The 52,348-nt window shown below is 36.2% G+C and overlaps 3 protein-coding genes and 3 long non-coding RNA genes across 42 annotated transcripts; 4 read left to right on the top strand and 2 right to left on the bottom strand.

Moving 5' to 3' along the window:
- Positions 1 to 3,277: 3,277 nt before the first annotated feature.
- Positions 3,278 to 5,233, top strand: LOC130724501 (uncharacterized). The gene is made up of 3 exons (XR_009014540.1): positions 3,278 to 3,353; positions 4,154 to 4,189; positions 4,962 to 5,233. It is a non-coding gene; the product is annotated as an uncharacterized LOC130724501 (long non-coding RNA).
- Positions 5,234 to 6,619: 1,386 nt separating this feature from the next.
- Positions 6,620 to 10,944, top strand: LOC130723254 (uncharacterized). 17 transcript variants are annotated; one of them, XR_009014244.1, is made up of 8 exons: positions 6,621 to 7,200; positions 7,312 to 7,382; positions 7,580 to 7,685; positions 7,790 to 7,959; positions 8,408 to 8,450; positions 8,863 to 8,916; positions 9,128 to 9,659; positions 10,505 to 10,944. It is a non-coding gene; the product is annotated as an uncharacterized LOC130723254 (long non-coding RNA). The 17 variants fall into 17 exon arrangements; XR_009014233.1 differs by having other exon boundaries at positions 8,863 to 8,977; XR_009014243.1 differs by having other exon boundaries at positions 8,850 to 8,916.
- A 2,011-nt stretch (positions 10,945 to 12,955) lies between these two features.
- On the top strand, positions 12,956 to 18,043 carry LOC130722654 (uncharacterized). 16 transcript variants are annotated; one of them, XR_009014043.1, is made up of 8 exons: positions 12,956 to 13,419; positions 13,565 to 13,623; positions 13,740 to 13,827; positions 13,933 to 14,023; positions 14,198 to 14,317; positions 15,852 to 15,891; positions 16,110 to 16,169; positions 16,732 to 18,043. It is a non-coding gene; the product is annotated as an uncharacterized LOC130722654 (long non-coding RNA). The 16 variants fall into 16 exon arrangements; XR_009014047.1 differs by having other exon boundaries at positions 16,054 to 16,169; XR_009014044.1 differs by having other exon boundaries at positions 15,852 to 15,906.
- A 9,603-nt stretch (positions 18,044 to 27,646) lies between these two features.
- On the top strand, positions 27,647 to 27,949 carry LOC130725459 (uncharacterized). Its single transcript, XM_057576685.1, has one exon. The coding sequence runs from the start codon at positions 27,647 to 27,649 to the stop codon at positions 27,947 to 27,949; it is 303 nt and encodes a 100-aa protein (XP_057432668.1).
- Positions 27,950 to 28,656: 707 nt separating this feature from the next.
- Positions 28,657 to 36,144, bottom strand: LOC130722763 (RINT1-like protein MAG2L). 6 transcript variants are annotated; one of them, XM_057573592.1, is made up of 6 exons: positions 35,749 to 36,144; positions 35,571 to 35,669; positions 34,778 to 34,896; positions 32,250 to 34,668; positions 32,046 to 32,167; positions 28,657 to 29,104 (listed from the first exon to the last, which is right to left on the bottom strand). In XM_057573592.1, the coding sequence occupies exons 1-4, from the start codon at positions 36,047 to 36,049 to the stop codon at positions 32,713 to 32,715; spliced, it is 2,475 nt and encodes an 824-aa protein (XP_057429575.1). In that variant the 5' UTR covers positions 36,050 to 36,144; the 3' UTR covers positions 28,657 to 29,104; positions 32,046 to 32,167; positions 32,250 to 32,712. The 6 variants fall into 6 exon arrangements, with proteins under 6 accessions (XP_057429575.1, XP_057429574.1, XP_057429573.1 ...); XM_057573591.1 differs by having other exon boundaries at positions 28,659 to 29,104; positions 32,046 to 32,152; XM_057573590.1 differs by lacking the exon at positions 28,657 to 29,104 and having other exon boundaries at positions 31,523 to 32,167.
- Positions 36,145 to 43,101: 6,957 nt separating this feature from the next.
- Positions 43,102 to 46,278, bottom strand: LOC130726752 (lysine histidine transporter 2-like). Its single transcript, XM_057578061.1, has 7 exons — positions 45,962 to 46,278; positions 44,905 to 45,288; positions 44,138 to 44,531; positions 43,894 to 43,999; positions 43,718 to 43,809; positions 43,560 to 43,628; positions 43,102 to 43,468 (listed from the first exon to the last, which is right to left on the bottom strand). Exons 1-7 carry the CDS (start codon positions 46,138 to 46,140, stop codon positions 43,370 to 43,372), a joined length of 1,323 nt encoding a protein of 440 aa, XP_057434044.1. The 5' UTR covers positions 46,141 to 46,278; the 3' UTR covers positions 43,102 to 43,369.
- Between the last annotated feature and the right edge of the window lie 6,070 nt (positions 46,279 to 52,348).

Here is a 52,348-nt window from a genome sequence, read left to right as displayed (position 1 = left end):
GATGAGGATATTCAAAAGACGGCGTTTAGGACACGCTATGGGCACTATGAGTACTTGGTGATGCCGTTTGGAGTTACGAATGCACCAGCTGTATTCATGGACTACATGAATAGGATCTTTCATCCATTCTTGGATCGCTTCGTTGTGGTGTTCATCGACGACATCTTGATCTACTCGAGGAATCGTGAAGAACACGAGGAACATCTACGTCAAGTATTACAAGTTCTTCGGGATAAGGTACTGTATGCTAACGCGACAAAGTGTGAATTTTGGCTCGAAGAAGTAAAGTTTTTAGGACATGTCATCTCAAAGGAGGGTATTGCTGTGGATCCCAGTAAAGTGGAAGCGATACTTGCATGGGAGCGTCCTAAGACTGTGACAGATATAAGGAGTTTCATCGGTTTAGCTGGATATTACCGACGATTCATCGAAGGTTTTGCTAAGATTGCAGGACCATTGACGAAACTCACCCGGAAGAACCAACCTTTTGCTTGGACAGAGGATTGTGAACAGAGTTTCCAAGATATGAAGAAGCGTTTGACGACCGCGCCAGTTCTGACATTACCACAAGAGAAGGAACCCTACGAGGTTTACTGCGATGCTTCGTACCAAGGTTTGGGTTGTGTGTTGATGCAACACCGAAAGGCTGTGGCTTATTCTTCAAGGCAATTGAAGATACATGAACGGAACTATCCTACGCACGATTTGGAGTTAGCGGCTGTGGTATTTGCGCTCAAGATTTGGAGGCACTATCTTTATGGGAGCACTTTCACTGTTTTTAGTGATCATAAGAGCTTGAAGTACCTGTTCGATCAGAAGGATCTGAATATGAGACAAAGGCGTTGGGTGGAATTTATCAAGGACTATGATTTCACTTTGTTGTACCACCCAGGAAAAGCAAATGTTGTAGCAGACGCACTGAGTCGCCAGACAATTCATGTTTCATCGTTGATGATTAAGGAATTGGAACTTATCGAGACTTTTCGCGACCTCAGTTTGGGTATGCAAGTGACACCTGGAAAATTGAGCTTTGGGATGGTGACGATCACTAGTGATTTTCTGAACGAGATCAAGGTGAAACAACTGTTAGATGAGGAGCTGATCGAGAAACGGAACTTGATCATTTTGGGAAAAGCGCCGGATTTTGAGGTAGGAACCGACAACATTCTGCGTTGCAAAGGACGTGTCTGCGTACCATTGGACATGGAGTTGAGAAGGATGATTCTTGACGAAGGTCACAAGAGCAGATTGAGTATTCATCCGGGATCGACAAAGATGTATCAAGATCTAAAGTTGAATTTTTGGTGGCCAGGAATGAAGAAGAATGTAGCAGAGTTTGTGGCGGCATGTCTGACATGTCAGAAGGCGAAGATAGAACATCAAAAGCCTGCGGGTATGTTACAGTCACTTGATGTGCCGGAGTGGAAGTGGGACAGTATCTCTATGGATTTCGTGGTAGCTTTGCCAGCTACGAGGAAGAGATTTGATTCCATTTGGGTCATTGTGGACCGTCTGACGAAGTCAGCACATTTCATACCGGTGAAGACCACGTTCAATGTGGAGGCACTTGCAAAAGTGTATGTCGCTGAGATTGTACGACTTCATGGAGTACCATCGAGTATTGTTTCTGACAGAGATCCGAAGTTTACTTCGCATTTCTGGAAGGCGTTGCACGAGGCGCTTGGGACGAAGTTGAGGTTGAGCTCTGCCTATCACCCTCAGACGGATGGACAGACAGAGAGGACAATACAGTCATTGGAAGACTTGCTGCGAGCCTGTGTTCTGGATAGTCAAGAAAGCTGGGATGAGCTGTTGCCGTTGATCGAGTTTACTTATAACAACAGTTTTCATGCTAGTATTGGAATGGCACCTTATGAGGCTTTGTATGGGAGGAGATGTAGAACTCCTTTATGTTGGTTTCAAGATGGCGAACATCTTCTCGTTGGACCTGAATTAGTACAACAAACTACTGAGAAAGTGAAGCAAATACAAGAGAAGATGAGGACGTCACAGAGTCGACAGAAGAGTTATGCTGACACACGACGGAGAGAGTTAGAGTTTGAGGCGGGAGACCATGTGTTTCTTCGCGTGACACCAACTACCGGAGTGGGAAGAGCGATAAAGTCGAGGAAGCTGACACCGAAGTTCATTGGACCGTATCAGATTATCGAGCGAGTCGGTAAAGTAGCTTATCGGATTGCGTTGCCACCTTTTCTTTCCAAGATTCATGATGTGCTACACGTGTCACAATTGAGGAAGTATATTCCTGATCCCTCTCACATCATCAAGGAAGATGATATTCAGCTTAGAGACAACTTGTCTTTTGAAGTGGCACCAATGAGGATTGAGGAACGTAGGATCAAGCAGTTGAGGAACAAGCAGGTTCCTCTGGTAAAAGTGATTTGGAACCAAGTCACGGGCGATGCTACTTCGGAACTAGAAGAGAGGATGAAGGAACAGTATCCGGAACTCTTCACTGAGCCTTAAGTTTCGAGGACGAAACTTTCTTTTTGGGGGGTAGTATTGTAAGACCTGGATTTTCAGAACAAGCTAATTTCCGACTCACGCGTAGAATCAGTGTAAGCGTGACAGGAGTTTGATATTTGAGAAAGATTAATGAAGAAGAAAGTTCAGGAATTGCTTGAGGAATGTTGCGTAGTCATTTTAGGAATTAGAGCGAGTCGTCTGCACACCCGCCTTATGGCAAGCGTGTCCAGAATAGGCTAATTTCGCTTTAGAGCAACGTTTTAAGTGAGATTTCGAATCCTTGGAAAATTTAAAGATTTTCTTTATTTTTCCTTCGACCAGCGTTTCATTTCGGAACTCTGGACTGTACGCACGATAGGTTTCACTTTTCGGATGTCCGCCGACGCTAATTTCTTTGCTTCGAAACCCTATTTTCGAGCAATGGATGAAGACTTTTTCTATTCGGGACTTCTAACGAAGATTCCGTCCATGTTGCCAGACTTGTTTCGACGTTTCCAATCTTTCTTCAGTTGGAAGTTTTGTCGTTTGAGCACCACAGCAAAAAGTAGTTTTTCGGGGCAGATTAACCGACACCGCTTTTGAGTTTTTCGATATCGTTTTTCCCAAATCCTAGATATTTGCTTTGAGTTCTGGAATTCTGACGCCAGAATCTCTCTTAGAATTTCTCGGTGATCGTGCTGCAAAAATCGGAATCGCGAAATTTTCATTTTCCCGCGATTTCACCCGCCTATAAATAGCGCGAAAAAGCAAAATCCTCTCATTTTCTTTCCATTTGTGGCTGATTTCGTGGGGAGCAAGGGGGGAGGAGATTTCCGCGAAAACTTGACCAATCTTCGTGCAGTTCGTCCCTACTTCTAGGTAACGAGGTAACTATCATGAATCCTGCCTCTGATTTCTGTTTCTGCTGAGTTTCTGAAGTCGTTTCTGTGCTCTAAGTTTTGAGCTTTTTCTAAAATTGTCCGATTTCTCTGATTTCTCGCTTGGGTTATGTTCCTTATGTTCCCCTGAGTCTAAAACCTCTGTCAGTAAACTCTGATTGCGATTCAGTTGTCCAGGATCTGAAAAATTGACTCAAAACTCTTTTTGTCTCACATTTCGAAACTTTATTGTCGAAAAGACTTAATCTGACTTCGTGCCTTTAGGATTTGTTGTCACGGATATCATGAGGATCGTTGCTGTCAAATTTGTTTTCCGAACTGATAACTTTGAAGTTTTGAGCCTTTATTTTGGACCAAAATGCCCCTGGATAGTCGTATTTCGACCCGATTGTCCGAAAATTGTTCCGACAATTTCTTTGCCTTAGTTTTACCCTAAAACTACCTTGTGAATTGATTTAGATCGAAGAAAAAGTTCGAAAACCCTATTTTCCATAGTGGCCGAAACCTAATTGCTTGGGTACCGTGTCCAAAAATAATTTTTGGGTCTCTATGACCTGAGCCATTGCGTAGCTCTTTCAATTGTCGAAATTTTGGCGCCGGTTTCGTGTCATTCTGAGTTCTGTAGCTCGAGTTATGCTCGTTTTAGCGAACGAAGTCTCCGTTGTCAATTTGTGCCTAAATAGGAACTCTGAAGCTTTAGAGGCTTTCTTTACGATTTCGATTAGTATTAGTAGATCGTGTTGCTCCTAGTGAAGCTTGTGTTGATGATTGTGTTTTCTTTGTTCTAGGTTCGCAATTTCCATGCCCAACTTCTACTCACGAAGGTAAGGGTAACTCGGTTTTAGAGCGTCTTTGAGTCTTGCATGCTTTTATCGCACTGCCTGTGTTTGAGATGAAGATGTTTATATTGATTGGCAGATGATTATGATTATTATGCTGAATTTGGAAAATGTTTTCTGAGAGGCTTCGGCCGTTTACTGGTTTCTGTCGTTACTGCTTCCTAGTGGATGAAACATGTGGTTACTTTGGATTGGTCCTTGGGTGGGCTTTGTTATTGTCTGACTTGGCATATAGGGCTTGAGTCAAGTGGCGATGAGGAGGTGTGTCCTATCATTGTCCCATCTTGCGAGATGCTAAGTGGCGATCAGGAGGTGTGTCCTATGATTGTCCCGTCTTGTGTGACGTTAAGTGGCGATTAGGAGGTGTGTCCTATGATTGTCCCGTCATGTATGACGTTATAAGTGGCGATGAGGAGGTGTGTCCTATCATTGTCCCGTCTTGAGAGACGATATTGATCGATCCATTTTGTTAGCAGCATATAGTTGCATTATAGGGAACTAACACCTGACCCTATGTTGTTGGATTTTCGTATTGGTTTATTGATATCTGATTTGATGTTACATTGTTGAGGTTATTATTATCTGAGTCCGATTTATGTTTAAGTTGTTGATATATGAGTTGAGTTATGTTGCTAGTTATTTACCATGCCAGGTAATTAAATTCGAACAGCATGATTTTTCTCTTTTATACATGGTAATTGCATGGAGTTAACCCTTTCTATTTGCTACTTGTTGTTTGGGCGCTTAACGCTATTAGGCGATGGAGATCCTTCCGCCGAGGCATAGCTACTCGAGTTGGAGATCGAGTTGTAAGCGGTGGAGTAGAGGCATGAGAAGCAGCTTTGCTTCTCTTCTTGTGGATTATGTTGGAGTCTCTTTCACTTTATGAGAACTCTGTTATTAAAGTCTTGCTTCCGCCACTGTTAAAGTGCGCATGTTTATTCTGAACCTTACTTATGGTATTGTAAACTATTATTACTGTATATCGGGAAACAAGTTATCTAAATAAAGTTATGGTATGTTTCCAACCTTTTAGCCGAAGTGTTTAGTTGTTTTACAGAAAAAAAATTCCCTTGGTTTTTAGGGATTGCACATTGGTCCTTAGACTTTGTTAGGTTACTAATGTGACTCCTCAGTTGAGAAATTGGGGTGTTACAACATTACTCTTAACTTTTCACAGAGAGCATTATACCCAATATTCTTCCCTAGCAGCTTCACCACCAGGCAATCCTCCCATGGTTTGCAAATCTCCTTGTACTTGTTAGGCTCCAGGGAGAACATGGGAAAGGTTTTATGCTCATCCACACACTCCATCTTCATGGTTCCATTGTCCACCAGATTCACGAATTCATCCGATTCTGTTGCTTTTTGCGTTCCCAACACTTTCTCTTTGAACGTGGGCCTCCTCCCAGCACTTTCCGGTGGCTTTCCCGCCGGCAAAGTACCCGGCGGACGTGTACCAGAACCTTCACTATCAACCTCCATTCAGGTGTTTATAATAATATTTATGAAGAAAGAAATATATGTAATTATTCTTATAAAATATATATATATATATATAATGTTACAGTTGAAAATCACAATTCATTTTGGACAATCATAATCCACTTGACAATATATCGAACCAATTTTAGAGATTTCCAAGCACATGCTAATTAAGTCCAAAGTGGAATCACCTGAACGAAAAGGTGAGGTCACGAATTATACTCCCACTCGAGTTAATTTATGTGCGTCGCGAATTCTCGTTGAAGTTAAATGAAATTTTTTTACTTCTTTAACCAAGATTAAATTGAATGTGATAATTACAATTTCTTCGTTATTGTAGTAAGATATATGAAATCACATTGTTATCGATTCTGTCACTAAACCAAACATGCACGTGATGAATCAATACATATATTAAAACAGAATCATTGTAAGAAGTTGTTAGCTGATGTGTCAACTCCACAAATTTTTGGCAATATTTTATTCCCCCCACCTAAATAAACTGCAATATTTTATTCCCTCACCCATTATTTTATTATATTTTACTCCATTCATCCTCCCTTCTCTCTCTCCCACTATCTCCCTCATTAATTTCGACCTTTGATTTCTTTCCTTTTCCTCATGTTTTCTCTCTCCCACTATCTCTCTCATTAATTCCGTCCTTTGTTTTCTCTTTCAAAAATACTATTTTTAATTTTTAATTTTTAATTAATAAATTTTCACCAATCTTTTCAGATATTATTCACTTAATAATTTTTTTTAAATGCACTTAATAATTTGTTTTTTTTTTGAAATCACACTTAATAATTTGTTAAATCTTGGAAATCTTTGAATTAATTTTTTTTATAAGCGGAAATCTTTGAATTGGAGATTGAATTTCAGATATACAAATTCTTTTTTAAATTAAAAAAAAGTTCAAATGAAAAAAGAAGAAATTTTCCCCATTCACCAAGTGAAATCAAATCCCTGCTTCGTTATCTCTCCTGCTGTTTCATCTCCCCAAATTTCCTACCCATTCCATTTACTCTTCTCCAGTTTCCCAACGTCCTCTCCTCGAAATTTTCTGCCCAATTGTCTGTCTGTGTGCATTCCCACTATTCTCTCTATCTGAATTTTTTCTTCTTGGAAGGAGGTGTTTTGAAATTGAAAGCATATGTTTTTGAATTTCAAAATCAAAATTTTGTGGATCACTAATCTGCCCACTCTATTTAGAGGAAATTTCATCTGACCATAGCTCCCTCCTCCTCTCTCGCCAAGCTCCACCACACCAAGGAATTCGCGTCACCCTTTTCCGACCTAACCAGAAGCGGTCTTCTTCCTCGAGAGCTACTAATTAGACCTCGCCGCTGCCGGTTTAACCTTCCTAGACGACTCCCATATCAACAACCTCCCCCACCTTTGCACGCGGAGAATTTGAGTTGGGTTTTCAGTTTCAGCGGCAAAATCTCCAGAGCCTACAGTTGATTTCTACACCGTGGGAAATGTGAAGCATCAACATGAAGCTAATGTTGGTAAGAATCTACATAATTGTTCTTATAGTGAATTCTAGATTATGCTTACTCAGCATGCACATTGATGATATGTTTTCATCCATTATGCTTATGCATTTAGTTATTGTACAGGATGTTGAAAACCTTTCAATGGAGTCATTGAAAAGAGGAATGGTTACTCCATAGATCAATTTAAGAATGGGGTAAGTGTTGGTACTACTTTTCTGCGATTATAAATATGAATACAGTTTCCATTTTGTGTAGAAAAGTTTTGGAACACATTTGTTTCTCAAATCCTTTCTGTTAGAATTATCTGGATTTTTTAATTTTGTTTTTTCTTCAATTTATTGGCTGGTCCTGTTGAAACCTGTGTTAACAAGCTCTTCTTTGGCGTTGACAGGTCATAGAGTCCAGTTACTGCTCAGTTTATTTAAGCTGGATTCATTTCTCCTTTCAGATTTTTGATTCTTTTAGTTGCAGTGAAGAAATCGGCAGATTTAATTAAGGTAAAATTGAAGCTCTGGAGACGATTTTCCTGGATTTTATCAGAGTTCTTTTGTAATAGATTACTTTGTTCCTCACTTCATTGGCTTACTATGTATTGTTGCAGGTATGGTGTTATGTATACACATTTTCAAAACCAGGATCCATCTATTAATGGCTGGAGAAGCAAAGTGGAATACTCTTGACAGATGATTTTTGTTCATTGAGCAAGAAAATGAAGATTTTCAATACAAGTTCTTGGAAAATCTCATCGATTATTTGGAGTACTATTTTTGTGTAATGGAAGGAGTGATTTTGAGCTGAATCCCTTCTCTTCTTTTGTCATTATTGACTTTCTTTGTTCCTCTTTATTTGATCTGAATCACTTCTCTGTCAAATCCTCATCAAGATTTATAAATTGAACTCCTTTATCAAGAGATTTTGAAAATGCCCCTCAAACTAGGACGCTCTTCATTGATGTGCTTGGTTCTGGGCATCTAGCTAACAAGTAGAAAAAATCATATGACCTTTCTTTGGACCTTTCTTTGATTAAGTGATGTGTGTAATTTTATGTTTGGGAAATGTGGCTTTGTCTAGATCATCACTAAAAGGGGGTGAGCTTGCCCCATAGAAGAGTTTCTTGGAAATCTGTAGAAGAGCTTCCTTTAATGTTATTAATAATAGTTATGATTTTTTTTACACGATGTGGATTGAAATTAAAGTCTGGGGTCTTCATTTTTGGCAGGTAGTTTATTCAAATGGATTGGTCTGGTCTCTTTAAGTTCCAGGTATAATTTAAAATGTTGATTATTTTGTGGATGACTTTGGTACGCAAAAGGTTAAGAACCAATAATTTAACAGAAAATTATTGTCTTTGGTTGAAATTTGTGTGGTGATTTATTTAGCTTTTACTTCAAGAACTTATAATGTATTAGAATTTGTTTGTCTCCTGTAGATTGATTCAAATTCTCACCTTTTATGAATAAAAGAAGTGATTTTATGATGGTTGTCTCATGTTGATTGTGTGAGATTCTCCTTAATGGGACATGGAAGTATCATTAGCAATGGAAAAAGTTGTTTATTCATTTACTTCCCCCCTCACATATAATCCTTACCTTGCATGAATCAATGTAATGAATTTGTTCTAACCTTGGGTGATTGGATCTATTTCACTGAAGTAATTTCAGATTTTCTTTGCAGTTTTTGATGATTGAAGCAGCTTACTAAGGTGTCCGAATAGGAAGGACATTCAAGGTATTCCATGGGAGAACTTGAACATGATAGAATGTGATGGAAGAATATCCATATGAAGATGGTATTGTGATGTTTATTGATAAATTAATTGCAGATTTAGTATGCAATTTTTTTTGTTATGTTTATTGATATGTAAATGTTCATTCTTTTGCTGCAATGTCTCATGTTACAAGTACTTTTTCAGTTTTATATTAATTTTATGAGGGTTCAGTTGGTGTAGTTACAAACTCAACCAGATAGTGGGAGAGAGATTTGATGTCTTTGTGAGCATTGTGAGCTCCAAAATCCCATTCAAAGGAACTGGAAAGAATATATTGGAGATGACATTCAATATTGTTTCTGCTGTCAAGGTCCAAAGATTTCAATTCAATAACATTTAATTTTATCAATGTTAAGTAAGCTAACCTCATTATTTTTCTCTAATCTCCAGTCTGCTATTCAGAAGTGTTGCATCTAATTAAAATCAATGATTCTGAACAGGATGCAGGCCCGTAAGCAGAGGAAAGGAAGTGGAATATGTACATGTATACCTTAGTTTTGTTGGGATCAGTAGTTTATTGAACATAAGTTTATTGAGCAAGCATATCTCTAAAATATCTGCATTTTCCCCAGCCTTATTGCTGATTAGTTTTGGGACTTATATCTATCTTTTTTATTTGTAGAACTTGCTAAGTCAACTTTCTGGTGCAGATAATGATGAGTTTGATGGAGAAAATTAGAATGCTTCTGCCTTCCTTCCACAGGTTTCATTTTCCTTTAATGCTTGCTTCTCTATCCTGATTTAATCTATGAGTGCCTATATTGGTTGCGTTAGAAAAGAGAATTTTCTCTTTTATCATTGATCTTCAAGTTGGTTCTTAATATAACTATATTGTAATTCTAATTTTAACTACAGTGGTATTAAGTTTTAAAGTGTACCAATGCATGTTGGTTGGTTGCAGAAGACCGTAAAGTCATCCCAACCCCAAAATCCATTTGTTCCGCATTCTTATTCTCATTATCTTATTCAATTCTCTGTAATATAGCGAGTCGGTTAAATGAGTGGATTTTTTTTCTTCATCATTTCAATTCACCCTTGGAACTCGAGGGAGGAACAGCTAAGTGTACCTTTTTTTATTTATTCTCCTAAACTTTTCCTCTTTCTCTTCAATCCTCTTTTTTTCTTGGCATTTTGGTGAACAGATGGTGAGCCAATTTAGTTAAAGTTTGCAAATATTAATGAATAAGTTTCAATTCTAATAAGAAGTGTTGTAGTGACCTTCTCCAACAACTTGAAAGCGTGTAAATATTTACATTTAGTTTATGAAAACATTTGTGAGAGGTCTTTGTGGATTTTGGTGATGAGTTATTCACATGCAGGCTTTAAAAAGTAATGAATGAAGGATATGTCTGCAAATGTAAGTTTAAATCTATTAGTATATATCTCTTAAGTTTGAAAATTTCATTAGAATGTTATGGATTTTCACTTTGGTACTTTCCATGACTAAGTCATTTTCTATCTAATGTTTGAGCTTTTATTCTATAATTGTTCTTTAACATTTCATATCAGAATTCGAATGATGATAATCATGTTTAATTTATTGTTCAGGTTGTCATTGGAAAGATGAATGCTTAGTCCATAGAGCAATGTAAGAAGTTTGGGAATTCGTCGTCGAATGCCATACTTTCTGGCTTTTCAAGGAAGAGATGTTACAACATTACATCCAAATATGCAAGAACAATAGACTCATTATGTTAAGTGAAATTAGCTAATGAAGTTTATCAAGAATGTTAGCTGTCACTGAAATGGACTGAGAAGATAAAGAACTATCGTAGATACTAATGCGATAAACAATTCTTTGAGGCAGATTATTGAGGTGACACTTTGATATGATGAATTGATGACAATTTTAAAGGACCAATGATGAAATATGCGATGTCACCATGATCTTTAGAGTTCGGAGGATTGAGTTCCATTTTGTAAGCATATTGTGACAATTTTAACAACTTGATTAACTTTCTTTAGGTGCCCACGTGTTTTTTAGCTTCCTCATCATGTTTTCATTACTTTAGCTTCCTAATCATGTTTCATTGTTATCATTATTGATATATTGTCAGGAAATTTGGCAATAGGAAACCTCAAACACTTTATTAGATGTGTTCATAATATACTTCTACAAATTTATAGTGGAACTCTTTGCATCATGAAAAGTTAACTCATATATTTAGGAGGTTATTATCTTATAGTGCAATGACATTGCTGAGTAATTGGCATGAAATATTCTCACTGATGCAGATTTTACAGTGGGAGCCTTGATTGAAGTATGAGACTTTTGTGGGTTCCAAGGTATAAAAAAGATGGAGGACAACTATATAAAATGACAACTGAATGAATTATTCACCCCATGTTAGGAACATGATAAAGGTTGAATGTTGAAGTGTAGTATCTCTTTTATACAGTGTGGTGAGCGATGCTATTAAAATTTCTGATTTTATCTCAATTGGGGAGCTGAAAAAGAATATTGGGCTACTTAGAGAGTTTGAAGAATAAACAGAGAGGAGGTTAGAAACTATAATAACTGAATAATGAATAAACTAATAATAGAAAAATATATTTCAACTAATGTCATAATTTTTAATATATAAAATATACAAATGAGAGGGTTAAAAGAATAAACTGTATAGGTGCATTAACCACAAGAATGATAGCTAAAGTGTCTTTCCCAAGATTTTTTATGTAATTTGGTTTATTTTAATTTTCGTAATTTTTAAAATAACTTTTGGAGTAAAACATATATATATATATATATATATGAAAATTTTATAGTAAATGTTCAGTTTCTTTCAAATTTTTTTCAAATTACCGGTAAGAAACTCCCACGGGGAGGTACATTGAACATGAAAATACTTTCAAGTTAAAACGAATAGAAAAATACATTTTCATATAATTAAAGTTCTTTTTAAAATAAATTTTAAAGTAATATATATATATATATATATAATTACAGAGTTACTTACATATATAATATATATTTATTTATGTTTAAATTACAGAGTTACAAGTTGCTACAAGGAGGAACAGGCATGAAAATACTTTAATGTAGAAATCTCTCACGGGAATAACACAATAGTAGTAGAAGTGGTTTTTTATGTTAAGGGATGAAAGAAACAAGGGCAAAGTTTATAGCAGAGAATCTCATCTTTTGAGAGGAACAATACTTTCAATGATAGAAGCCTTTGCAGATTGCTGAGTTCATTAAAATGATATCTATTTTTTCTATGGATCAAATTCAAAAACAAAAAAAAAAAAAATCCCAAGGATGAAAAACAAAAATAATGTATTTAGAAGGTACTAAATATTTTTTTAAACCTACTTTTTTGAAATTTAAAATTTAAAATTTGTAAATGATTTTTTTTCGAAAAGAGAAATAATATATAAATATATAAGAAATGTTGAGAAATAAATGATTTGTGTATCATTTTTAGTATGTTAATTTTTTTATAATTAAAATATTGGTTGAGGTATCAAATATAATAGTCATCTTCGCCGTGCAGCGCACGGGTAAAAACACTAGTTTTATATATAAGTCTGTTGGCCATAAGATAAGGCTGAGGCATGAAGATTCAAGAGTACTTTATGGGTTTCTTAAACCTACTTAGCGCGTTCACTCCAATCTTAATAATATATAAAGCCCATCCACCAAAGTGGGCCATACTGTTATTTAATTTTCACATGTCACATCTCTATTGGTTGGTTTCTCCTATTTTCCACATGGCCTCAGCTGATTGGTCCAAATCCTCGCATTTTGATTGGTCGAAATCATTGAATCATTAAATAGAAACATCAATAGTACACGATTTTTGGCAATATTAGTACCCGGTTTTGACAATATTAATACCCGGTTTTATTACAAATTGCACATGGTTTTGACACAATTAACTTACCCGGTACAATTTTTATTTATTAAGATACAATACAATTATTAAGATACCAACAATTATTAAAATTTCCTTTTTTATTCTACTTCAGCTACAATTATGCAAAAAAATAAAAGGAATATACTTGAGCTACAAAAGATGCCACCATACGTTTTCAACAGAGGAACCAAATTCAGCTTCGTCCACCACCGCCTCTACTGCAATCTCTTTTCAAGCCCCAAGAATTAATATCTCCACCACACCAAGAACTCACCTCCTTTCTCCGACCTCCTCAACACCCATCCCCGATTGTCACTTGAGATGCAGACCTGAATCATTTTATGAGACATCGAATTCCTCTGCCAGTGGAACATGCTTCAGCGTCCTATGACATTCACGAATCGATTGTCCTTAGAACATGCCCCCTCTCTGATAAACACATTATTCATTTGTGTATTTTGATTTCTTCCTGCTTTCATCCATGATCCATGTCTTCTTTTTTTATTTTTATTTTGATTTTGGTTGCAGGTCTTCTCAATGATGGGATGATCACAAAGGGTTTGGTTGTTTCTCTACTTCTAATTAGGCAGTCAATGACCATTTGATGTAAGTCTTCTATGTTGTAGTGTGATAAAGTTCTTAATAAAATTCCTTGACTGCAAAATCTCTATTTGAAATCACTATTTGTTTGTGCATGATTATTGTGCAAAATTTCAATTTCGATTTCTTCCTATCTGTTATTCACATGCAGGTCCAAAATGGTAGTTTTTACATTTTGACTCAACATAGGAGATCCTTTTAATGATTTTGGTAAGAAAAGTCTCTCTCAACAGAGGCGAGTGGGATTCTTCAATTTTAGACCCTCTTTCACTAAATTTAATTAACCATTATCTTACCTGATATATAATAATAAAAATGCATCTCAGTTGCAGGTTACAGGAAATAAAGATCATGATGTTGAAGGTTGCAATTAGTTGCCACGTGCATGTTTTTCTCCTCATCTTTCTTATTATGGTATAAATCTTATATCTATCATATAAGTATTGCATTTGAACTGTAATGTGTTTTACAGATTACTATAATATGTTTTACAAATGAATTTTGCTTGCTGCATTCCAGGTTTGAAAAGGGTTTGGTTTTCTGCTTGGTGTGTCATTGTACAAATACCCTGCTGAAAGTGGCCTAGTGCTTCCAAATAAATGTGGCACTGGTAAGTGTTCCTCCTTTAGCTGCAATATCTCATGTTACAAGGGTTTATTTGAGTTTGATATTAATTTTCAGAGTTTGTTACAAGTTTTATATAGGTTCATCAGTTTGATATGCAAGGTTGGATGAAATAAACAATTTAAAGCCTATAAGTTAACAATGTGCTATACTGATGCAGGGTTGGAGAAAAATCTAACTAAGGCTGAGTTGTTGCGGATGAGAAGAGAGAAAGAGAGTATATGAGGTTCACAGGAAAATGGACCAATCGGAACTTGAACACGACTTGGGTGGCTTGGATGTAAGTAATTGTTGGTCTCCATCAAAATGCTGCCATTTCATTTAAATGTGTTTTTCCACTCATGTGCACTTTATGTAAAAGCTTTTTGGACTTACCATGTAATACCCAGCTAGGTAACCAGCCCAGTTTAATAAATGTTATGGCTTTTGATTCAGTTTCGTTTTGAGAGTGAAAGTCACAATTTGAGTTTTCTATTTAGTTTTGAGCATGCCATTTTGATTACTTTCTGAAATGCCATTTGAGCAGCACATAGGAAATGCTTTTGGTAAAACTAACAAAGATATATCTAATAATGGTTCTGGAAGATTATAGTTCTTTGTGATATCAAACGGAAAGGAATATCTTGATGCAGACTGGTGTGATAAGGCTAAATGCATACCTTCCTCTTGCATGGGCAGGTCACTGATTTCATTTCAAATAATGGATGAAACATGTGAGGAAAAGGTTGAAAGGGGAGTTTCTGGCCAAAATTGCTATTAATGCAAGACAGTTTTATAACTTTTATCTCATTCAATCTCTGCGAAGTCCCAACTGCTTATTGTGTTTGGTGTCAATGTTTAAGTTGGTTTCATTGCTTACTATTATTGTTGAACTACTATGCACTGTATGATGATAGTTCTTTTATATAAAAATAAAGGTGTTTTAAAAAAAAAGAACTGTCACTTGGAAGTTATGTTATTTTAAGCTTTTACTTGGACTCTCAAGATAAATAGAACTTTGACATTTATTAAGTACATGATAAATGATAGTTGTATTGGAGAAATAGAATCTTGAGTGCATTGTTCTTGAGTCTTGAGTGAATTCTCCTGTTAGAAGCTATTGCATTCTCCACATGATGACTTATCAATATGGTTTCAGAATTTCAATGTTTTGTGTGATAATTTTGTTTTTCTCTTTTGAAATTTCTGGTATGTGCTGTGACGAGACAATATAGTGGACTAGAGTTTCTGATCTGGGCACTTCACCCAGAAGTTGATTATCAACCCTTGGTGAACACAATTAAATTCCTCAATTTAATCAAAATTAGGGTTTTCGTTTGAATTTTATCTTCAATCATCTTTTACGATAAGTTATATATAGTAAGCAAAAAAAAAAATTCACTTTGATTCTGACAAGAATGTTATTTACAATTTTTATCTCTGCTGGCCAGTATCTTTAATGGTCAAAAAGAGGTATCTAGATGTAAGAACTTGAAAGACATTATCTTAACTTGAGGATTATGTGTTCCCTTTATCTTTTTAAGGTTTCTATCCATTATTTGATTGCCTAGAGGTGATGAGTACTAGATACAAAAGTTTGGTATACTATAAACTATTTATATACATTATTTTGTTACTTACCGTCCATCAAGTCTTTGGTCCCAAGCTACAATGTGTTGGCGGCATTTTAGTTTGAGTTTTAGTTTGAATTTCAGTTGTTGGCCAAAGAATAGATTGTAGTCGCTTATATTGCATATTGTATCATTTTGTGCAGCGGCGCGTATATACTTACCATCCTTTTGTCTGCAGCTCATTTTAGTTTGAATTTATTTCAGGTGATGTGGAAATTGGTCAAAGAGGAGGAAACGATACAAGGTTTTTGATTCTGTAGTGAGTCTGTATTTTTTCATAGAAAGATCCCTTTTTTTTAAGCCAAACAACGTAAATCAATCTCAATGAGTGAGATGAAATGTGTATTGTGTCGTGATTCTCTCCTCTCATTTCAAATCATTATCCTTCATGATTTTGTATTTGTAGAAACACATGAAGCTGTTAATATGCTAATGTTATCGAAACCAATATGTATGGTGTAGGATCTGGAGGAGCAGATGCCTTGCTCTGTCCTTCGTTCACTTGGACCACTTCTCTTTCAGGTATCCTAGCAACTGGCAAGTCAAACCCAAATTCATGAAATTCATGCTATTTTTTTGTTTAAAATTGAAGCCCAACTCAAACTATGGATTCCATACTATTTTTTCTTTTTTGACAAAACTACTGCATGGATTGATGAGGTAAAGACAGAGGGAGAGATAGAGAAAGAAAGAATTTTTCCCTTCTAATTGTATTTTTTTGTCAACATTTTGAATTATTAATGAAATTTTTGAAATTGAGTGGTGAGTTGTCTGCACTTCTCTTGAGTACTTTTTTTTCTACATTCCTGCACTGTTTATGAAACCACATTATTTTTTAAGTTAGGATTTGCATATTATATTCGATGATAAGAGAACAATACATTATCTACTCGAGGTTGGATATGTTAGGAAAATTTATCTACTTTTAGCCCAAAGGTGGAAAAGCTATGATCATATTGGGAATTTGATTGAATGATGTGGGTGAAATTGAAGTTCTGTGAAAAGGATTTTCATGGATTTTGTTGTAATTTTTTCATCTGTGTTGTTCTGTGATGGATGCCTTGGCTGATGGTAGTTTTTCTAGGATCCTTGGATTCAGTGACCTTAGGAACTTTTCTATTAAGATGTTTGTATTTTTTACAAATACACGATGAGACTATTGTTCATGATGGAAAAGAAATGGATATTGTGGAAGAGGAATTCAAGCAAGGCTGTGGTTTACTGATATGACTTATGGTATGTCTGTTGTTTGATTATCTACGATGGGAAATTTTTGCTCTCTTTGTTTGATGTGGTCACTGCCAGTTTTTTTGTATAATATTTCCATTCCAGTTTTATAGGATTTCTATTTCTTTTTTATTTATACATTTCCTTTTTAAAAATTCTGCTCTCTTTCTTTTTTATTCACTGCCTGATTATGTTCTTTTCATATCAAGAAGGACAAATTCATGCTTCTGTGTTAGAAAGTCTTGGTAAAAAAGTTTGAAAGGATTCTTAGAGAAGGATCAGTTTATTCCCTGCAAATATTACAAGTAAGATATAGTTAAATTTTAGTTTTGTTCAACTTTTTAACCGTGTCATTGTTTGCTACATCAGATCTTGATAAATTTATGTTGTTTCCCATCTCTTCCGTGGAGTACTTGATCCAGCGCACCTCTTTAAGTTTTTTCAGTTATCAATTTATTTTGTCTTTTTTAGTTGTTCAATTACTCATTTTCATCTAATTTTTGTGCTTATTCTAACTGTTTAAGCAGCAATGTCGAGAGCAAACATTTTGCTAGACCATTACCTCAGATTGTTAAGCATCCCCAACTTTTGTGCCTCTCAATGAAATCTATTGAGACATGCTTGATTTTCCCATCTGATTGGTACACTTTGTGGTTGTTGTTTGTTAGTATTGAGAAGCATGAAAGACAGGTAAAGATAAATAAGATGAATGCCATTGAGTTGGAAATCTTGGGGTAGTGGCACATTTTTTACAACATGTGTTATGTGTTAATGAACTATGTCTTGACAGTGTGTTTTTTCCCACATTTGTGAGGATCAATTTTGCTTTGTAGGGAATAAACCGAGGAAGGTCCCTCACATCTATCATGTTTTCATAAGAAGATAGGAAGAACTTGCCCTATTGGATAAAGTTGAACCACTTTCAAATACAAGTCGGGATGACGTAGGAAGATCCATCGTCAAAAACTGTAACACAACCCATTGAGAATATGAGCAGATTCCTTGGCCTTGAAGGAGCTTCTTGCTTGCGGTTATTGGACGTAAAAGACATGACTGGTTTTAATGTAATTTTAGCTAATATTGTAGTCTTAACTGCTTTTTATTAAAGTCCTTGAATTATTTTTTAGCCCTATCAATCCATATATTAACTTTTTTTTTTGATGTTTTAATCTTTAATATGTGTTATACTAATTAAATATAAAAAAATATTTTTTGCATAACTGAATAATAAGGTGGAGGTGATTCTATTTCTTTAAAAAAAAATTATTGTGTTCTCTTCTATGAAAGAATAATGACATAGATACTATCTAAATACATTATGTGAACTAAATAATAGAGAAAATAATTTCTTAAAAGTACAATTGCAATGTTAGTATATTTTTCATAATTTTAGGAGTATATTTTTTTCAACTGCAAAAGATTTATTGTAATATGGAAGTGTTGAGATACACGACATAGGGTTACAAAACCATATAAAAGAGAGAAGTATACAGAAAGTTGTGAAAGCTATTGTAAACCGCAGCTGAGGCGGCTGATGAAGCAAAACAAATTAAAGAGTTTGCATATTGAATTCTTAAAATTAGAAATGGTGATCATCTTGATTCCGAAGTAGGAGAGTATAATGTTCAAATCCTGCTAGATCTGTTCATCCCAATTTGTCATGACCCATTATTGGAATTGATTAAATATACATATCATGACCTTTCGCACAAAATGAAAGACCCGCAATTCTTTCAAGATAGAGTTATATTGTCCCCTACACTGCATGTTGTTGAAATGATAAATACTTACATGATTGGCATGATAGCTGCACCAGAACGTGAATATCTAAGCTTCGACTCTGCCTTACGATATGATGATGATTCTGAAATTCAAGGTGAGTGGTTTACCATAAAATTTTTGAACGAAACTAAAAGTTCAAAAATGCCTAACCACAAACTATTATTGAAAGTTAGTACTCCAATCACGCTTTTGATAAATATAGACCAAGCAACAGGTTTATGCAATGAAACCAGGTTAATTGTGGACTTGGTTCCTTCTGATTTCAAATTTCCAATTAAATTCAAGAGAAGATATAGTTTCCAATTACAGTATGCTTTACGATGACCAAAAACAAAAGTCAAGGACAAACACTATCTCAGGTTGAGCTCTTCCTTCCGAGGCCCGTCTTCACTCATGGTCTGTTATATGTAGCTCTCTATAGAGTACGCTCAAGAAAGAGTCTTAAGCTTTGTATACTAGATGAGTCGGGCAAACAACAGACCAATACTGTAAATGTAATGTTTAAGAAAGTTTTTTGAAATGTTTGATGTATACAATACAATTTCATTTATTTTTCCGTAAAAAAAATCATTTTTTTATTCCATTTTTCTCTTCATATATTATTACAGAGTTTTTTTTGAAAGAATTACAGGGTTGACTTATACACGATTGACTTATTTATAATTTAAAATTACATATATTAAAACTAATTTATTTTTTATAAATTTTCAACATAAAATTCCGTGCAACGCACGGGTTATCGCACTAGTAATATCATATGAGAACTTGAACATAGACACGCGCTTTTCATCTTATCATCGGAGTAGGTAAAATAATTTGACATCTCAGGACCTAGAGGCATTGGAAGTAAACAAGGGTTGACTTTTGACTTATATACAGAGTCTAACTCGTTTGTTGTGGGGACTATTTGTAGTGCTTCTAATCATATAATTACATTACAAAAAGATAATGGGAGGAATGCTATCATTATTTCTATCTCATTCTTAGATATAAAACTAAACTTAAACAAAACTGCAATCATATTCATGATATGGTCGGTTGCTGCACTATGGATTCTAGTAAGTTCCCATACACATGACACAAGCATGAAAATTGAAGATAATATAGAGAAATTAGCATAATCTATATATGATAACCAAATATAGGTAAGCTTTTGCAAGTTTAAACTTCCTCAATTTTCATGACAATCATGTTATTTAATTTGCCACATTTGTAACTTTTGTTTATCCTTAATTGTTGATTTATTATTTTTTTTTTCTCCATCGGAAAACGTTGATTTATTTTTCTTTTCTTCTTTTTCCTTTTTCAAACTCTCAATTTTAAATATCTTGAATATCTTCATTGTTAATTTAACTTCCCCATTCTTCAGACAATTAAGCTTTATGAATCCCGTTAGAACTATTTTTTCTCTCATAAAGCTAGCTGGCGAAACATTACTAAAAAGAATACGTTGTTGATGTTTAAGCAATCGTATAATACGTCTAGTACAATACTTACTTAAAAAAGAATTAAACCTAAGGGTATATACTATATAGTCATTTGGTTGTCAGTGAGTCCAATTCTATTAGCATTTAAGCTTCTCAAGGGATCCTAGAGTTAACTTATGCCGTAAGGGTATATTTGCTTTTTCTCCTTAATAAGTGTTATGTCACATTAAATTTCTTTTGCTAATGTATCTGCATTTTTAGTTTTCCACAATTAGATGGTTTGAGGCTTCTTTAGTGGAGCAAAATTGTACTATCTGGTATACCACCACTTATGTCCCTATCACATTTTGGTACAGGTATTGATTCTTCCCACATAACCTACAGCTAGCTAGATCTTGCAAGGAACCAAAAAAATATATTGGGTCATTCGAGTGGGGATTATTTTTTGGTGCATCATTAGTTTTTTTCTCTCTTTTTTTAATGACTTTTGGTGTTAGTCTTCTAGAAAATAGTAGAGAATACCTCTGATTAAGATGTGGTGGTACTAACCTGAGAGCATAACAGATGGTGTATCTGCAAAAAGGCACTAGTGATTGAAACGTGAAATAGTGAGAGTATTTTAATATTTGCTATGTTTTCTTGTTTATGACTTCTAATAACTTGGCCATTTATTTGGCTAATTTACGTTTAGATGAACGTCCGCTTTGTCTTCTAGTTGTCCTAGCCGACCACCAAGGTGTTCACTTTGTTCGTGAGTCTTTCTAGACCAACCAGGACGATTATGGGTCGGCTGGCGATTTGGACCGTACACGACATGTGTTATGATTGGTTTTGAAACTTTGTATTACTTGTCAGTTACACTTGATGAATTTCAATCATTTATGATGAGAATCAGTAACAAGTAACGCTGTGTTTGTTTGTGTTGTTCTGGGCAAAACGTCAAATATAGCAGGCTGTAGAAAAAATCTCTTGTCTCCAGAATGATTATTCGTTAGATGGTTATGATTCTTGTTGGGAAATAATCTGTTGGGGAAGATGCTGCAACTCTTGGATTGATGAAGATCTTGACGACGGAAGCACTTGAAGATTCAAAGCCTGCATAAGCACTAACCTTTAGGTTCAATTCGCCCCCACCAATTACTGTGTATTGGATGCAAGTGAGAAAACCGACGAATTCCCTTCAGGATACTTTGAATTCCTTGATGTGGTTTGCACTAACACACCAAGCGTATCTTTGACAATAGTTTACAGAAGTATGATTCCCACACTTCACCCATGCATTAGTGAAGTGAATGATGATTTAGAATATAGTAAATGGAGGAGAAATTGACCAAAAGGAAGTCCAATTTCGTGCATCAGAAATGATGAGTTTTTCTGCCCAAGTATCTCTTTATATAGAGATATAAACATCCCTTGGTGAAGAGATATATCTCTTAATAAAAGGTTTCTCAAAACCCGAGATATATAATTAATGTTTCAGTCATGTTACCAACTATCACGTTGGTTCATCTGCCAGCGCGTCCCTTAGCAATACAAGTCGCGCCTTGCGGGTTCAAATCCCAGGGACGTGATGTTTTGCTTAAATTTTGAATTAAAGTTCAAATTAATGGACAAAAAGGTACACGCACGCAGGAACATAATAGATAATGATCTATCCACTAGACCAATCGAGCATATTAACATAACTGCGAACATTATAAGTAATATAATACAATATATATTTCCAAGGTATATTTTGGAAATATTTCTCACAATTCTTTGATGAACTATGTCAATGATTGGTTACCATAACCAGTTGTGAGAAAATCTATAGCTAACCTCATGTGTATTACCCAAATGAAGTAAAATTATATCTTAAAAATTCCTCCTTGTGAGAATATGCTCCTGAATAGTGAACCATGTTAAAAACTATTTATGCATATTCATGAATTATATTCTTACTGTAATATTTAATATATGTTATTCATAATTTATACTCCTTAAGTCAATTTGTAACGAAGTGATTTTTGATAGAATAGAATATTCTTATATTTATTATTCTGTAATTATGCATGTAATTAGGATTTAGCCTTTATTATTAGTCAACTTTGTATTTGTATAAATAGAGGTTTATTCATCAATAATAGTCACGGAATTGATTTCCTTCATGGTATCATTGAGCAGGTTCAGATCCCTTTTCTGACCTAACTTTTCTTTTAATTATTATTCCCTTATTTTTTTTCTGCCCCTCTCTGTTTGGCTCTTGAGCCCGCCGCCGGCATCGCTTCCTTCCCTCGCGCCACCAGCCGCCGCCAGACCCAACACCGGCGCCTTCAGCCGCGCCGCCCGCACGTCGCGTGCCCCCCTCTGCGCGTCACCGATCCGTTCTGCACCAGCACCGGTCGCGTGCGTCTTCTCTTGCAAGACCCCGCAGTGCTCCTTTCCTGCTCTTTCTCGCCGCCGGTCCTCCTCAGTGGCCGCGCCGCCTCCTTGCGCCGCTCACGCTCCCGTCGTGCCGCCCACGACCACCATCTGCAGCGGATCCGTCTGCAGAAGGCAGACCCGACCCATCCTCCTTTGGGTCTTCAAACCAACCCGTTTGGTTTCTAGGTTTGGTCCAACCCACAACCGGTTCGACCAACCCAGATCAGACCGGTTCAACAAAGCAGCCGCCCGGTTCAACCAGCAGCGGCTCTCCCTTTCTTAAAAAAAAAAAAAAAAGTTCCTTAATTCATTCTATTTTCTTTTTAATTGTTTTTCATGGCAGATTCAGGCTCTACCAACGGCGCCCCCACCAGTGACACCGCCACCACTATGGTCACTCCACCAGTTCCGCCGGCGTCTGCTAAGTCGGATTTTCATCCGGCCCTTGCTGTCACCAATATCAAAAACAACATTCCTTTCAAACTCGAGATAGACAAGGATCATTATGCTATGTGGGCTGAATTGTTTGAAACTCATGCTGACGCCACTCAGGTGCTCCACCACATCATTCCTCAAGCTGGCATGGAGCCTCCTGCGCGCACCGATGCTTCCTATGCCCGGTGGGCCACTCTTGACTCTACTGTCAAACAGTGGATTTATTCCACCATATCCTTTGACCTTCTCGCCACTGTTATGGAGAAAGGTTCTACTGCTATGGCTACTTGGAACCGTATAGCTTCTATGTTTGAGGACAATCAGAATTCTCGTGCCGTCGCTCTCGACCAGGATTTCATCTCCACTCGCATGGAGGATTTTCCTAGTGTTTCGGCCTACTGCCAGCGTCTGAAACATATCTCTGATCAGTTGCGGAATGTTGGTGCCCCAGTCAGTGACCATCGTCTTGTTCTCCAGTTGGTAACTGGTCTCACTGAGCCTTTTCGTGGTGTTGCCACCCTGATCCGTCAGAGCGAGCCCTTGCCCCCTTTCCTCAAGGTCCGCTCCATGCTGATTCTAGAGGAATCGGGTCTCGCCAAGATGTCCGGCCATGCCTCTCAGACTGTTTTGCATACCTCTGCTTCCCGTCCACAGGCCTCCGTTGACTCTTCTCAGCAGCGCCCCACCTACCGTAGCGATCAGGGACACTCCAACCATCGTTATGGGTCAGGGCACAATCGCAATTATCAGGGTAGGTCTGGTAAACCTAAGAAGAAAGGTGGCTCTCATCATCATGGATCTTCTGGCTCTTCTGGTTCCTCTGCTGCATCTCCTCCACCATGGCGCCCACCTCCGCAGGCATCCTGGAATCCCTGGGGTTGGGCTCCTCCCCCTGGTTGGGCCCCTTCCCCTTGGGGCATGCCTCCCTGTCCTTACCCGACATCTCAGTGGTCGCGTCCCATGGGTCCTCCGCAGCAACCCAGCGTTCTAGGTCCGCGTCCTCAGGCCTACACCGCTACCGCTTCTCCAGCACCCACTGATATCGCTGCTGCCATGCATACCATGTCTTTGACTCCTCCAGACACCACATGGTACATGGACACCGGCGCCTCATCCCATACTACGGCATCTCAAGGTACTCTTACGTCTTATTCTAATTTAAGTCATTTAAATCAGAAACTGATAGTTGGTAGTGGTCAGGGCATTCCAATTCGGGGTTCGGGACACACTTCTATTCCTACCCCATACAAACCTTTAGCACTCAATCATGTCTTGCACACTCCGCGAATTATTAAAAACTTAATTTCTGTGCGACAACTCACTACTGACAATAATGTTTCTGTTTCTTTTGATCCTTTTGGATTCTCGGTGTCGGACTTCCAGACGGGGATGCCTCTCCTGAGATGTAACAGCCCTGGCGACCTCTACCCAGTCACCCGTTCCTCTCCTTTTGCTGGTCTTGCTTCTGGTGTCTGGCACAATCGCCTTGGTCATCCTACTTCCTCAGCTTTAAGTCACCTTAGGAATAATAAACTTATTTTTTGCGAACCTTCAAGTTCTAGTTCTGTTTGTGATTCTTGTGTTTTAGGCAAACATGTTCGGTTGCCTTTTAGTTCCTCTGAAACTATTACTTTGAGGCCATTTGATATTTTGCATAGTGACTTATGGACGTCTCCTATTTTAAGCACTGCTGGTCATCGTTATTACGTTTTGTTTTTGGATGATCACACTGATTTTCTATGGACGTTTCCAATTGGTACGAAATCTCAAGTTTATGAAATATTTACTTCTCTTGCTACACTTATTAAAACTCAATTTTCCGCAAATATCAAATGTCTCCAATGTGATAATGGACGTGAATATGACAATGCCTCTTTCCACCGGTATTGTAATGCTAATGGTCTTATTTTTCGCTTCTCTTGCCCTCACACTTCTTCTCAAAACGGCAAAGCAGAACGCAAAATCCGCACCATTAACAATATGATCCGCACTCTTCTAGCGCATTCGTCTGTTCCTCCTTCTTTTTGGCATCATGCCCTTCAAATGGCAACGTACCTTCTGAACATTCTGCCCCGCAAGACTCTTCAGAATGATTCTCCTACTCAGTTGTTGTATCATCGTGACCCTTCATACTCACACTTACGTGTCTTTGGTTGTCTGTGTTTTCCTCTCTTTCCTTCCGCTACAATTAACAAATTACAACCATGATCGACTCCGTGTGTTTTTCTGGGGTATCCGATGAATCACAGAGGTTATAAATGTTATGATTTGTCAAACAGAAAAGTTATAATATCGCGGCATGTCATTTTTGATGAAACCCGATTCCCCTTTGCCGACCTGTCCTTGAATCCTGCCCCTTCTTATGAGTGCTTCACCGAGGACCTCCCTCCTTATTTGATTCACCATTGGCAAACTGTGTCCTCCCGACCACCTGACCCTCCGGTTCCGCCGTCGAGGCTCACGGCCTCTTCGCCTTCATTATCAGCTCCCGTCTCCCCTCCTGCTTCTCCCTCGCCTTTGCCTTTGCCTCCGGTCCCACCTGCACCACCCGTACGGACCATGACTACCCGTAGCATGCACGGCATCTCCAAACCTAAAAAGCCTTTTAGCCTTTCGGTCTCTATTGATGACCCGTCCATCTCACCCTTGCCTCGTAACCCAAAACAAGCCTTATCCGATCCCAATTGGAAGTCCGCTATGCAGTCTGAATTTAATGCACTTATTAGAAATAATACGTGGGAGTTGGTTCCCCGTCCTTGTGATGATGTCAATGTTATTCGCTGTATGTGGATTTTTCGCCATAAAAAGCAGTCTAATGGTTTGTTTGAGCGTTATAAGGCTCGTCTTGTAGGTGATGGCAGGTCTCAGATTGCAGGTGTGGATTGTGACGAGACTTTCAGCCCTGTGGTAAAACCGGCTACCATACGGACAGTTCTCAGCATTGCTCTCTCCAAATCCTGGCCCATTCATCAGTTGGATGTCCAGAATGCCTTTCTGCATGGTGATCTCCATGAGACTGTCTACATGCATCAGCCATTGGGTTTCCGCGACTCTCAGCACCCGGACTATGTCTGTCGTCTGAAAAAGTCTCTTTATGGTCTGAAACAGGCGCCTCGTGCTTGGTATCAGCGGTTTGCTGACTATGTTTCCTCTATTGGCTTCCAACACAGCTGTTCAGATCATTCCCTTTTTATCTTCCGGCGGGGTACTGACATTGCCTATATTCTGCTATATGTTGATGACATCATCCTCGTTGCTTCTTCTCATGATCTCCGCAAATCTTTTATGGCACTTCTTGCATCAGAATTTGCTATGAAGGATCTGGGTCCTCTGAGTTATTTCCTTGGCATCGCTGTCACTCCGCATGCCGGTGGCCTTTTCCTCAGTCAGAGCACTTATGCTAGTGAGATCATTGCCCGCGCCGGCATGGCGTCGTGCAACCCTTCTGCTACTCCGGTTGACACCAAGCAGAAGCTCCGTTCTTCTTCTGGGACTCCTTGTGAGGATGCCACTTTGTATCGGAGTCTTGCTGGTGCCTTACAGTACCTCACCTTCACTCGTCCTGACATTTCCTATGCTGTTCAGCAGGTGTGCTTGCACATGCATGCTCCCCACACCGAGCATATGCTTGCTCTCAAGCGTGTCTTACGCTATGTTCGTGGCACTCTGACTTATGGTCTTCACTTGTATCCCTCCCCTTTTGCGAAACTTGTTTCTTATACGGATGCTGACTGGGGGGATGTCCTGACACCAGACGCTCTACTTCTGGCTACTGTGTTTTCCTCGGTGACAATCTTATTTCTTGGTCGTCTAAGCGGCAACCCACCCTCTCTCGCTCTAGTGCTGAAGCTGAATACAGGGGTGTTGCTAATGTTGTCTCCGAGTCCTGTTGGATCCGCAATTTACTTCTAGAGCTTCATTTTCCTCTTTCTCAGGCAACATTGGTCCACTGTGACAATGTTAGTGCCATCTACCTCTCTGGAAATCCAGTGCACCATCAGCGTACCAAACATATAGAGATGGATATCCACTTTGTTCGGGAAAAGGTCGCGCGTGGCCAGGCTCGCATCCTTCATGTTCCTTCCCGTCATCAGATTGCAGACATTTTTACTAAGGGCCTTCCTCGGGTCCTTTTTGATGATTTTCGTTCCAGTCTCAGCGTCGGTGAACCTCCCGCTTCGACTGCGGGGGTGTGATAGAATAGAATATTCTTATATTTATTATTCTGTAATTATGCATGTAATTAGGATTTAGCCTTTATTATTAGTCAACTTTGTATTTGTATAAATAGAGGTTTATTCATCAATAATAGTCACGGAATTGATTTCCTTCAATTTTAACATCTGAATCAGAATTCTTTTATTGCATCTGATAGAAAAACCAAATTCAGAAGTAAGTAAATTTCTTACTTATTGTACAATCAGGCAAGTTTGTCGGCAACTTGGGCATAACAGGTCCACCTTTTTTATTAATGGGAAATGAAATGCTAGTGATGTTTACCTCTTTAAAACCAAGAGAAACCCATAAACTTTTTGTGTGATAAACACAAGCACTATAAACACAACCACCAACTTACCACTATCAAATTAAAAAGCCTTGTAGAGAAACAATCGTTGACACTTGTAGCAGCTCTTTGTTTTCTCTCTAGATTTCAATTCTCTTTGTATTCTACTATACACTAACTTTGGTTCTTGCTACTTAGCTATATCAGAGGTGTAGGTGGAGATGTGGCGTCTTGTGGCGGCAGTGACTAGGAATCTTCAGAACACAAAGAAGAGTTCCAGGGTTGCAGATGAGAGCATGTTTGAAGCAGGCCATGACAGAGGAATTAGAAGATCACAACATGGTTGGAGTGGATTCTCACTCATATATACCATTCTCCATGCTCCCATATCAATTCTCTCATGTGTGTCTCATCCTCAGGCTAATGGTGTAGATGGGGCCTGGGTTTCTGGTGAATTTTCTCAGATTTCTGAAATGAATCATATTATGGTGAATGACAGCATGAGATATGCAATTTTGATGTAGGGAATTAATGTAAATATATAACTATGGGTATTGGTTTGGGTTTAGTTTCTTTCATTAGGAACTATATGTATTAGAATGGGCTTTGCTCTCTTGTCCTCAATTTTCCTTTCTTATTGTCTTTTCCTCTGTTCATAGTTTGAATCATGTAAATTACATTGGGTGATTGCATGTTTTGGCCCAAGATATATATGACCTACCATTAGTTTGAAACTTTGAATCCATGTACAAGAATTTTCCACATGTGTCAATGTTAGTAGTGTATTTCTGGAGTATATTAATTAAGTTTTCTTCTTCCTCCTCCTCTTTAATTTTCCTCATCCTTTTAACTGAAAAATTTGAATCGATGTAAATTTTCCCATATGTCAATGGCAGTAGAGAAGTACACATGTTCTCTGGAATGGACAATTATATCTATGATAAGTCTTCTTCATCTTCTTTTCCAATTAATGTGTATAAGAGTCTTTTCACATCAGGTTAAAATATGTGTTAAGAGTTCTAGTCACATTCTTTTTTTTTTTTTTAATTTGTCCATAATTTTAACATATGTAATATGTTGTTTTAGTCCTACGTTTTTCAAAAGTAGCTTGATTAGTCCCTAAAAACACCCTAATGATGAATGGCTAAACATATTACTTCTATTAAATCCAGGGAATAAAAATGAAAAATTTAAAGGAACTCATTCGAAAAATGAATTTTCAAGGACAAAAACATACTTTATAGTGAAAGGAAAATATTTGGGTAGAGCTGATAAAAACAACAAATATATGGCTGATTGTTCTCTTGTTAGTCATTATAAGAATTTGGTGTACAAAGTTACTCAAAAGAGCAATTTGAGATTTAATAAAAATTTCTTAAACAGCAATAATCTCTTTCTCATAAACAGACTAGATAGGGCACCAGTAGTCCAGTAGTTAGTGTTTTGCTGAAATAAGCAATAGGTTGCTTGCTGGTCTTGCATCAAAACTGCTCCTATGCCATGACCAAAACCATCATATTCAACCCTTGGTTCTTTGGTCTTGGTCAAGTTGACCTTAGTTCCTGAATTCGGGTCAAGTTGACCCGCCCCTAATCAAGTCGGTTGGAGACTGGTGAGCTGAGCCTCACACTGGCAATCCGACTTTGGGTTGATCCATGGATGACCCAAGTCGGAACAACCTGAAGAGAGAGAGAGAGAGAGAAAAAAAAATATTAAAATAGTTTGGTTGTATATATTTTACATTTTGTTGTTGTCTGATTGATGCCTTCATGAATAAGTATTGATATAATAGAATATGGGGCACTTTGTGTCTTGATGGTTGATTCATGCTTTATACCTGTTGTTTGGTAACGGTTCTTTTGTGTTTGTAAAGCTAAACTTTTGAAAATGTCTACATTTACGGGTGAAAGTTCAGGTGAAGATAATTATATATAATTTTTGTTTTCTGATATGATGAATCATATATATGCCAAGTTGGGAGGCCATAGAGGATGCCCCAGTGGAAAAGAGAATATGACAAAGTGATGAATCAAAAGCATTACAAACAAACTGAATGTAATCAAGCACATAAGCGTGAAGTGGGTTGGTGGAATTCATCTTGGTTCACAATAATTCATGAAAATTTAGAATAATAATTGAAGAGACTAATTATTGAGACTGAAATTATAAACTGAGATGATAAATTATTAATTTAGCATGATATATATATAATTTCTAGTTGAAGTGAAAGTGAAAGAGATAGTAAATAAGTGAGCACTTAAAAATCAATTTGGAATCTAAAAATATCACTTTCACTATCACTTTGGACTGCTGATTTAGATATATCTCAATTCTCAACTCTTCTATTAAGAGTTAAGACATTTCATTGAACTTATTGATCACGCTACAAATTAAAAAGTAATATTTGAAAAGCTTGATCCTCAGGCTTACCAAATTATGTTATCCAAGATATGGGAATCTCTTGGAATAAATTGTTGAAGTTAACCCAAACATCCCAAGATGCTAATACCTAGCTTTATGAATTCGAAGGCCTTGAGTCGATGATTGTTGCGAATGTACAATATATGGAAATCAATCAAGCATTATGAATAGACTTCTTTACTATAAAGATTAATTCTTTTGAATACTATCAACAATGCAAACTTCTTTCTCTATCTCTTCCTTTTTTTATGCTCTATCTTAACTATGGAAATCAATAGGGGACGTATGAAAATGACTTTCTTATGTGAGAATAATTAGAATATATTGTGACAAAAAAATAACTTTTAATCTTACCGTTCATGATTAGGTCTAACGATCACAATTTATTCTCTCATTTCTCACACTAAAAGGTCATTCTCATAAGATACATGATTATGGTTCATTCACACCTCATTTTCTCATCTATCTCATTTTCATTCATTTCATCTTTCTATCCCTCTTTTCTTTTCTATCACACCACTCATCATATCTATCATTTTTTTCTCTTCCCATCTTCATAAGGTGTAGGTGACTAGAGTGTGGATAGAACTTTATTCACCAACCATAATGAATAGATCATTCCAAGAGTTGTGTCTATTTATTCAAACATAAAATTTTCATTCTTTCATTCAACTATTAAATCATAGTATTTATTTGCTACACGACCAATCTGTTTGCTTGTTCTACATTCTAGAAAATCTCACTTCTCATGAGATGGAAGAGACAATAATTGGAGATGATAATCTTTAATCAATCTCTTTCTTGCATAGTTTTTATTCAACCCAAGGCATCGAAGAAATTGACAACTTGAGTGAAAAGAATATTGAGAGTGATCGTTAACATTTCTATATTTTGATAAAGTGCCTTTGATGTCTTTTATGTTACTCCTGTCACTTAGAAAGCAAGGTTATAAAGCGCAAAATTCCATTTCTTCCTATATCTTATAATATCTTGTTAATTAGTACTGTCTTCCGGCACTAAGTGAGTGTGACAAGCAGATTGTAGTACCCTAGTACATCATAGAAAAATTTAAACACAACTTTATTTTACTTTACTTTTTCTGACAAACATGGGTTTCTTTTGCACTAAAATGAATCATGAATTGACAAACTGCACCTCAACAAAAGAAGTTTAACTATGAAAACAACATATGGGTAAAGATAGTGAAAAAAAATTTACACTTCAATAAACCAACTCAAGGAAGAAACAAAACAATTAAACCACCCAAGAGTTTATCAAAAAGCATTTAAGACGACTAGAGTAACTTAAATGAAAAAAAAACAAATGCAGATTATTTGCAGGATTCGGATAAACAAAGAAATAAGGAGAATAAAATACAGTTTTAAGAGAAAAAAATTCCTCCAGAGTTTCTTATAACGTGTTAAATCCGAGTATAGGAAGTTCATATGCTTGGAAGAATCCTCATTTTTAACTTCAGTTGGCATGGGAACAACTCTTCTAAGATGTATAAGTCACTATTAAGAAGAAAAGAACTTCATTTCACAAAATATTCTTATTATAATTTTCTATTTTCACTGATAATTATGAAAAGGATTAGTAATGAGAATGACAATCTTGTCAGTTTCACTGACACTATATTTATGCTGAGAAACATGGCATCGTACAAGAAAGATATATGCAGCTCAATAATAAAGATTTCTAACGTTTATGAAATTATCTAATGGTATTTGTGAACATATCAGATTGCCTGAACCAATTATTTTGTGATTTAGTTTTGTAGGGTGATTACATTGTGATTACAGTTGCATACAGTAAGTATCATGAATCCTTTCTTGGCAAAGTGCTCAATATCCATAGAGAACAGTTGTTAGAAAAGAATGCTTCGGGAAATTGTGTGCCTAGACTTCACACTTGAATTTAAAGTTTGATTGTAATCAATCAAGAAAGCAATGAAGGGGCTGATTAAGAAGTAGTTAGAAGTTAACTTACAGCCTAATATATAATCAGTGCCTAACTTATACTATTTTTTTTTGATACATCGGACTCTAATCACCTAACTTAGAGTTAGGTGATATACTTGAATAAGGGGGGTTAGAGTATATGCTCTAGTACAGAGTATTTGTTTAAAAATAAAGCAGGGAAAAATCCTGCAATTAATTGTTTGAAACAATGCTCAAACTGGACAATATCCTAACTCACCAACATGTCTTCAAATAGGCTCAATTGACACTGCACTTTCAGTCAGGAAATTCTTCATTCGACGCCATTTGAAATTTCTTCTGAATCAATTCCATTTAGTCTGCAATCTACAAAATTAAAGACTAAAATACAGTCAGAAATCATTATAAATGTTCAAACAAAATAGAAAAAGGAAAGGAAAAGAAGCAAATATAGTTCACTGACATTCAGAAACTAGGAGTTGAGATTTTGCAGCTGCTAGTTGAGTTTCAGCAGGTTTAGTTTACATTTTTTCCAATGCAGCACGCTGTTCCATACACTTTCTTCAGCCACAAAAACACGTGCTTTGTCAAGAGGCTTATTTAGCTTGGAAGAAAATGAGAAATCGTGGACAGCACATTAACTGATATCAGAGCACTGTTTGCTTGATGAGGGGTCAGAGATAAGATGATTTTTGTAATGAATATTGGGGGGTTCTCAGATGTTGTCAAAACCTTGCATCTTGTAGGGAGAGCTCACAGCAGAATTAAATTGTCCCTCTGCATTACAATTCTCAACTTCTTCCCATACCCCTATTAAGCATCAGTCATCAAAAGTGAAAGTCGTGGTCATTACATTCCATTTGCTCATTCAACTACACACAGCATATATGCGTAGACTTCTCCAATATACCACTTTATTGTATATATCAAGTGGCCCTGTTTCTGTATGTAAGAACTTGAAGAACTTGATCAACTGACAGATGAGAAATTCCATAAAGATGTAAACATTTTGATCCATTTTCATCATTGGACAGAAACACCTTTACCTCTTCTTTCTTCAGTTTCAAAAGCTTAATAATCTCATTAATACAAGGGAAAAATGCTTGTGGGCGAGCACAAAAAGGCTGAAAAATAAATATCATAGCATGCATATCTACTTCAAATTGATTGATGCCCATCTTAGTGAACCGAATCTCATTTTTGACAATGCTGCATGAAATGTAATGATCTAGCCCCTCTGCAATGCTTCTCCACAAATCTATGAAATCCTTTGTATTGAGATTTATCTTCACAATACGAAGCCAACTTTTTAAATTATCTAAAGCTTCAATAAAATCATTGGAGACTGCTAAATCAACGTCCTCTCTTACAGCAACAAGATTTGTATCATCTTGACCTTCCTCAAAATTTTCTTTGTTTTGAATGTAGTCCCAAGAAAGCGTTTCAAATTCTCGAAGAACAATGGACATAATTTCCATAAGCCAGTTGGTTTCCATTTCAGACAAGCTTTTTATTTCTTCATAAAAAAAGCAGCCACTGTCCATTATATCATCTTGTATGAGTTTGGTAGAATCATTTTCTGCAATTTTCATCTCCAAAAAATCCACAGCATCACTCCATTCTTGCAGTTTAACCCACATATATCTAGCAGTATTTATAAACCCACATGCTTTAATTACAGAAACACCGTCAGAAATATCAGGACATAATTCATTTCCCTTGAACCGGAAAAGCAATATCTTCATAAAATACCATATCAATCTTCCCGCAGCAGATCTAATGAATTGTGCTCGTAATAAAATGGATGGCATGGTTTGGCAGCGTTCAATAATTTCCCAGATAATTTTAAGGAACGATTTTGCAATAGGTGGAGCTTTGTGATCTTCTATATTAGGAAACACATATTCCTGATCAGTGCCAAGTCCAGGTTTAGAGTTGCTGCAAATCACCCATGCTCTCTCCTCTTTCAGCTCTGTATTAAGTTTCTTCCAGGCATTTTTGAATTCTATTTTCGCCCAGATCTTCAGCCAATCCTGCCTATCACAAAATATTGATAGAACTGACATGCTGCTTGAGGGCCCTTCAAAACTTTCAGACTCGGGCAAGAAACAAGTATCTAGATTGACAAGAGATTGCATCTTTTTATCAAAAGCAATGATAAGGTCTATGAGGTGAAGCCATGAAGACAGCACATCAGGCTTCAAATGCTTCACTTGGTATCTTTCAGCAAGCAAGGGAAAAACTTTCTTTTCTAGAAAGCCGGAAAGCATTTGGACCATTGCAGAGACCCAGGCCTCCTTTGCACTACAACTGATAAGCCTTGCCTTATCAATAAGAGGTTGCAAAACATCATCTACTCCAACAATAAAATCACTGGTAACTTTATACGCCAGAGCAAACATATATTCAGGCTGCTCAGTCCATTTGGCAAAGTGGTATTCCATCCTTGATGCCATAGGAGACACTAGCTCACTAATGGCCCAAAGCTGTGTATTGTGCTTCTCTCTTTTTGTAAGATTATTAAGCTGTCTTTCTTCCCTTCTATTCTGCAGATGCTGCAAAGCACAGAGAGCTATAAAACTTCGAGAGTAATTTCTTCTTTTATCTTCATGCATTAGGACTAATGGATTAGGAAGGCCAGCAATTTGCTCACACCCATTTTTCAGCGATAGCAGTTTAGGCGGCCAGCCAAGAGAGACTAGAAGAGCACGGTGATCTGCAAAGACTTGTGGCCGGAGAGCAGCCAAGATTTTGTCAGCCCTAACGTCAACAGACCTCAGAAGACAATGCCACCGCGGATGGAGTTTCACCACCGTGATCAATACTTCTTCAATGCCATTCATGGCTTTTATGGCCTGTAGCAAATTGTCATGCTTTCTTTCCTGCAGCCCAGTACAATCACACATTAGCAGAACACAATCCATGATCAGTAGTTACTTTAATATTCCAACAGACATTATTTAATAACTGAATAAAATGGAAATGGCGTACTTCAGAGATTGATGAAATTGAGGGCTTTGATGAAAATTTACTCCCTGTGAGGCAAGCCATGACAAAGAGAGCAGCATCTTCAAGATCTCCAACCAGAGCTTCCAACTGCAGAGCAGTCTCTGAGACAATAAGTAAGGTAAACTTTACAGCTAGCAGATCAAAAAAGTAGCACCAAATAAACAGCATTTTCAACATAGAGCAGACAACAATCAACACACACGGCTTATAATGCAGGAGAAGATGCAAATATCCAATAACACCATGGAAGATTTCCAATCAAACACATAGAAGGAATTAATCTAAAGAAGACAGAAAATGGGTTTCCCTCTATCAATGTCGCGTCAGCTAATTTTGCCAACATTACAAACAGAATCTATAGCTAAAAAAAAAATTAAAATCAAACATCTTTATTTCATCAAACAGCTGTTTAATGACAACACAAATGCTAATTCTCACGATCACAGAGAACCTAGTAAAGCGCCACACAATCAACCAACTATTTTTGCAGCTGGTGGCAATTGCATAGTTACAATTCTAGGGTGAATGCCACACAAGCATTCTCACAATGGCAACTACAACAACTATAAATCAACAAATAAATTTTAAATTCAAATATTTTAAAACAATAGCACAAGTTGAACCTCACACAGATAAAAATAGAAACAAAATCAAAACAAGACAAAACCAATGAAAACACTCTTGTAATCCAAAATAATAGTAAGATAAAGAAAACTTAAATTTTCATAAAAAAAAAAAAAACACTTGTATTCTCTTCTCTGAGCTGAGTACTCACCTAGATAACTCCGAAGAGAGTCAATTCGGTTCATTTCCTTAGCTAATCGAGGAAGCTCCTCATTCAACACCCACCTAAAACTCTTCGAACCAACCCCATCTGAAAAAAAAATGAACAATAATCAGGAATCAACAAAAACATGAAAAATAATTGGAAAATCGATTTTGGGGATACGGACGAGGGGAAGTGCGGAGGGAGAGATTCTGAAGCGAGAGGGTGAGCTGATGGAAGGAGGAGGTGGCGTTGAAGGAGCGAGAGATCCACGAAACGGTGCGTTTGGTGAGGCGGTTAAGGAGATGAGACTCGAGGTGGGAGCATTGTTGTGTGAGGGAAGAAGAGAGAACACGGTGAGTGGATTCGAGAGAGAGGTCTTGTCTGGTTTTGAAATGTTGATCCAGAAACGCTCTGTGTTGTGGTGTGAGGTCGGTGATGGAAGGTAAACCAGGTTCATGTGAAGAAGAAGAAGAAGGAGACACCATTGTTGTTTTTAGTAACTGCTGCAATGGAAAATATGCAGTGTAATAATGTAACACACTCGCACGCACGCTCAAGTCAAGTGTCTCTGTCGTGTTCTTAAATCTCAAGCATTTTGTCGTAACATTCAAGGGAAACTCAGACCATCCACAATGGTTAAACAAAAAATGTTTTGTTTAACCCTTTTCTACCCCACTTTTTCTCTTCCCAACACTCCACATCATCTTCTCTCTCCAATTCAACAAACTTTCAACAATTACCCACTCCAATGGTTTTGTTTAACTCTCAACACCCTACCCCACCACTCACCACTCACCCTACCCCACCACTTTTTTATTTCACATTTTTATTTAATTTTATATTTTTGTTTTTATAATTACATAAAATTACAATTATCGATTTAAATTAAATTAAAACAATAAACACTTAACGATTTTATTTTTTTTAAATATAGACTTTTTTTTTAAAATATAGACTATAATTTTTTTTTTCTTAACTTAAAACGCAAGACAACAAACTAAGCATACAAGAATTTATTTTATTTTCTTAAAATAAAATGCAAGACAACAAACTAAGCACACAATATCTTAAAATGCAAGACAAGGAAAAACTAAGCACACAACACACAAATAACGTAAATAGTACGATACAAATCATCTTCAATCCTGAGACATTCCAAACTTTGCCCAGATGTGCTTCACTAGATCTGCTTGCAGTTCATGATGAACATTTGAATCACGCAACTCGGATCTAGCACGCACATGATTTGCAAAAGCGGGTAAAACCTCGGTCGAGTATGGTTGCTGTGTACTAGATCCACCTTCCCCAGATTGCTCAAAATCGGTCCAACGTTGAGCATATGTATCTCGTTCATCCTCGACAATCATATTATGTAATATGATGCATGACCTCATAATGATACTCAAGTCATCTATGTCCCACAAGCGAGCTGGTTCACGGATGATTTGAAAACGAGCTTGAAGAACTCCAAATGCACGTTCGATGTCCTTCCGACATCCCTCCTGAACTTTTGCAAATAACTTATCGGGTTCACTTTGAGGAAGTCTAATCGTTTTGATGAAAGTTGGATAAGAAGGATAGATACCATCGGCTAGATAGTATGCCATATTATAGGGACGTTGATTCACAACGAAATTCACAGCTGGAGTCTTTCCCTGTTCCACGTCATCAAACACTGGTGACCGATCTAGAACGTTTATGTCGTTCAACGTTCCAGGACATCCAAAAAAGGCATGCCAGATCCATAGGTCATAAGTTGCAACTGCTTCAAGAATAACTGTTGTGGTTCCCTTATCCCCTCTAGTAAATTGACCTTCCCATGCTTTAGGACAATTTTTCCACTCCCAGTGCATGCAGTCAATACTCCCGATCATGCCTGGGAACCCCCGCATGTCATTAGCATGTAATATCCTTTGCAGGTCTTCTTGGGTTGGTGCTCTCAGGTACTGTTGCTCATACAATCGTATGATTCCTTTACAGAATCTACGTAAACACTCCAATGCTGTAGTACCTCCAATTTTGATGTACTCATCGACCGCATCTGCTGCCACACCATATGCTAACATTCGCATTGCTGTGGTACATTTTGCTAAGGGTGATATACCTTGTTTATTGGCTGCATCAACGCGTTGGGTGAAGTAGTTATCACTACTTGAAAGGTCATCAACGATTCGAAGGAAAAGATGCTTTTGCATCCGGTACCGACGACGAAACATTGCATCGTCATATGTAGGCTCATTGGCAAAGTAGTCGCCAATTAGCATCTGGTTTGCCGCTGTATGATCTCTACCGAGATATTTTCTACTACGAGGTGCAGCATCTTCTCGAATTTTTCTTCGACGCTCTCTAAATCGGTTGAGTACATAAGCTTCTTCAATTTGACTATTTTGAATGTATGCTGCAAGATCAAAAGGACACTCAGATGGATCCATTTTTTGTGAAATTTGAAGTAGATTGGAAGAGATTTGGGATATTGATACATCAATGGAGCTATGAGTCCATATAAGTAGGTACATTGAATGGTGGTTGAGTGCCGGATTTGAAATAAGTTATCAACCAGAGTTAATTATCGGAAAAGGACAAGATTCGAATTGAGTGGCACATATTCAAACACAGTTACCCGAGAATCATAAAAGCCAAACACTACTGACCTAACACCACGGGCAAATTATTAAAGCAAACACTACAGACTTGACACCACTGGTGGATTTGAAATAAGTTATCAACCAGAGTTAATTATCGGAAAAGGACAAGATTCGAATTGAGTGGCACATATTCAAACACAGTTACCCGAGAATCATAAAAGCCAAACACTACTGACCTAACACCACGGGCAAATTATTAAAGCAAACACTACAGACTTGACACCACTGGTGGATTTGAAATAAGTTATCAACCAGAGTTAATTATCGGAAAAGGACAAGATTCGAATTGAGTGGCACATATTCAAACACAGTTACCCGAGAATCATAAAAGCCAAACACTACTGACCTAACACCACGGGCAAATTATTAAAGCAAACACTACAGACTTGACACCACTGGTGGATTTGAAATAAGTTATCAACCAGAGTTAATTATCGGAAAAGGACAAGATTCGAATTGAGTGGCACATATTCAAACACAGTTACCCGAGAATCATAAAAGCCAAACACTACTGACCTAACACCACGGGCAAATTATTAAAGCAAACACTACAGACTTGACACCACTGGTGGATTTGAAATAAGTTATCAACCAGAGTTAATTATCGGAAAAGGACAAGATTCGAATTGAGTGGCACATATTCAAACACAGTTACCCGAGAATCATAAAAGCCAAACACTACTGACCTAACACCACGGGCAAATTATTAAAGCAAACACTACAGACTTGACACCACTGGTGGATTTGAAATAAGTTATCAACCAGAGTTAATTATCGGAAAAGGACAAGATTCGAATTGAGTGGCACATATTCAAACACAGTTACCCATACATTAAAGCAAACATTACATAGCTGTCACCACTTGAAAATTATTAAAGCAAACATTAAAGCAAACATTAAAGCAAACACTACAGACTTCACACCACTGACAAGTTTGACCGATTACAGACAAAGACTCGCTTGAAATTAATTTCCAAATAGCTCTTTGGACAACTGCTCTAACAACTCTTTCTTACGGTCACTGAGATGCTCTTCCGAAGTTAGCTTTAGATACATACTAACTTTCTTAGCATTAGTCTTCTCTTTCATCGCATTAGTCTTCTCTTTCATCAATTCGTTAGTCTCTGCTTGCACCAATGCTATCTTTTCCAATTTTTCAAGCTCTTTCTCCTTGAAATGGATATAAGAATCCCACTCTTTGTCCACCACCTCGTCAGCATCTTCTCTAATTTTCTTTTTACTCTTTTTTTTAGCTGCCTCCCTACCCATTGGACGAGGAATTGATCCTATAGAGTTTGAGCCACTTGCATCACTGTCGTGTGATCTCTTAGATCCACTACTTCTCGAGCCACTATTTCCTCCTACCTGACTACAAAAACGTGGTTGATCACGGAGAACGCGCCATTCTTCCATCAAAGTAAATTGACCAATCTTCCCACTTGCGTATAATTCCTGCGCTCTTGCGATAACATCATCCTCCGACCAACCGCTTCGATGCTCACGCTTAGCGCTATCATAAGCGCCAATCCATTTACCCAGTCTTGTGTTCATATAATTCCAACGGTTTCGGCAGGCAACCCAATCGCGCGGAGGATCGAATGAGCAATGCTCATTACAATACTCAGCGATATCTCTCCAAAATGTTTCTCCTTTCTGGTTTCTTCCGACAACACTGTTTGTTCCGCAATTAATCCACCCACTAATTAGCACTAGATTTTGTGGAGTGTTCCATGCGGGTAAATGGGCTTTTTTGCTCTTAGGAGTGATTTCATTGACTTCATTATCAGCTGACCCGCCACCAAGATTGACTTGTGTTGAAAATTCCGGAAATTCCGCTACATCAACACTCGGAACATTTTCAGGAACCACTGGCATATAACCACTAGACTGAGGTGTTTGAGATGAATATCTCACAGATCCATAAGATGGATGAGAGTTTGGAACAATTGATGACTGGTTAAAATTTTGTATGTTTTGAGGAGGTTGGTACGAATATTGATTCGGATCTGGATAATAGTTTGGATTTCGAGGACGTTGGTTGGAGAATTGATGGGGGACTTGATAATAGTTTGGATTTTGAGGACGTTGGTTGAACAATTGATGTGGGACTTGATAATTGGTGGGATTTTGAGGATGTTGGTAAGAAATTTGATTTGGATCTTCATAGTTGTTGTGGTTTTGGTTGTAAAATGGGTTGTTTGAAGAATTCTGGGTGTTGAAATGGGGATTGTTGGGATCCATTTCAATACAAATGCTAATAGATAGATAAATAAGATGGTGAGAGAGATAATAAGAGAGTGAAAAAACTTGGTTTTTTTTTCTGTGTCCAAATCAAACGAACCAAGTCTCTATTTATAGAGAAAAAAAAATCATGAATTTTGGTATAATTTTTTTTTTCAGAAAATATTTTTTTTTATGAAATAATTGAGTTCAAAAGATAAGGAAAAACGAAATCCGGACGGACCAACCAGAAGCAGCCACGTGGCAGGGCAGGAAAATTTTTCTCTCTCTCCCCTGCAGACAAGGCGCGTCACGCGCCTTGTCTGGGCGTGCAGGCCACGCGCCTGCGGTGGCCACTGGCCTTGCGCCACGTGGCACACCGCAGGCTCCTTTTTTTTGTTGAAAATCTTCAACATTTTCTCCCTCTCTCTCCTCTTTCAACCAACTTCAACAAACCATTAAACCTATTAAATACAATTCAACACAATTCAACAACACTTTCAACCATCCATTGTGGATGGTCTCATAATAATCACATCAAAAAAAGAGAAACGGATAATTTTGTTCAATGCTTATATTCTACTGGCGTCGGTAGGAGGTTGGCGACATATGAATTGGGTAGGGGAAGGTCTATAATTTGATTCGTGATAGGTGTAATTAATCTTTTCAACGTAAAAAAAAAATATATTCTACTCTCACCATTTAAAAAATAGTTTTTTTTGAAAGAAAAAAAAATATTGTTGTTTAAGATAATGCACATTATTTTAAAGCTCATACATTTTTTTTTTTCTAAAACTAGTATTTTTTCATATTTTCTCTCTCGCTTTTCTTTTTAAATACGTATATCATCTATTTAAGTTTTTTTTTCTAATTTGTTATACTTTGAATCGATATCTCAAAAACATTTTAATCTTCAAGTTGTATATACGAAAACATTTAATTTCCAAATCAATCCTTTAAAACTATTTGATATCAATTTTTTATGGCATATTTGATATCATTTTGAACGTAAGTTATTATATTCATTTTTTTTTTGTTATATCAAAAAATAATCATAATCATTAAAAAAAAGACTTTCTCAGCATACAACTTTTTTTTTGAACGTAACATCAAATAGATTAAATCATAGCCGGCATCGAAGCCAAAATATCATCCTGAAGAAGGCTATACAAACCCGAGGGACGTTCCTCTATCCAAACAATATCCGAGAGGGTAGAGACGTTCCGGGCCATGAAATCAGCACATGATAATCAATATTTATTTGAAAAATATTTTTTTTTGGAAAATCAATAATTATTATTTCCTTTTAAGAGAAAATTATAAACAAATATTTTCTTTTTTATTTTGCATATGCTTAATTTTTCTGACCTATTAACCATTTATAGTAAAACATTAAACTTAGCTTGAATTTTTTATATCTATTAAAAATATCAAGATATATTTTTCTGAAAATAGTAATTCATAAATTATATCAAAATAACAAATTAAAATATAAATTTAAAGGAATTTGAAATAAAAAATAATGATTTCATACAAATACAGCATATAATAATCAATATTTAATTGGTAATTTAATTTTGAGGAAAACTAATAATCGATATTCTCTTTTTTAAGAGAAATTTATAAATCAACAATTTGTTTTCTATTTTTTATTTTGAATATATTTGATTTTTTTAAGCTATCAAAAAGTGTACTCTATAATTATTGAAGTTTTTTAACATTTAGAACAAAAATGTATGGGGCTCAAACTTAGCAAATTTATTTATTGATTTATTATTCTGTTTTTAAAGAAAATTATATTGATAAAAAGTGTTGAGAACTGGACTCTTTCAATATGAATATAGTAACGAAGCCAAAAAAAGTTGGTAAAAACCCAACCAAACATATAAAAACCTTAAGCCCCTGAATTGCAAACCGTAAACATAAACATATGCTTGAACATTAACTCCTAACAAAATAACCCTAACAGCGCCAACAAAACCCAAAAGATACACCAAATACACTACTTGGAGGGGCCTCCAACCGCGGTCATAAGATTGATCAAAACGGAACCAACAACCAACTTCAAAGCATAAACCGCCGTGCCAAGGGGCAATTGAAAACCGAACAAAAGATGACCCCATAGAATATTGTTCTTTTATTTAAATTATTTGAGATTTCTCCAATGAAGACAAAAAGTATAGACCTTCATAAATATAATAGTATAATTTTTTATAAATTGATTATTAGGAAAATAATTTCCAGGTAAATTCATCATTTTAAACCCTTGATGGCATTTTTTAATTATCATAATTTTCAATTGAAGTTTCGTATTCTCAATTAAAATTAAAATTTCTTATTTTTTAGAAAATATTAATATATAAAATCTATAAAAATTAAATTTAAATATATATATTTCTTTTTTGTCCTTGGTGGTTGTCACCACCTGTTTGAAATGTGGTTGTATGTTTTTCCCACAAAAAAAAAAATTTCTAACAAACATTAAAAGTTTTAAAGAGATGCACAAATATAGTATGATACAAATTTCAGACTTTAAATAATAAAAGTCACCAGTGCATTGCACGGGTTACTCAACTAGTTATAGCACTAAACTGAGATATTAAGCGAGCTTATTTCTCTTAACCAATCACGAGTCTTACAACAATTACCATATAACTTAGGAACCCGTTAAGTATACAATAAGTTTCATTTGATTAATACTCAAATTATCCTTAAAATTTAAAGTCAAGGGTTGGAATTCAACGCTTTATAAGAAGAGATTGTAGTTTTTTGTAAGGAAGTTGCACTAGTGTTAGACAAATCTATACAATGTTATGTTGTGCATGCATAGCTCTCATATTTCCAATGAATTTTATCTATAAACCATGATAGTGCTTTCTTGGTGCTCAACTACACCCCCTCAACTCTAAATTCAACATAAGGATTGATTCGCTAGCTAGTTTATGAAAAGAACTTGTAGTCCTTCGCAGATAGGATAATATTCCTCATTGCACCGATCGGAGATAATGTCATCAACAATACACCAAGAATAATGCAAATCTGAAATTTAACGATGAGGAATAAAATTAGTAACAATCTTAGTAATGTACTAAATTGAAGTTGAGCCTTATCCAAATGCCAATGAACGTACCCAATTTATAATCCAAGACAAACTAAATTTCTTGGGTTTTTTGAGTTTAAGCCATATGATACAAGGAAGCTGCAAAAAAGATAAAATAAGACAGATTAAGCATTCACTGTGGCTTGAAAACAAAATTCTATAAATTAGGACAAAAATGTGCTGCTTACGAAGTATGATGCAGGGGCAAAGGCAAATCCTCCAAGAAATCCAAGAAGAGAACCAAAGAAAGGGACGCTTATGCCAATAATCATTGTCAAGCCTGCATGAAAAAAGGATTAAAAATTTAACTAAAAACCAATTTATTAAGCTAACAATCTAATTTGAGGCAATGTTAATCACTTACCAACATAAACACTTCGGGTTATTATTCGAAGTGCAAGGCAAGGTGGAAGCTTTGCTTTCTTAACCAAGACGGTTTCGAGCATATCAAACACTGGCATTGCAAATATCTGTTTTTCGCATAATATATCAAAATAAAACATAATGAGATCGAATATTAGCTAATCCATATCGTACTAATAAGTAGGTAGCCAATTTGTTTTCTTATAAGTTGTAGCGGCAAGAGCCAATATGAATTCATAACATACTTGGTAACCTCCAATAACATGGATAACGACAAAAAGGTTAGCTGCAGAAATGAGCCAAACAGGGCGCTCTAGTGTGATGAGGATGTTATCATCAACCGCATTTCCAAACATGTAGTATCCGATCACAGCAACAGGGAGGTAGCAGAAGGCAACTCCGATGTAGGCAAAAACAACTCCCCTCCACATGGGTTTCTTGGAAGGAAGCTCTGGCGATGTAGGCATTGTTGCTTGAATTTCTAGAACCACACTGTGACCTGCAAAGGAAAATGCAATATCTCCCAATGCAGAAAAAAAGTTGAATACGGCATCAGCGGTATTGTGCGATTTAATACTGTAGTCTACATTCGGTTCAATCCCTTTTTTAATAGTAGCACCCCAAGCGATAGTTGAGTACCTATGAGTTCAAATTAAACAAACAATTACAAGCAGGATCAAAATTATTGAAATTGGTCTTCAAAGTGTTGGACGCTAACAAGTTCATTTCTAACTTTAGGAAATACCCTGCCGTCATTGATTTTGTAAAATATCGGTCATGTTAGTCCTTGTGGTCAGATAAAAAAGACTAACTCGACCGACATTTTAGACAATTAAGGACGGAGCAAGTATTTCCTTCTGTTATGGACAAACTTAAGAAGGTCCAATACTTTGAGGAACTAATTTGACCATTAATTCGAAATATTTTATCCTTATTTAGTGTCTTGTTTGGTATCTTATCAATGATGTGTCGTTTAAACAACCGATTAAAATTATAATTGCAAAAAACGTACGTGAGGGACATGGCGGCTGCGCCAAGAGAGACAACAGAAATGGAGTTCAAGTTTGGGCACTGGGCAAGAACGAGATTCACTGAGGCAAAGATGACTATCCAATATGAAGTCTTGATGTCTTTGCAATCAGGACAAAGAGAATCATGAACCTTCTTCAGTGACTTTCCTCCAGTGACCATGTACACGATGCACGTGCCAACTTCAACAACAACTTGTTGAGGAACCACGATATACAGACCCAACTTCTCCCCAAACGCATACTGCCCTAACTCATGGTACCTGTCAAATCTCGTGCCTGGAACCATTTCGTGCATCTCAACCATTTGCCATAGTGTGTACAAAGTGATCACCCATGACAAGGTAAGGATAGTAATGCCGGGACCCCTATTATTTCAGTCAAATGAATCACAAGTAAAATCAAGCAATGATAATCATAATGATATTGATCAATAATTTACATTTTTTTAATAATGAGAATATACATTATAAAGATATGATAAAAATACACGTGACCACTAAATCATTTTTAATCCCAACCCCAACTACACATGTGTTCTTGTGTATATATAAGGATGTGCAATATATATATATATATATATATATATATATATATATATAATGTGGTAGAGGGTCTTATATGTATACTTTAAAGTTAGATGAAAATTTTACTTTATGCAGCGTCATGCTCAAATTTAATAATAGGAAAATGAAAACACCGCTGTCAAACCTCCATCGAAAAGGAACATGAAAACAACAAGTGAAAGCTTGTTTCCAAGTGATTATGGCACAGCTTACAGGTTACTGCATCAAGGGATGCAAGAGCATGACGCTTCCATAAATTTAATAATAGGTCATACACTAATACTAATTTTTTGTGTGCAAAAATGTAGTAATAGAAATTCTATACTAATCAACCATACACTCTTACATTTTTTTTTGGAAGCAAGCTCTTATATATTATTAAAAAAAATTATATTACATATTAACATGAGTTTATATTTTGATAACCATACACTTTAAAGTTAGATGAAAATTGTAATGTGGTAGAGGATCTTACCAACCCATATGTGCCATGGCATAAGGAAGGCTGAGAACACCGGCTCCAACCATGGCCGTGAGATTATGGAAAGCTGAGTAGTACCATTTGGCTTCCCTGGAAGCCGTAACCGGTAGCCAATCATCAATGGCCTTCTGTTTGGCATCAACAACGTTATGTTTTTCATCAGTGTGACCCATGTCTTTCAATTCCTCTCCAAAAACTACTTGCCAATCACTTAAAATTTTTGATGGCAAGGAGTGATAAAAATGCTCATATGTCTCTGGTTGCAAGGTATATGAACCTAATCGACCAGAGCATCCCCGTATAAATCAACTATAACAACCATTATATAGAGAAGATTGAAAAAAGGATATCTATATATAGCATATATAGATGAAACATAATTATTTTCGTTGTTGTAAGAACTACGTTCTCGGAGATTCTCTCCCCCACCACCCACATTTTTGGCACCAAACATGAGGTGCGTGTTCTTTCCAACTTGTTTCCTTCGATGGAAGAATGCTAAAATTAATAATCTTGATAGAATTCACTAAAGAGAATGGTGTACGACAACAAAGTAGCCTGCCAAGTTTAGTTATACTTTAGTTCATTATTTATATTTGGTGCATGAATATGTTTGGTGCTCATTATTTATATTTTCTGTATTCATGAATTTCTACCATTTTTATACTTTTAACTAGTATTTTTATATGTGCGATGCAGGGGGTTAATCATTTTTGTTTATCTTATGTATTTTTTCTTTCTAAATTTGTGTTCTTTTTTGTGTTTATTAAAAGAAAATTTATTATGAATTAAAAGAAAAAAAAATTAATTTTAGATATAAGCAAACATAAATTTGTATTTTTTTCAAGTGATGAATGTATTTGTTTTTACTTTGCAGAAGCAGAATAATTTTATTTTTTGTGGTTTTTGTGCGTACTTTTTTTCTATGAGCTTTGATAGAAAATGCATCACCACTACTTTGCATAATATGTCTTCATCCATGTAAAATGCCATCACTTAAATATTCTCAGGTATCTTTCGAAACAAATGATGCCCTCAAAAGTTGATATGATTATAGTAAAGTAGCAACATGTCTTATAAGATTGTTTGGAGTACAATGCAAAGCTTCTATTACTTTATCAATGTAGTATTTATCATCTTCAAGTAAGCTCATCGTATAACACACGTCCTTGAATGTGTCATACGTAACTTCATAAATTTTTCTTAACTTTAGAGATGATTGAGCCCCTTTGTAAAATTTAACAATAACCTTAGATAATATTCACTTTCTTATCGCCTATAATTTCTCAAAATGTGTGTTTCTTTGTTACGTTTATCAACAGAAATTTTATGAATTAAAGGCATAAAATTAAATTTAGATATAATAAATCATAATTTTTTAAAAGTTTTCTTACCTTGAAAAAACATGAAAAATTAGGAAAACTCAATTATACATGAAAAACTGTCCAATATAAAGTAGGATGGAATCAAGAGGAAATCATTACAAAATCGAAGAGCAAGTTATAACACATTTTGACATTTTAAGCTAAAACTTCAGTATCTAACCTAAGGGTTTATGTACCTGCAAAATGACTAAAAGTTTGAGCCTTAATTCAATTCAAAAACGTCAACACAGACTACACGAAGTGCACATTTTGAATGAGCGGTGTTACTAATTTATATAGTGGTAGGGAAAATAGTTAGTAGAAAGTTTATTTTTTAGACTGATATCATATTTAATATTAAAACTACCATATGTAACTTTTATGTATTAATATTAATATTAATTAATATCTAATTAATAATTCTCTAGATCAAAACATATTAATTGTGTCCTATGAAATTTTGTAGCTTATATGAACTAAATAGTAATGGGCTAACTAATAATATACTCATTTACAAAAAAATCAAGGTAAATAATTAAAGTTTTAATAGAATTAAAAACCATTTAATTTACTAATGGGAGGGTTATTTTCTGCATTAATATCATATTAAACCCACCATCTTGTAACATAAAAAAAAACCCTATAACCAAAAAAAATATTAAACCTACCATCTTTATCTTTTAAGGATTAATATTAATTATTATTTAACTAATAATTCATTAAACCAAAACTAACTTTGTGTGCCTATGAAATTTCCTAACTCATATGAACCAAATAATAATAAATATTTTTTTATAAATTTTGAGGTAAATAGAAAATTGATATAACATGACATTAGTGGGAGGATTGAAACTATCAAATAGAGTTTCAAGGAGAAGAGATAGTGAGAAGATTATTTTTTTGCATCGATATCATATTTAATATTAAAATAACCTCCTTAATTTTAAGTATTAATATTAATATTAATTATTATAATTTTTTTTTTTTGAAAACAAAAGTCATTGTATAGAAATAGGTAAAACTGGTTTTCGACATATAATTGCAACAAACAACAAATCTCAAATCTGGTTTTTATTTGCTTTCATTCTTCAAACCTAAAACTAAACTTTTCACTCCCAATCTCTGTGGTTTGATATTTAAAACCGGTCGAAATTTATGCACTTGCGGATTAGCTAACACTTTTTCTCCATAAGACGATCTTCTGCTAGAAGGTCTTCTCATCTTCTGTCGACAACTCTTCTTTCTGATGTGTGCTGTCTTATCTTCTTTTCAGCTCCGATCAGAATCTTCCCTTTGAAGAATCGTACTTTTAGATTTTGGCTATATCTCCTCTTGATACGATCTTCAACTTTCTTCCTAAGCTCATTTATCATCGTAGAGTCAGACGATGATATCCTTTCTCAAGCTTTGTCTTTTCCTTGTGTAGACGATCCTTGCAGATATGACTTTTCCTTAAAGGGATTGTCTAAGCTGAAGACTGGTTACTTTGACTGTCATTGTTTGTCCCAAATTCCAATTCATTTGAAATCTAAGACAAACTAGTAGATCATAAGTTCTTAGTCTTTGACTATGCTTGTTTGTCCAGAAATTCAATCATATGAAGTTCCAAGATGTAACAAGTGAGTCACGATTGGTTTGCTCCTGAAAAATTAACAACAAGGATTCATTAGATTGTATTTAGAGACACTTGAAAATTGTTATCATTCAAGACAAGATAAATGATGAAGACGTTTGAACTTAACAATCTCCCCCTTTTTTTATGATGACGATTTAAAAGAGTAAACAGAGAGAAGAGATAAAATTATAAGGAGAAAAAACAATTAAAGAAAGAAAACAAGTAAAAACTCCCCCTGAGTTTATTACTTATGTGCTCCCCCTCACATCATTAACTTTTTATGGAAAAAAGATTGTGAGATATAGGTTTTCAAACCAGCCATAAGGAAATGCTTTTGGTTTATAAAACAAAACTTGGTTTCTTTTTACTCTCCCCTTTAAGCTATATATTACACTAAGTAGTTGTTTTCTCTAACTCTGCCCCTTTGGCATTATCAAAAGTTTAAGCACTAAAGCAAGAAAAATTCTGGAAATGAAATGTAGAGATGCAGTAAACAGAAAAGGCATTTCAAATACAAGACAGTTCATGCAAAGAAAAAAAATAAAGAAACGAAGCAACCAAGAACATATCAAATGGATATTCTTGATCAGTTAGGTACCAACATATAAGAAAAGAACAAACTTAGCGAAAGGTTCATGGAGAAGATGAAAGAAAAAAAAAAAATTAGACAAAATTCTTAGCATTCTAAGAGGTGGACTTTCAACCTAATATAAAGAGACATTCGAAAAGCAGATGTTCACAAGAGTTGAACATAAGAATAAAAAGTTTGAGATGTAATCAAAGCATATGTAGCATGTACATATATAATACCAGTTGAATATAAGCAAGACAGAACATGAAACATGCATGGTCTCGATAAGGAGATAAAAAGATTCATTCAGTGAATGAATCAGGAGTGAGACACGAATATTATACATAAGTAACCAGAGAAACGAGAAGATGTAGAGATATTTACCTGAACAGTTATGGAGAACACAAAATATGTAGGTATGAATACATGTAGTAAAGTAAGGTAAGTATAAATCTAAAACAAGTAAGCACATAACCTAGACATGTTACTAATGTTGCAAAGTATGTACAAAATAAATTACTCAATTATAGTTTATCAAAAGATGGTAAAGTAAGATACCAATATCATGAGAACACAAGTATTTACAAATGTGAAAAAAAAAATGAAGTAGTTTGTACAGAAGGAAAAGTATGTGTTCATGTAGGTAAAAAAAATAAAGCAAGCAAGACAAATATGAACATGTTATAAGAATACAAGAAGGTATATGTACTGTCTTTTTTTTTTTGAAAGCAGAAATTTATTGATAAAAAGAATAAGAACTTCCCGAGAACAGACCTCTCACGGAAGTAGAACCTAAACCCAAAACCTCCCAATTGATGAACATAACAAGTGAATGAGCCTCGTTAAAACCTTACTAGGAAAAACTCAATGGAAAAAATCTAGTGAAGGAAAAAGAGTACCACGATCACAAGCATGTCAACAAACCAAATCCAAAAAACCTTCCACCCAACAACAAAAACAAACTAGCAATAACAAAAGCACACAAAACCACCTCACATAACCTAAATTTTAAAACACATCAGTACCGAAACAATACAGAAGCCTTAACAACAAAATCCACTATCATGCCTTCCCACGAAACACCTGCAACACAACAAAACTTGGAAGCCCCCTTCATGCCTTGAAACCATCACCGCAACAAACCATGTCTCCGCCTGCACACTCTTGTCACTAATAATTCGCTATCCTTCCACAAAGACACTGACCCACCCGCCGTGCCAATTGCTGATACAACCGAAAAGAACAACTTATGATCCTTGCCCAGCTCCCCCATTGCTTCTCCCGCGACACATCCAGTTATTTTCCTGGAGCAATAGAACACTCGATTTTATTTGCAGCACTCGATTTTAAATATTTTTGCCTTTCACCCCAAGCCACAGACGTTCCAAGAAATCCATAGAGACACCATCCCCAAGTCATCACTCGAACAAAGACGGATGGTTGTTTTTTATTTGTTCTCGAAGACCCTGAATAGCCACCTCCTCATCACCTTTGTACACCAAACCCAACTCCTTCCACAACAACCAAGTCTCCTTAGTCCTAGTTTCTAAGTCCATCATGCAATCAGCACCTACAGACCAGTTGACATCTGCTACCAACAACCCTTTAGGCTTATTTTTACTACCCTTTGGTCTCCCTCTCTTCCCCTTTGACTTCCCCTCTTGGTCCCCCACCCTTTTGTTATTCTGTTTTTTCCTTGAATACTTTTTTCTCTCCCTATTGGCAGTTCGCAGGTCCGCCAATAAAATATCTTGATCCTCCTCTACGGCCACACTCTGCACACTCCTTTTGTCCAAAATATCCTCCATGCCATTTTCCTGATCACCAATGACCTCCAAATCGCGTGTCCCCACTAATTTTTTATTTTCCGCCGTAATTGATTCAACCACAGTTGGCAATTCCATAGAAGCCTTGGATCTTGCTACCCCCCTCTAATGCCCTCATCGATAACGTTTTTTTTGCCCATTTATTTTGGACCGACAGATCACAATGTTCCACTTCCCTCGTATTCACGTGCACCACTTGAAAGCCATCTTCACCCTCCAACAAACTATTATTTTTCATCTGAAAAATCCTTTGCACCCGTGGGCCCAGTCTCCATAAATATTGGATTTTGCCAAACTATTCCATATTGTGCACTTTGACATTCTTCCCCATAACATACGTTAGTAGCTGATAAAGGTTTTTTCCTCGTTGTTTGTACTGCTTTTGGCTAAACCTTTATGATTCAATCATAGTAAAGCAGATACGGGTTTATCGTCTTCAGGGATTATGTGAATATCAGTTCCACAAGCTAAATATTGATTCGAGTGGATAGAAAAGATATTTGAAGAATTTGTTCTTGTGGTTTTTGAATATAAATGAAAGCAATAAAAGAAGGTTTACAGAGACAACGAAGAAGAAAACGTATTTAGAATGCATTCACCTAATCCTCTAATTGCTTCCGCTCAATCACTTTTGTAATGGTTCATTTCATTTATGATGCTGAGAGTTATTCACCTAACTATCCCTAGCCTAGGTGAATCTATCAGTTGGAATTCCTAGACGTAATCCCTTACCATCTAGAAAACCCAAAAGGAACAATACAACTCAGATTCTCTCTCAAAGACATTCCCAACGACAAATTTTTCCTAGAACAAGGTACCCTAGGCTTGCAAGTCCCCGTTGTCACGTCGGAAACTTCTGTTAGAACTCAGAACCCCACCTGTCACGTGGAAATCCACTATTGCTCCTACCCGAGATATTCTAACCCTAAGACAACTAGTTCACTGAGTGATTTCTCTCTTGAACCGGACCCGCAATTATATCTCAATCTCATGCTAGTCCATTGA

The sequence above is a fragment of the Lotus japonicus genome, chromosome 6 (assembly GCF_012489685.1).
Source record: "Lotus japonicus ecotype B-129 chromosome 6, LjGifu_v1.2".
In the NCBI taxonomy this organism is placed as follows: domain Eukaryota; kingdom Viridiplantae; phylum Streptophyta; class Magnoliopsida; order Fabales; family Fabaceae; genus Lotus; species Lotus japonicus.
This window is presented reverse-complemented; position numbering and strand designations above follow the sequence as displayed.

Excerpts from the sequence above, each read along its gene's own strand:
- LOC130725459 (XM_057576685.1), top strand. The coding sequence starts at position 27,647 with ATGTGGCGTCTTGTGGCGGCAGTGACTAGGAATCTTCAGAACACAAAG.
- LOC130722763 (XM_057573592.1), bottom strand. The coding sequence starts at position 36,049 with ATGGTGTCTCCTTCTTCTTCTTCTTCACATGAACCTGGTTTACCTTCC. Across the intron at positions 35,670-35,748 it reads CTCCCTCCGCACTTCCCCTC|ATGGGGTTGGTTCGAAGAGT; the intron begins GTCCGTATCCCC and ends TTTTTTTTTCAG. Across the intron at positions 34,897-35,570 it reads CTCTCTTCGGAGTTATCTAG|AGACTGCTCTGCAGTTGGAA; the intron begins GTGAGTACTCAG and ends TTATTGTCTCAG.
- LOC130726752 (XM_057578061.1), bottom strand. The coding sequence starts at position 46,140 with ATGGGTCACACTGATGAAAAACATAACGTTGTTGATGCCAAACAGAAG. Across the intron at positions 43,810-43,893 it reads AACCCGAAGTGTTTATGTTG|GCTTGACAATGATTATTGGC; the intron begins GTAAGTGATTAA and ends TTTTTCATGCAG. Across the intron at positions 43,629-43,717 it reads TTGCCCCTGCATCATACTTC|CTTCCTTGTATCATATGGCT; the intron begins GTAAGCAGCACA and ends TCTTTTTTGCAG.